This window comes from Pongo abelii, chromosome 1, assembly GCF_028885655.2.
Source record: "Pongo abelii isolate AG06213 chromosome 1, NHGRI_mPonAbe1-v2.0_pri, whole genome shotgun sequence".
Lineage (NCBI taxonomy): Eukaryota > Metazoa > Chordata > Mammalia > Primates > Hominidae > Pongo > Pongo abelii.
In genome coordinates this window covers 229,240,279-229,312,367 of record NC_071985.2, presented here as the reverse complement: position 1 = coordinate 229,312,367, position 72,089 = coordinate 229,240,279, and the positions used below count along the sequence as shown (strand labels likewise).

Here is a 72,089-nt window from a genome sequence, read left to right as displayed (position 1 = left end):
GAGAACATATGTTTCTTTTGTTTAAGCCCCTGTCTGTGTTGCTTTGGTTTGGCAGCCCCAGGAAAGGAATGCAGGGCTCTTTCAAAGGAGACACAAAAAAGAAGGAGGAGGGCTCTGCTTCTTCATCCTGTACCTGCTACCCTGCTGATTGTTGTCTATGTTGGCAAAGTAAAGGCCAAGTTGTCAAACACCAGAGTCTTCAGAATGTGTTAGTGATCTGGAAGGACGAGAACATTTCTTTATGGCTCCCAGTCCATGGTTTCTGTCAACCATGGAGTTTTATCTCCATTGCCTCCACCTCTGTTTGCTGAACCTGCTACTACCTTCCAGAACCTTCTGCCTCCAGAACTTCTCTCCTTGTGTCTCTCACTGGAGAGAAATAAATTTGATCAAGTCATTTGCATTTGATTTTTGATGAATTTTTCTCTCACTGCTCTCAGTAAAATTAGATTTTAAAAAGAAGAGCTAAAAAAAAAAAGAAAAGAGGAAGGTGGTCCCAAAGGGAAACACCCCTTAACTGTGGTGCTTCAGTCCCCCCAAAGGGCAGAGGGGCAAAGAACTGGGGTAGCACCTTTCAACCTCTACCTAGGAAAGTTCCATCTTCGACCTTTCTTTGGTCAGACTGTGCTTCCATCCATTTGGTCCTGGTGGCCAAAGGCTGGGATGGAAATCTTGACTTTTTTTTTCTGTCCATCCAGAATGTGTGGGTGGCAAAACTAATAACTTCAAACATCCATCTCATGAAAAGTAAAGGGCTACTACCCCTTTAAACAAAGGATCCTTACCTGGATGGAGATCTGATGCACTTTGCATCTCGGTGGAGATGGGTTCCCCTCGCTGGGTCTCTGCAGAATCTCAGAGCCTCCTAGCTTCACTCTTCTTGCCTTTGCTACACGCCCTGTGGTTCAGGGCTTCCTCCCACAGCAGCCAGAAAAGAGAGTTCTTGGGCTTAGGTTCTGAGAAGGAGACAAACGGATCTGAGGACACAACTCCAGGGATTCCTACAGTTTCTTTGGGAGGGTCAAGATTTTATTCTGCAGAACTGGGAAGCCATGCCTCAAGCCTGCTCCTACCATTTATTCACCACCAGTAGGTGATGTGCCTGCTGGCCCACTTGCTTTTTGGCTAGGAAGGGGTGGTGACATCAGCTCTTGGCTTGGTTTTGGGCAGCAGGGACAATCTGGCACTGGCCACCATCACTGCATAATCATATTGCTATTGATTATGATTGCACAATCATAATGATATTGATTATGATTAGCATCATACCGGGTCTCAGAACAGCAGAGGTCAGGCTTGCATGTGTGTGCACATAAGTGTGCACGCGTGTGTGCATTTAGGGGAGCAAGCACCTAAGGCAGGCTTTGTGACTTACCTCACCGCTGCGGCTCTGGCCCCAGAGCTCCAGCATCCTCCACAGAGCTGCTTTCCTTTTTTTAGCCTCTGCTTGCAAGGAGGGATAGAACAGTGAATTGGAACCAGTGCACAAACCAGAAGAAGGCGGCTCTCACTGCTAGCACAAAGCAGTGACTTACCCCACCTTAGAGGCACATTTGTGGCTGGTATACACTCAGCCTCCTCCTGCCTGTGTCTGGAAATCACGCACACAGCTCCTGGAGCCTCCCAGAACCAGGAGAGCCATCCTCAGGGAAATTCAGGAAAGCATTTTGTCTTAAGGAAAAATAACCAAGCCACTTTGCAAGGTTCGTCATTGTAGACAGAGCAAGCAAGCTTCTCATCACCTTTGTTTCCATTCAGCTGGAAAGTCACTCTTGGTTCAGCTCTAAGCTTTGGTGTGTGTGTGTTTCTTTCCCAGAAAAGGAAAGTCACCACAAGATACAATTTAACTTGTAATTTTATTTGCTGTAGAGTAGCTTAAGCAATGATTGTATTTGATGTGGAGTTGAAATGCATAAAGAGATAAATGGCTTAATTTGAATCAATATTAATTTTGTGCAATTTACTTTTAACTTTGCTTCTCAGCAGATGAAATTATGCTGCTCAGGAGTCATTTGAAAACTTTTTTCCTGTTCAGAAAACTGAGCTAAACCAGGACGTCTGTTTCAACACAATGAGACAAAAGCTGTGCATGTGTGAGAGGTCAGATGAGAAGAAACTTCAACTAGGCTTGGCACAGTCACTCCAGGTCAGCTCCAGGAGCCCCTCCAGCTCATCCCCCTGCAATGTTACCGAAACCATTCACAGAAGAAAGTGGGGCTGGGAAATTGGGGCAAAAAGAGAGGAGTCAGGCACGCTGTTTGCACACGTGATGGAAATGGGCTCTGTGTTAGCTTCCCAGCTTCGGCATGACAAGTCCCACAGACTTGGGACCTTCAACAATAGAAATTTATTTTCTCACAGCTCTGGAAGCTGGCAGCCTCAGGTCTTCCTGAGACCTCTCTCTTTGACTCACAGATGCCATCTACTCCCTGTGTCCTCATATGGTCGTCCATCTGTATGTGTCTGTGTCCTAATCGCCTCTTCTCAGAAGGACATCAGTCAGATCAAATTAGAGCCCACCTTGATGACCTCATTTTAACTTAATTACCTCTTTAATGACTCCGTATCTCCAGATAAAGTCACATTCTGAGCTCCAGGGGGTTAGAATGTAAATATGAATGCTGCAGGGACACAATTCTGCCCAAACAGACCTCTTTCCAGGACAGAGGAGACTGGCTTGGGGCTCAACATCACTCCTGTTTACAAAAACTTTACGTGAACAGGGTGTGGAACTGGGCACAGATCCTAGATCTGACCTCTGAACACGTCATCCCCATGTGCTGACTCCATCCAGCAGAAGGGACGGGAGCACGTGGCAGTGGTGACCTCCTGAGGGTTGGCAGCTGCAGAGGTGCTGGGTTCCCCGCATGCTGCTTGGATTCAGCTTTCACAAGACCTCGGCGAGGTGGACACGGTGATGATATGCATTTCACAGTTGAGGACAAGTGATTTTTCAGGAAGTCACCTGCCTTGTGGCCCTGCCCACTGCTTTGGAATAAGGGTTTTCCATCTCCAAGTTCTTCCCATTGACCAAAGGCGTCTTCCACGGTAAAGCAGTGAGACGTCAAATCCAGTCTGCAGAAGGAATGCTTTCCCTGTGTCCCTGCCTTCAAACAAAGAGCTACTGGACAAAGAATTCTTTGATTGGAATTTTTTTTTTTTTTTTGAGAGGGAGTTTTGCTCCTGTTGCCCAGGCTGGAGTGCAGTGACACCATCTCGGCTCACTGCAACCTCTGCCTCCTGGGTTCAAGCGATTCTCCTGCCTCAGCCTCCCGAGTAGCTGAGATTACAGGCATGGGCCACCACGCCAGGCTAATTTTGTATTTTTAGTAGAGATGGGGTTTCACCATGTTGGTCAGTCCGGTCTTGAACTCTTGATGTCAGGTGATCTGCCCGCCTTGGCTTCCCAAAGTGCTGGGATTACAGGCATGAGTCACCATGCCTACCCAGGATTTTTTTTTTAAATAAAAAATAATAGTGTTTGAGTCAAGGTTCTCCACAGAAACAGGATCAATAGGATATATACCTATATTTATATATGAGAAGATTTGTTATGGGAACAGTAAATGACTTACATGATTATGGAAGCCAAGAAGTCCCACAAACTGCTGCCTGCAAGCTGGAGACCCCGGAGAGCTGGGGATGTCATTCAGTCTGACTTTGAAGGGCTGAAGACCAGGGGGCTGATGTATAGGTTCAGGTCTGAGTCCCAAAGCCAGACAACCGGGCGCATGGATGTCCAAGGACAGGAGAAGACGGACATCCCAGCTTCAGAAGAGAGGGGATAAATCCACCCTTCCTCTGCTTTTTTGTCCTATCAGGGACCTCACGGGATTGAGGGATTGAGGGATTGAGTGATGCCCTCCCACATGGGTGAAGGCAGACCTTCCTTCCTCATTTCACGGATTCAAATGCTAATCTCTTTCAGAAGCCCTCACAGGCACATCCAGGAATCATGCTTCACCAGCCACCTGGGCATCCCTTAGCACCATCAAGTTGATGCATAAAGTGAGCTATCAAAGGGTGAGTCTCTTTGTCCTGGTTGAGACACCTCATTCATTGTTTTGGATTTTATCTGTCAACTTCAAGTGTTCTATGCAGCACAAAAACACAGTATTCAAATTATCAAGCTGAAAGGAAAAGCTTGTGTAGCCAGAAGCTCAAATTGCCGCAGGGGTCCCAGGGGAGAAGGAAAGGTTTTGTGGAAGCCACGGCCGGATGCATTTCCTCTGGGGCTTCACTGTGAAGGCCCCACATAGCAGGAGATGGGGAGACACTCTGAAAAGACAGGGATCTTGGAAATACGGGGTTCTTTGTGCCTGAGGAGCCACTCCATGTCCAGGAAATGTGTGGAATATCAGTGGCCAGGGAGTTGTTTACTGCCCCAATTTTCAACCCAGTGGGGAGAAGACGGGTGACCTTTTAAAATGTAAATGAAATTGTGTTGTTCCAGCAGCTTTTGCTCATCACAAAGCTAGTTCCTGGCCATGACTCACGAGGACTGGATGCGGCTTAGACTCCATCACCTTGCCTGTCTCGGGTTCTCACAGTGATGTCGCCAGCACCTGGAACAGCGCCTGGTATGGGAAAGGCCCTGTCATAGCTGGGGACTGACGGACTGGGCACACAGAAGGAGGCACACAGGCATGGATGCGCCAGGTACAGGGATGCTGATGGAGAGGAGAGTGAGTGAGATAATGCTCACGAGCCAGGCCTAGGAGAGGCATTATTTTCCCTCCAGGAAATATATTCTGATTTTCATTATATAGGTGAGTGGGAAAATATGATTTTTAAATACAGATGCTCAGTTTATAGCCAAAGTTATTGGAATATATCTGTTCAGTAAATTAATTTGCATCACATCGCATTTTAGTGGCTGGATATGATTTCTGAGAATACTTAGAATTTCATGGGCGGTCTTGTATCTGCTTATATATATATATATTTTTGATACAGGAAGATAGTTCTAATCATATCCTGCCATTGCACAGATAAAAACATTTTTTAATTGGACTTCATGAGCTATCATGAAAAGGTTGGAACGGGACTTGACCGGAGATTCGGGGGAGTTTGAGGTCAGTTGGTGTCTCACCCAGGTTGATTTGTTCAATTCTAATTGTCACCAGGAGAATTACAACCCTCAAAGAGTGTGATCAGAGGAGATAAACCATTTTACCCTAATACTTTATGCTGAAAGTTGATGGTGCAACATTTAAGCTTCCCGAAGCCTAACAACTCATTTGCAATAAATTCTAGAAGGAGAAAATAATGACTCCGGGATGTCATCTCATTCCAGCCTCACATTATTTTCTTACTCTTCCCAAACTGTGGTTGTTTGGAAACGTGCCCACGGGAAGCGGTGGTGGGCAGGCATCTCCCGGAGACTGGAGGAATCCAGCACCCTGGCTTCTAAGTCTGAACTAACTTTTCTCCAACAAAGGATTAGTTTCCTGGGGGCGTGGGTAAATTGCTGCCCCATACCTGTTTGTGGGCATATTCCTTCCTTTAATTGCCGTGTCCAAGACAGGTAGGGAACTTAAAGAATTTACTGTCGTTTGGAGCCAAATGATGTGGACGCTTCACAGCCAGAGTCCTCTTCATTGGCAGGCGACTCGCAGATAATAGGCTTTCTAAATTACACCAGGCAATTGGTATTTTCACACTTTTCCCAATGTGATTTCAAAATTAAATTAGGCCGGATGTATACAGGAATGTGGTGGATGGCATTCAACATGGACTCCAGCCAGCCTTCCTCTCAGTCCACACAGAAGGAAGAGAAAACTAATTAACTATCCTCAGGCCCAAGATTGGGTCTGTGTGTGTGGATCCACCCACTGCCTCCCGGCTTTGAACCTTCCCCATGCTTCTCAAGGGCAGGATCAACACCTGCAGGTCTGAGAGTGAATCCGTTCTCTCCTGGGAGGGATTATTTGCAAGGAGAGAAAGGATAGATTAATCTAGGGCAAGCAGACAGCCACGTGGACTCAACTGAGTTTCTGCCGTGTCCCTACTACAGCCTCCAGCCTTGGGAGTGAGCCTGGGAGTCACTGACAGCTGCACTAGGCTTTGGTCTTGCTCTGTTAGCTAAGACTGCATTAGAAAACTCATCTTTACCATTAGACAGTGTTTCCCCAAAGTCCCCAAGCTTTGCCTCCCTGAGTGAGCCCCACCCACCTCATGTCTCAGGATGCTGTGCACCCAGTAGGGCCTTTGTGCAGCCACGTCATTCCACAAACAGCCTTGAGGCTCTTACTCTACTCAAAGGTGTGCTAAGCTCAGGGGCACAAGCATTTCCTATCGGAAAGTTTGTCCTCAGGGAGCCTACAGCTGGCAAGGAGAATGCAGACAGCCTTTGTGTTTCGCCTTATGAAATTTCTTCCTTTAGCCTGTCAAGGAGTTAACATTCCCTTTTTTCAACTGAAATTCACAAAACATACAATTCACCATTTTAACCATTTAAAAATGCACAATTCAGGCTGGGCCTGGTGGCTCACACCTGTAATCCCAGCACTTTGAGAGGCTGAGGCGGGCAGATCATTTGAAGTCAGGTGTCCGAGACCAGCCTGGCCAACTTGGAGAAACCTCGTCTCTACTAAAAATACAAATATATATATATATATATATGGGCCTGTAGTCCTAGCTATTTGGGAGGCTGAGGCAGGAGGATCACTTGAACCTGAGAGGCGGAGGTTAGATTGAGCCAAGATCATGCCACTGCACTCCAGCCTGGAAGACAGAGCGAGACTCCATCTCAAAAAACAAACAAACAAACAAACCTGTAATCCCAGCACTTTGGGAGGCCAAGGCGGGCGAATCACGAGGTCAAGAGTTTGAGACCAGCTTGGCCAACATGGTGAAACCCTGTCTCTACTAAAAAATACAAAAAATTAGCTGGGCGTGGTGTCGGGCTCCTGTAATCCCAGCTACTCGGGAGGCTGAAGCAGGAGAATCTCTTGAACCTGGGAGGCAGAGGTTGCAGTGAGCGAAGATCACGCCACTGCACTCCAGCCTGGGTGATAGAGCGAGACTCCATCTCAAAAAAAAAAAGAAAAAGGGAAAAGAAAAGAAAAAGTGCACAATTCAGTGGTTTGTAGCACATTCACAACAAGGTTGTGCCACCATCATCACAATCAAATTCCAGAACATTTCCATCACCCCTAAAAGAAAACCCTAAACCCTTTATCAGTGACTTTCCCTAACCCTTTTCCCCAGGCCCCAGCAATCACTAGTCTTCTTATCTCTATAGATTTGCCTATTCCGGGCATTGGTACAAAGGGAATCATACGCAATCTCAGCATCACCTCTGCAAGGCTCCTCCCTGTGGCAGCGCGCATCCCCGCTTCACTCCTTCTCTGGCTGGGTCACCTTCCATTGTGTGTCTGGACCATGTCGTCGTGTGTATCTGTGAATCCACAGGTGGACATCTGCAGTATTTCTACTTCTTGGCTCTTGTGAATAGTACTGCTGTGAACATTTGTATCAAGTTTTTTTGTGGAGATACATGTTCATGCCTCTAGGGTCTGCACCTTGGGAGTGGAACTGCAGATTCCTATGGCCATTCTATGCTGGACCTTTTGAAGAACTGCAAACTGTTTTCAAAGCAGCTGCACCATTTTACTTTCCCATCAGCAGTGGAGGAGGATTCCAGTTGCTCCACATCTTTACCAACACTGGCTATTTTCTGACTTTTAAAAAATTACGATCACAGCCATGCAGGTGAGAGAGTGATCCTTTCTAAGTGGGGGATGCCCTTCTCTGCTCTGCAATCCCCTCACACTTGGTCTGTGGCGCCTCCCTGACTCTCCGGGCTTGGCATGGAGAAGGGCCAGAGGAAGAAATGGGTCGAGGAAGTGTGGGAGCCACTTTTTGGCTGACAACGGCTTTGCTCTGGGGGAGCAGCAGGGCAGCGAGCTCACAGCTCCTCAGGGACAGGTCACTCTGTCCTTGTGTGTCCTCACCACCTGCTGTGCAGCAGAACACAGGCAGGCACCATGACCCCTTGTTCAATGTGTCCCAAGGATGCAGAATGAAGGAGGAGGTGAGTGGGTTGATGCTTTTGGGAGGCTGAAGTTCAAAGTCACTGGTGATGTGGGGACAATGGATGGTGTTCTAAGAAGAAGCAGGTCTCCTGTCTCCAGGCTGCATATGGGATAGACCCTCAGCAAAGTCTCGCAGAGGTGGAGGCAGAGGTAGCTGTTGCCACTCTTCAAGTAAAAATGAAGCTGGCAAGGAAGGAAAGTGGAAGGGTCCATTTCTCAAATCCTGATGCCCAATGAAATGGAAGGAAAAACACCTGCCAGCCAGGAAGACGGTCCTGAGGCCACACCAGGAGCCCCCGGCACAGCCATGCAGTACCATGAAAGGAAAGATGCTAATTTCAACCTAACTCTTCACCTCTGTCATTTAATCTTCTGACACTGCCTAGAGGCCCGCAGGAGGTGTTACTCCCATTTTATAGGGAGGCAGCTGGAACTGGAGTGGTGGAGAGACTTGCCTAGGTGTGGAGCCTCCCTCAGCAGATCTGGGCATGGAGCTCAGAGGGGAAGATACTGGCATACACAGCTGTGTCCAGAGTCACTCAGCAGGCCAGAACTGGGCCCCGGGAGGTAGAGAGGAGGGCAGAACCTTCCTCCCAGTTTGGAGTTATGAGCTTCACATTGCTGACTTGGAGGAGCAGCTGAGATTCTTGCAGACACTGCTGAAGCCAGGGAAGGGCCTGGTCCCTGACTGCCAATCGCATTAAGCTGTGGGCGACTGGGAAAGTGTGCTGCTGGAGAGAACAGAGGGGCCATTCTGCTTTCCTGCTACTGCCAGCTAGCGGGGAACAGTGCCTGCACACACACCATGCTGCATGCCTGCCCTCCAAACCAGGACATGCCCAGCTGGGTTCTTTCCAGAGGCTAATTCCAATTGCCCTGTGGACAGAGGTGAAGCTGAACTGGTGCTGCATTGGGTGCAATCTGGATTTGCTATTGCTGCTCTTGCAATAGAACTGTTTGTTATAGTTGTACTTGGCCGGCACTGGACAGCAGCTCGAAGGCATTCGGGCCCCCATTCTGTTCATTTTTAGTGCCTGTCTAGTATCTCAGTATGCAGCACGTAATAGGCAACTTACAGGTGTGTGCATCGACATCACTGAACTGATTCGAAGGATGCCTCTGGTGTTACCAAGGCGTCTAACACTCAGAAGTCAATGCAGCAGGGAAGGAACGGACCCTGCTTTCAGATAACCAGGCTGGTGGTCAGCAGCTTCTTGACTTCTAGTCTGTAGTCTCTGAATAGAGACTACCTGTTCCCAGGACTCTCACTACACACTTATTTCTTCTTTTAGCTATGATGTCAGTGCTGTAACACGGTCCCGTTGCTGCTTCGCTTCTCCAGCAATGGGCTGTTGAACAGATATTCTGTTATGTATTAAACACAGCTCTCATATTTTAAAAAAATGGCTAAGGGCTTTGAACATTGATTTCCACCCTCAGGCTAGAGGTGATTCTGTTGGGAAATGGGAGTAGAATAAGGGATGCTTTATCTGTTTTGCATTTGCCTTAAAAAATAAAACTTGTACCCAATACTTGACAGCCCATTCATTACACCTACCGCGCCCTTTACTAGGTTGATGCACAACGTGGAGAAAGGCTCTGTGCTCTGCCCTACATTCCCCCTCTCTGGAAAGGCTGTGGGGAGGACTGTGCTTGGAATCCTAATGGTGCTGTCACAGCTGCCTGGGGGAAATACAGCTGTACAAAGGGCAGGCCCCCTGGAAAAGCTCCAGCTGCAGGACCTTGAGCAAGGTGCCTAATTCCTTCCCAGGCTTCTGTGGGTCACATACAATATGGGGATTGTGCTTGTCCCAGCCCTAGAGGCTGCTGTGCAGATGCCATGAGGCCATGTTCATAAAAGCACCCTGCACATAGCCACCCATGTTTCTAGCTGTTCTCAATGTTATTATTTCTAACCTTTGTTTCAAGGCACTCAGGCAGGCCTAAGAGGCCAATGCAATCAAGGTTTTGAGCTACTCCAGAGGTATGGGGCAAAAGAGGCGGGAGCTGGCCATGCCTAGAGAAAGGTTGTAGACTCATTAAAACGAGCTGGTGTGGAGCTCACAGAATGTCCCCTGGTCCCTGGCCCAGTTAAGCAGACATGCTGTTTATTAAGGGAGTGGTGATTATGTGGATTCTGCTGTATTAATAACAATAAATCTGAGTAATGTCTTGTGTGTAGCCTCCTTCCAAAGCCCAATGCTATCGCAAAGTTGATGCATTAATTATGCACAGCCTTGTGCACAGGAATCAGAGAGTTCCTCGCCAGCAAATTTCTTCCACCTCAGCTAGGAAGTGGTGCACTCTTTGGACACATCTAGCAGTGTGATCAGCTAAGGACAGAAAGGGAACAAGGAATTCTCTTTCTGATGACATTTAAAGGTAAGCTTGGATCAACTCATTATGGAAATGAACAGCAGAAGGAAGGAAGGAGGGATGGAGGGAGAGCAAAGGAGAACTTACTCCTTTCAAAAGCATTGGCTGCCTTTTCACTTCCCTTCCAACCACATTTCCATCAAACCTAAAAGGTACAGCAATTGAGTCTTGTTTTGAATCAAACAGTGCATGCTTTATGGGAGACGCTGATTTGCTCATTTATTAGATTTACATTTACATAAAGAACATTTCTCTCAAAAAAAGCAGAGCTGTTGCCTGTTAAAAACACACACACACTAAAAAAATGTCAACAAGTTTAGCTGTTACAAATACAGGAAGGCTAGGCCGCATCCTATTGTTTTTTTTGCTTTTTGTTTTTTGAGATGGAGTTTGGCTCTTGTTGGCCAGGCTGGAGTGCAATGGCGCGATGCGATCTCAGCTCACCGCAACCTCTGCCTCCGGGGTGAGGCAGAGCCACCATGCCCAGCCGGCATTTTATTCTTGTAAGAGAGAAGCTCCCTAGGAAAAGGGTTCAGCCCAGAGACTGGAGGCCTGTCCAGTGTGGAGAATTCAGCAAACAGTCCTGGCAGGTGCCACTTCCACCAGGGCACTTTCTCATGGCTAAACAAGCAAACAGGAAATCCCAGAACACGGCTTAGCAGCTCACATCAGTCCCTGAAACGGACTGTTCTGGAAACGGTGACCACGGAAAAGAGAGAGAAGTCAAAAAAAGCAAAGTCTAGTTTTAGGACTATCAGAGAACTTGGGGCTGGCAGATCAGCAGTGCGCAACATCTTGGCTGGTGATGTGTGGGTGCAGGCTCAGGTCTTCATGGTTATTTTCCTTTTCTCCCTCTTTTCCTCCTCCCCTTCCTTCTTTCCCTCTCTCCCTCTTTTCCTCCCTCCCTTTTAATATAATAATTAACATTTTGTTGTTTCATTGTGGAGGAGGTTAAGTGACTGTTCAAAGCCACACTAGTAGTAGTCAAATAGGATTTGAATCCAGACCACCCTGACTCCCAAATCTGAGTTCTTAGCCACCCCATATCAGAACCTGTTGTATCCCTAATTTCTGCTGGCATCTTTGGGGAGCTGTCCTGTTCAAATGAGGATGCCATCCGCATCTGCTGGGGACCTGCTACTCACTCGCCAGTCCTGCAGGTCACCCCTTCTCAATCCTCCCCCAGAGGAAGCTGGCTTCACTGCCACTTCAACTAGGCACATTCTGGCAAAAGAGGCACTTTAGCCCCGAGTTATACTGGAATTCAGGGTAGGAAGTATGGGCTGGGTTCAGAGCCTCCGGGGAGCGGGACAAGGCAGCCTTCTGCGGGCAGCGTGTGTGCAGTGGGCTTGCAAATACAAGGTCTCTGAGCAGCAGTGAAAGGCACCAGCACCCAAAGTCCCAGGACAGATTCCTGGGTGTCCTCCTGAGCCCTCCCCTTTCCTTCCCTCTCCAATCACTAACCCTAGTTTCACCCTCCTAAACAGCTCTTATCCCCTCTCCCTGACTGGAATTGCCACCTCAGGCCCGATCACCACCCTCGATGTCAATGCCACGCCCTCCCTCCTCCACTTGCTCCAGTCCAGGCCACTCTGCAGAGAACCTCCCAGCCACTGCCAAACTGCAGCCACAGCCTGCGTTTCGTGTCCCATCCCATAGAACAGAGTCCTCCGCATGACATCAGTGTCCTGCCCTGGACTTCAGTGTCCTTTCATGGACGTCAGTGTCCTCATCTGGATGTCAGCGTCCTCCCTGGAGGTCAGTGTCCTCCCATGGATGTTAATGTTCTCCATATGATGTCAGTGTCCTCCATATGACGTCAGTGTCCTCCGTATGACATCAATATCCTCCATATGAAATCAATATCCTCCATATGATGTCAGTGTCCTCCATATGATGTCAATATCCTCTGTATGATGTCAGTGTCCTCCATATGATGTCAATATCCTCCATATGATGTCAATATCCTCCATATGATGTCAATATCCTCCGTATGATGTCAATATCCTCTGTATGATGTCAGTGTCCTCCATATGATGTCAATGTCCTCCGTATGATATCAGTGTCTTCCGTATGATGTCAATATCCTCCGTATGATGTCAATATCCTCCATATGATTTCAGTGTCCTCCATATGATGTCAATGTCCTCCATATGATGTTAATATCCTCCGTATGATGTCAGTGTCCTCGTATGATGTCAGTGTCCTCGTATGATGTCAGTGTCCTCGTATGATGTCAGTGTCCTCCGTATGATGTCAATATCCTCCGTATGATGTCAATATCCTCCGTATGATGTCAATATCCTCCATATGATGTCAATATCCTCCATACGATTTCAGTGTCCTCCATATGATGTCGGTGTCCTCCATATGATTTCAGTGTCCTCCATATGATGTCAGTGTCCTCCGTATGATGTCAATATCCTCCGTATGATGTCAATATCCTCTGTATGATGTCAATATCCTCCATATGATGTCAATATCCTCCATACGATTTCAGTGTCCTCCATATGATGTCGGTGTCCTCCATATGATTTCAGTGTCCTCCATATGATGTCAGTGTCCTCCGTATGATGTCAATATCCTCCATAAGATTTCAGTGTCCTCCATATGATGTCAATATCCTCCATATGATGTCAGTGTCCTCCATATGATGTCAATATCCTCCGTATGATGTCAATATCCTCCATATGATGTCAATATCCTCCATATGATTTCAGTGTCCTCCGTATGATGTCAATGTCCTCCGTATGATGTCAGTGTCCTCGTATGATGTCAGTGTCCTCCATATGATGTTAATATCCTCCGTATGATGTCAGTGTCCTCCGTATGATGTCAATATCCTCCATATGATTTCAGTGTCCTCCATATGATGTCGATATCCTCCATACGATTTCAGTGTCCTCCACATGATGTCAATGTCTTCCATATGATATCAATATCCTCCAAATGATGTCAGTGTCCTCCATATGATGTCAATGTCCTCCGTATGATGTCAATATCCTCCGTATGATGTTAATATCTTCCATATGAGGTCAGTGTCCTCTGTACGGTGTCAGTGCCCTCCGTATAATGTCACTGTCCTCCATATGGTGTCCATATCCTCTGTATGATGTCAATATCCTCCATATGATGTCAGTGTCCTCTGTATGACATCAATATCCTCCATACGATGCCAGTGTCCTTCATATGATGTCAGTGTCCTTTTGTGAGCACCAGTGTCCTTTGTATGACATCAGTAGTCTCCCATGAATGTCACTGTCTTCCCATAGATGTCGGTGTCCTCTCCAAAAGACAAGCAGAAGCTGTTCATGGGATGATGTGGGGGAACCTTCCAGAAAAAGGCAACATCATGTGCTAAGGTCCCAGGTCAGAGGATGCTGCACTTGTCAAGATCACAGGGAGGCCAGTGGAGGTGAGACCTGGAAAGCCAGGGTGGCCAGAAGTAGGAAATGAGGTTGAGCAGGGAGTAAAGACCTCATGGTTGCCAGCAAAGAGGATGGACACCATGCCCAGATGGGGTAGGGATGGGTGCTAACTGTGGCTGAAGGTGAAGAGGAGAAAGAAAGCTGGGAGGGGATGATGGAGACACCAGGATAAAAGTTTGCTGCAGACCCCAAAGAAAGAAATCTCTGGAAAGGCAATTAGGAATTGCATGGCTTCTCAGTAAACTGGTGATGATCCCTCCTTTACAAAGCAATCACTCATAAAATTAAGGTCTAAAGGAAAGAAAGGGCAAGAGAGAGATGGAATACAAATTGGGTTTTAGGAGGAGAAACTTTGCAATTCTGGCGTGTGAGAGGCCCAGCACAGCCCGGGGTTTGGCTAGGAAGTGGCTGTAGATCACACTAGTAGAATATTTATGACTCTGTCCTGTCTCTCTCCCATCCCCTACTAAATTCCTCACATTTAGCTCTACCTCATGCTCCGAGACGGACTTTCATTACCTCTGTGCAGGTAATGCGTAGCAACCCAGCACTTTAATATTAGCTAATCTGCAGTGCAGGTAACAAGACAGCCGGCTACCTGGCATCTCTCTGCCGATGTTTGACATGGAGAGAATTGCTTAGATATGACCAGGCTATCCCCAGCCTTAAGTACCCAAAGCCAGGAGAAAGGGGGCCAGTGGGGAAACAGGTGGATGCTGCCCAAGCAGAGGATGCTGTTTTCTGCCCAGCGGGTACTGTGCCCTGGGAGACATATTACATGTCCACATAGCAGAAATCCCCAAGCTTGACCCTCAGAGTTCACTCCCAGTCCTCACGTTTCTTTTAAGCAGACTTGGGAGAGCCATGCCCCACCTCACCCTGCACAGAGGCCCTGCAGTCCTCCCTTCTGTACAATTTCTCTCTTGGGGAGGACTGGAGGGGCACCAGGGTCTGATTGAAAAGATTCTCATATCACTCTCGATATCACTCTCCTACTGGTGCCTAGAATTCCACCATCAGCCCTCTCTCTGGCTTTCAGACAGGTGTTCTCTCTCAACCATAAGAACTCCTTGAAGGGGTTATCTGTGAAGACCCCAGTGCCTTCGGGTGAGTGATTTTATCCACTCAGAAGAGGGCAGCAGGAGAAGACGGCCTTGGAAAGTGGCACCTGAAAGTCATCTTTATCAAACTGACCATTCTTCCAAGGGCAAATCCATGGATAATCATAAGAAGTTAGATCCCAAACAGACTTGCATGGGCTTTCACTGTGAGCACCATTGCACGGTCCCCAGCCCCCACAGTGCCCGGTCCATGTAGACCACACAGGGTTAGGATATACCCCTTTCACAGACGACACAACTAGAAATTGATGCAGGCTGGATTCAGGCTTGGGTGCGTCTGGCTCCAAAGTTCATGTCATTGTCAACTCCAACATGAGCATTTCCCTGGGGAGTCCATCATGGCTCCCAACAGCAACAGGGTGCACACAGCTTGAATCCACAGACTCATGCCCCTGTCTTCTGGTCTTCAGGGTAGCACTGCTACCTCCAAGACATGCTCCACAGCCCCTGCTCTGAGTGATTTCTGCACGCCGTGGCCTGCCCCACCTCTGGCCTTATCCTTCATCAGCATCCCATGAGCACCATATTTATTGACCAGGCAAGTATAATACATGCAACTGTTTACGCTCAGTCATGGGACAGTACTAGGGACATAATCTGAAGGAGACATGGACCACACCATTGAGGAGTCCATGGTACGATCCCGGCAGAACTCTGTGTTGGGCTCCCAACCTGCTGCCTTACAAAACAGGAGGAGACTCCAGGAAACAGGGGCAGAATAAATATGGAAGCAACCACAAAACCCGCTAATGTGCAGCCTCACCCCTGCAAGGTAGACTGATGACTTAAGTCTGAAGCATCAAGTGGCCACCTTCACTTACTGCATGTCTCTTATGTCCCAGCTACCAAGCAAGACACCTTCCAAATACCCATTGACTTCTTCCAACAATCCTTGACATAGGAATGATTTGCCCCATTTGCCATAAGAGGAATCAGAGCATCCCAGTGGTTAAATGACTTGCCCAAGATCCCTGAGTGTGAGCCTGAGCCAGAGGTAACCTTTTTCACCCAGCTCCAAAGTAACTCACCCAAGTTCAGTCAGCTTAAATGTGGATGAGCAGAGACCTTTCTGGATGTTTGAACTTTGCCTCCTGCAGCCTTGCTACCCTGCACCACAGGTGACTGCCCCCTGGACACTCACACAGCAGCCCCTCCCCAAGAGGTCACCAAGCACCCAGACCTGTCTCTGCCCTGAAACCCCTTCCCCATCTCACGGTGGTCCAATTGCTCCATGTGCTGTGTTCTTACTCCTCCTGCACAGGAAACGAAGACTCAGCTGAGCTTTCATTTGTGACTGGACCCATTTCAGCAACATGTTTCCAAGTCAGATGTTTAATTTACTTCATTTATCCTAAATTCCATGTCTCTATCTCAGAGCCTAACAGTCTTCAGCTTGGACAATTGACACATCCAAATGAACTGTTTGGACAGAGTCTTCCATCTGATCAAGCAGCCAAAACACTCAGCAAATGGAAAATGCAAACATATGGCAGACGGAGAAGAGGAGATGCGCAGCCACAGCACAGACTTATGACAAGCGGAGCACTTGCAGGAGCACAGGAAGCTTACTGCCTTTGTCCCTGGTGGAGGGCTTTTTGGACAGTGTAAAAACTGTCTCTGAGGATTTGGGTTCAAGTTAACTCCAGAACAAGATAGTAACACTCATTGTAAGAGTTAAAGAAAGATGAAAGAAACACGAAAAGTGGCTTTAACAGTTAAAGACAGGTATATGTTAGAGAATAAACCTGAGAGGGGCTTCTGGCCAATTTCAGTTAGGAGCATTTTCTCGTACAGACTAAGGATATTTAAGGGTTTAGGAAGGAGGGACTTTATTGCAGGTTCAGAATGTTTTTATGTGAGGGAAAGTTAATTGTGGGGTTGGAATATCTCTGGTCAGAGGGGAGGCTATTTTGGGGTTGGCATGTTTCTGTTTGGAGGGGGTTTATTTTAGGGTTGGAATGTTACTGGTTATGCTGCCATTAGCCATTAGGCTGATGTTTTGGGTCTGGACTTAGGCAGGTTTTTTTGTTTTGTTTTGTTTTGTTTTTTTAATCAAGGAAAATTTAAAATGGTGGTATTTGTCCAAAACGATGATGCTCCTGCTCTGCCCTCATGAATGTTAGATCGTAGTATTTGTTTTGATGTAGACATTAGAATTATTGTTGTTGTTATTAAGCACAGCAGCATTAGTATCCATAGCAAAAAAAGAAAAAAAAGACCCTGAGCTTTTGGTTGAAGGAAATACTGATTCCACCAAAATCTAAGTGGGAAATCTTGCATGCTGTGGAATCAGACCCACATGTGCACCAGCAGGGTCTCCCTCTGGCTGCTGATTTCTGTGGGTCCCTGAGAAACTGAGGGAGGAGCAGTAATGAATGAGTCTGCAGAATGACTTCAGAATATAGATGTGGTGTTTCAGGGGAGGGTGCCTCCTTCAGAGCCTCATGCATGTTATCAGAGCTCTGTTCAGAATGCAGAGTCATGTCTTAGCCAGGGTGCACTTCACCAAGACCAGGTGAAGGTTGTCTACAGGCTGGTGGAAGGAACCCCAAGAAAAACAGATCTCAGAGAGTGCTAGCCAGATGGCTTTTGGGGACTATTAAGTCAGAGTCCTTCAGAGAAACAAAATCAGCAAGGTGGATAGATAGATAGATAGATAGATAGATAGATAGATAGATAGATAGATATAGATCTGATATGTATATAAAATAAGTGTCTCTCAGAGAGCTACCTGTCTTCTCTTATCTACTAATCTATCTATTCCCTCTCCAGGCACAAGAGACACAAATGTGACCAATCTCCATTTTACCTTCTGTGTCACTTGGCTCAGTGTAGGAAGACAGCCAGTGTACTTGGCTGGCAATTCTACAACCAGCAACAATTTTCTCTTGTCCAGCAGCTGAATGCAATCCCCATCACAATCAAGGAATCTATTAAGATGGTTCCTTCCCACCTACTGTGTTTTTCAACAGCATGATTTATTAATCCGGATGATAAAGAATGCAGGGCTATTTCAATTCAGCCATCATCAACTTCAAGAGCAAAGTCTCAGCCTTACCCTCAGACATTCCTGGTAGGTCACCGTGTGGGAAATCTTTGGGTTTCTGTTTTGTTTTGCTTTTTGCTTTTGCTTTCTTTTTAGAGATGGTCTTGCTCTGTCACTGAGGCTGGGGAGTAGTGGCGAGATTATAGCTCACTGCAGCTTGGAACTCCTGGGCTCAAGCGATCTTCCCACCTCAGCCTCCTGAGTAGCTAGGACTGCGGGTGCATGCCACCATGCCCAGCTAATTTTCATGCTTTTTATGGTAGAGACCAAGTCTCACTATGTTGCCCAGGCTGGTCTTGAATTCCTGGCCTCAAGCTATCTTCCCACATTGGCCTTCCAAAGTGCTGGGATTATAGGCATGAGCCACAGCCCCTGGCCTGAATCTTTGTGTTTTAAGAAACTTAGGTTTTGGTGGTACATCAATTGTTCTTGATATTCAGCAACTGTTAATTTATAAATTATCAGACAAAAAAAAGTCTTTGTTCTTGGCATCTTAAGTACCGGCATGGTCAAAGTTGTAGCTAATTAGGAATTTGAGGGAAATTTTTTGGACTCCTTGGCTGGCACCAAAGAGGTCTCTGTGGCTCAGAGCTTCACTTGGTTTACAAGCTGTGCTTCTGTGTACTTGGTGTTAAATAGCAATTAATGTGGCTCATTTAGTGGAAGAATTATCTTGTTCCAGCTTACTGCTCACTTTTTCACCTGCCAATCATTTTTCTTGGAGACAGCTCTGTTTTTTAATTACCACAACTGTCCCATGAAAGGATGGATTTCTTGCTTTAGTGTGAGCCCCTGGCAAGGCGTATCCACTGGCTCAGCGATTTCACCAATCACTGTTGCCAAGCATGGACTTGTGCGTGTTTCTGGAGGCTGGTCAGCCTGGCAGCCTCTGAGAACTCTCAGTGCAGAGCCGGATCTCGGCTCAAGGAAGTCCCTCCCAGCACCATGAAGGGAGGCATGACAGATGGTAGAAAACCACAGAGGCCCCATTCCCCTCAAGGCCGGCTCACACATGGGTTCTGACAGATGAACACCTAGCATGGGAATATCACAAGGCCGGTGCACACTAATGCACGTGGATTTCAGCGAAATCTCTCTCACCCTCTTTCCCTCTTGCATATAGGTTTGTGGAGCTAGAGAGTGCTTAAAGATATTTAAAATGGTGGTCAGGTAACAAAAGTGAATTCTGAACCAACATGGTTTCCATCCTGGCTTCTCCCTCTCAACATACATTTAAGGTCACTTTTGATCAAACAAAACTTGTTAAGATGTGGTCTCTGCCTTTCCTGGGTCCTATGCACACTCACTTTGATCTCCGGGAACCATTTACAATGGCAATTTTGAACTATATGAAGTCTGAAAAAATGCTAAATGTTTAAGAATAGATTAAACAAGATACAGATAGATAAAAACATGCCTCCCTCCTACCCTCCTCTGCCAATTCCCACCTTCATGGCATGCTAAGCAAACAATGTCCAGTTCTGATAAAGTCACTGAGGTGGCTGGACTTGGACGATATGTATTGAACTCAAGTCTCGTCTCCAGGTTCCGGCCCTTTGTTTCATTCACCCAGCCAGGCTGCTTCTCAAAGGTAAGCCAAAGACAAGGGAATGTCAGAGATCTGACACTTATAAACTGCAGGCTTGGGCCAGGCCTCCTTGCTTTGTTCTGTGAAATAGACTGTCAAGTTGAAGATGGTTATCACTGGCCACCACAGGGACCCGGGCATCAATTCCTGCAAAGGCAGCCCACTGGGAAATAATTCCAGCTTATTCTTTATGCAAGATGGGGCTGGAAGGGTCATTTTAGACATCATAGGCATAGCTCTGTGACAAACAACTTTTCCAAGATCTATGGGAAATGGAGCCATGCAAGTTAATTTTGAACAACGAAGAACCACAAGGTCAAAATTATGGGCCATGGAGGAACTGAACAAGCAAGGCCTCTGAAGTCAGAGTCCTAAGAACGTCAGCAGCAGGTAAGTGCATGTGTGAGCCTGTGTGTGTGCATGGGAGTGAGGGCGTGTGTGCATGCATGTATATGTGCATGCTGCTGGTGTGCACACACATTTATTTATGGCTGTGCTATGTGTGTGTGTACATGTACTTGTGTGTGTGTAGAGGTGTGTGTGCATGCATGTGTATGTGCATACATATCTGTACATGTGTGTGCTATGCATGCGCACATGTACTTGTGTGTAGAGGTGTATGTGCATGCATGTGTGTGTGCATACATATTTGTACATATGTGTGCTGTGTGTGCACATGCACTTGTGTGTGTAGGGGTGTGTGTACATGTGTGTATACATATTTGTACATGTGTGTGCTATGTGCGTGCACATGTACTTGTGTGTAGAGGCATGTGTGCATGTGTGTGAGCATACATATTTGTACGTGTGTGCTATGTGTGTGCACCTGTACTTGTGTGTAGAGGCGTGTGTGTATACATATTTGTATGTGTGTGCTGTGTGTGTGCACATGTACATGTACTTGTGTGTGTAGAGGCATCTGTGCATGTGTGCATACATATTTGTACATGTGTGTGCTGTGTGTGTGCACATGTACTTGTGTGTGTGTAGAGGTGTGTGTGCATGCATGTGTGTGCTATGTGCGTGTGTATGTGCACATGGTTGTGTGCCTGGGTGTAACTTCTCAGAGCTAAGGGTGAGTGTCTGCAGTGATTTCAGTTATGCGTTGCAGATGGGGAATGTGTGTGACACACTTTGGGGTATATCCTTTGCTGATATGGAAACCCCTCTCCCAGGGGACAAGTAAGCTAGGATCAGTCTCCCTGAACTCATCTGCCATTGGGAGGGTGGGGTGTGTTGGCTCTTAACTTTGAAACAAGTCATACTTCGAAGCTCATGACTCCTACCATCATGTTGGTGTCTCTGAGGCTCTTGGGTAGATCTTCTGCTCAGTTAGGAACAGAAGACTGATCCCAGACTCAGTCTTCATTTCCAATTTCAACAGGGGAAACCTGGGGAGTGTAACCTCATGGTAGCTTTTATGAAGCATTCAAATCTTGCAGGAGCTTCTTGACCTTTTTTGTGCCTAGAAAACGGCTCCAACAATATGGGCTAAGTTAGATTAGCCCATGATTAGCTCCCTGGAATCATTAGCTCCATGATTCCATGAAATGGAATCAAAGGAGAGGCTAGGTCAGAACGGAGCAAAGGTGTGGACCTCAGCCACACAGTTGGCCGAGGAAGTTTTTATCACATCTAGATTGTTAACCTTGTCATCAATTGAAAGAAAATCTGTGTTTTTCCCTCTTGTGAGAGAAGAAAAACATGTTGATTTCAGTGAGAAATTAATTTAGCCAAGTGATGAGAACTCGGCCAGCCAGGGTAAGATCAGATTTTTATTATGTACCCTGGTTCAATTTCAGAAAAGCAAATTCAAGTCCTCAAGAAAAGGTCTGTAACTTTCTCACTTTCTCTCCAGATTGGACCCCTGGTTCCTTCCGTGTGTGCAGTGTGATTGACACCTTCACTGCTGGCTGCTGTAGTTTCGACCGGCTTTTAAATTATGTGATCACTAACCAGAATCATGACCGCAATGTTTTGCTTTTTTCTTATAGCTTTTCATTATTCCCCAGATGGCCAAATGGATTAAGTTCTAAAAGATTTTAAAAAGGAAAGAAGAAGAGTTTGTTTTCTGGCCAAGACCAACAGCAAATAATTTTGGCCTCAAAGCTATTCTCAGAGTGAGTTATTATGGATCAAAAAGAAACTTATAAAAGAAACTGCTTTTCCACTATTACTATAAAGTTAACTACTGGGAATGCAATTGTACTTATATATGGAGATGCAGGGCTTTTTTTATTTTAGGAATTGCCCATAACTCTCTTGCGTGCAGTCTGGTTGAAATTGGATTGTGTGAGTCTATTTGCCCACAAGCAAGGCTAGGCCCAAGGATAGTGTGGGGAGACCCCAGCGACAAGAACCCATGGCAGGATTCCTAAATCACAGCCACAGTGGTTGTCTGAATCCACCAAAAGTACTTGCTTAACTGTTGCCCTCTGAGCTGTAATTAAAAAGAAAAATATAATAAGCAAACTATAATACACACAATGCTACATCTGCTCTGTTGTTTAACCGATGTGTTACCAGAATCACCTCCTTAATTAAAGACATAAATCTGTCACATGATCTGCATAAACGCTGCCATTTACAGGACTGTGAATTTTCCTCCTCTGAGTGCCATAGTCTGGATGGGATGGAAATGATGAATTGGGACAACCACAATGCAATTGTGACAAAGAAGAGATAAAGTAAGAAGAAGTGTGGATTTTGGTAGTTGTTGGGCAACGAACAAACGACCTCTTTTTCTTGACATAATCTCCTTCCTTTCATTTCAAAATCTCTTTATCAGAGTGTGAATTCCTGGGACATCATGTGGGATGTCAGCGTCCCCATCGTAAAATGCTGGGGGAACCTGAGTTCTGCTCTCCAATCACTGAACATCCCACAGGCGATGCTTGAAGGAGCTGCTGGAGAGAGGTGATTTCCAGTCCCACCACTGAATTTAGGGAGAGGAGAACAGGAGGACGCTAGAAAGCAAGGGGTGGCTTAGAAGGAATTGCTCCAAAAGGAGAAAGATCTGGACTGTTCTTGGGGGCAGCAGCCAATCATGAAAATCCTCAGGGCATGCCACTCTGCTTCTTAGATCCTTGCCCAAGGATAGACTGTCTGCCTTGACATCTCTTTTCTTCAATACATAATCCCTTTTCTTCACATCACTGTCTATGTCTTAGAAGTTTTTATTTCCATTTAATGTTTCCAATCCTGTTAGAGGTTATCCCTTTGAGGCCCCTAAACATGGCCCTGAAAACTGGCTCGTTATTTCAGAGACCCACTGGACACTGGGCCACGGCAAATGGGACTTGTACTTTCATTTGGGAGGAAAGTGAATGGGATGGACTAAGGGGCAACAAGAGGACAGGGCTCAGGACAGGCATCCGAGGGGAGCATTTGGGCTGGTTCTGGCAGCAGGAGCCTGGAGGGTTGGGGGCCAATTTGGACCAAGGGACCAGGCCAAAGCTTCCCTCCCTGCCAACAGAGGCTGCCACTTGCACAGAGTGACAGCCACATTCCCCATGCTGAGAGACTCAGATACCACCTAGAAAAAGTCTATAAGACACCAGGCCTTGCCTGGAGTCCTTCTTTTTCCAATGCAAGAGAAAAGCGGGATGATATGCCTCCTTTGTGAGATGCTGTGCAACATCTCTGCCCAACACCCAACCCCAGACCTCTTGGTAGAAGGGGCCATACCCCAGTGGGTCTCTGGGATGTGAGTTGCTGGGCTGGACATAGCTCAGAATTTAAGCAGAAAGCCTACAGCCTCCCCCTTCCCCTCCAATTATCACTTGGTGTGCAACTCTGTGACCACTCTCAAGCTGGGCCCTCTTCCTCATGGTTTCTTAAGTCCCCATCAGATGTGGCCTAGGAAGGAACCTCTTTCATGAGGAGGCAAAATGAAACCTCCTTCTGGCTTCACATTTCCATAGGAAGAGACACTAATTACTGCAGCCGCCCTTGAGCTCCCTTTCCCTCCCCATAAGACTCCTGGCTGAGCTTGGCAACAGGGAGGGGCCCTGCAACTACAGCTTAGTTCTGTCCTCACCTTGTTCTTTCTGTGGCCCTGCTCCTCCATGCCTGGAATGACCCAGGAAGAGGTGGGTGTATTTCACCTGGTGGCAGAGAATTAGATAGCTTATTTTTGCCACACACTTAAACCACAGTCTCCAATATCTGCTTTATCGGTTTAAAATGTTTCATTTTCTTTCCTTAGGGTATATACCCAGTCATGAGATTACTGGGTCAAATGGTATTCCTGGTTCTAAATCTTTGAGGAATTGCCACACTGTTTTCCACAATGGTTGAGCTAATTTACATTCTCACCAATGGTACATGCATGCGTATATTTATTGCACCACTATTCACAATAGCAAAGACATGGAATCAACCTAAATGCCCATCAGTGATAGACTGGATAAGAAAATGTGGTAAATATACACCATGGAATACTATGTAGCCATAAAAAGGAATGAGATCATATCCTTCACAGGGACATGGATGAAGTGGGAAGCCATTATCCTTGGCAAACTAATGCAGGAACAAAAAAAAAAAAACAGACACCGCATGTTCTCGTTTATAAGTGGGAGCTGAACAATAAGAACACATGGACACAGGGAGGGGAACAACACATACTGGGACCTGTCAGGAGAGGGCATGGTGGGGGAGAGCATTAGGAAAATAGATAATGCATGCTGGGCTTGATACCTAGGTGATGGGTTGATAGGTGCAGCAAACCACCATGGCACATGTTTACCTATGTAGCAAACCTGCACATCCTACACATGTACCCCAGATCACAGAAAAATAAAATAAAATAAAAAAACAAGTAAACAAAAGTATCATTTTCTTTTGCTTCTCTTTTCTCTCATCAATCACTTCAGTACTCAGGTGTGCTTTCAACCCAGTTATGATGGCCTCAAACATCCCTGACTGTAAACCCAGGGCGAGAGGGGCTGCAGGGGGAGGATGGAGGAACGAGGAGCCTGTTCTTACTCACACTCCCCTTGGTGGCTTCAGCCTGGATTCAATCTGCTGCGTGTTCGAACCTTTTTCACTTCAACTAGATGAAATGGATGATGTGACCCCCAACAGCGGTACAGGGATAGAGGATGTAAGTGGGTTCTGGCCTCAAGGAATTCAATGGTTCATGGGCGACATCTTCATACCCTGATTGTGCCCAAAGGGGAGGCGCCTTCTAAACAGGTGGGTCTTCAATTTGGGGAAAGGAAGAAAAGGAGGCACAGGGAAAAGGGGGAGAGGAGAGATGGCACTTCAGAGCAGCATGCTAATGTCTCAGCTGTCAGAGAAAAATGAGGGAAGGGTTTTTTTTGGTAATATCCACTTTTTGGATGTTAATAATATTATATTGATATATTATGCTCTGTCTATAAAACAAGTAAATTGGTTTGTTCATGAATCTCTACTGGACTTTCTCATTTTGCTATTGACTTTAGGTTAGGAACAAAGGGACACATGGACACCCTTCTATAAATCACCAGCAATCTTGCTTCTAAAGAACTAATTACATTGACACCCCCATCCTTTACACTGCATTTGTTACCGGCGGTTGTGTTCAGGGACGAGGAGTGGATGAAAAGGGGCACCAAGGGCCTTTGTCATACCCAGGCATAATGCCATCAATCTTCCCAATAAAACGAGGCAGGAGGTGTCATCCTTCCAGAAGAGACGGGATGAAAGATGTGCTGCTGAAACAACTGATTATTACGCATTTGCATGCGAGAACTTGCAATTTGTACCCATCAAACTTGCATCTCCATTGCTTGCTTTGGCACTTTGTTTTAAGTTAATTTTCAGTGACCCCCAAACCAGGGAGGGAGGCTTTAGAGTGGTCTGGGAAGGCCTGGTGCTGGGGGTATAGATGTGTGCTTAACTGGATTTTTAAAGTATAAAGTTAACATGCCCATGAAAAAGGTACAGGAAAATGCAGCATGTGTTGATTTGCCTCTTGTCATCACACTCAGTTCTCAGCTTCAAATCGAAGATGCTTCCCAAGGAGAGAAGAATGAAATGAGCCAAGCAGATCGCTGCATGGGGAAGCTGCAGATCAGGGTCTCTCAAAGTGTCGTCTCTGGCCAGCAGCGTCAAGGAGCTTGTTAGCCATGCAAACTCTCGGACCCCACGCCAGACATACTGAATTGAAAACTCTGGGGGTGAGGCTAGCAATTTGTGTCTAGTGACACAAATTAAGTCCTTAGGTGATTCTGATACACACTCAGGTGTGAGAACCACTGCTTCAGACTAGAGTCTTGAAAAACAGAATGAATTAACCAATACTTTGCCAAAAGTGTTTCCAGTGAGACGGGCCCGGGCAGAGTCAAGCCACGCAATAAAAATGTGGCTTGTCTTCAGCAGGTATGCACAGCCTAAAGAAAGACATGGTACAATGAGACATTCCCAGAGTGTCAAGAAAGTATTAAAATTACCTTCAATTTTCCAAAATGCTAGCATTTTCTGTGTGCATGTGGTGTGGGGGTAGGGATGGGGGATGGCATATGTGAATTCTCAGTTTACTTCTTAATGGGCCTGGAAAAGTCAATCTAGTATCCATTTGGTTGGCATCAGATATTTAATGAGTGCCTACTATGTGCCAGATGCTATTGCATATGGTGGGGGAACATTACTGAATAAATTGAGAAAATTTATCGCCTTATACTGTTTACATTCTAGTAAATCTTACAACCTCATAGGATCACTTTTAAACCATGATAATGTACGGTAGGTAATGAGATGGAAATCATGAGCAGAGAGAAACAGAGTGAAGCTTCATCTGGAATCACCTGAAATGCGATTCATTACTTTTTTCTTATCAGTGACATCATGCCCATGATTACATTTCCGTTTAATGTTCAATCAAGGATGATGATAACGAGAAATGGAGAGATACCCTGGGGAGACTTCCTGCTATAAAACAATTGGTTCTTGCACAAAATATAATTGTTATTGCCTTGTTGGGCTTGCATGGAAAATTTGTAAAGTCCTTCAAAAGGGAAAGCAAAAAAACTGAGCTATGAACCACATGAGCTGTAAAACTTCCTTGCAGGTAGAGATTCTAGTTTAGCAACAAAGAGAAAGGTTAATCCTAAAACTCGCAGGTGAATCCTGGTACTGGGGGCTGGAGTCACCCTGGGAGAGTGACTTCCCCAGGCTCATGGCGGAAGTGAATGGAAATTCTCTTTTGAGACAATATTCCTCATTTAGGCACCTACAATTAAGGTCAAACTCTATAAACCCATAATCAACAATGGCTAGAGCAAGCCACCATGAGTGAGAGTCAGCAGAAACAGTGCATTCTTATTTACTCTTTCAAGAAACTTGGCATTAGAATAATCACAATAAGAATACAAAATAATGGTGTGAGGAATGTTTAAAGAAGAAGAAAATAAAATTACCAAATGATGAAGCAGCAACAGGTAGATTTGAGCAAATAATCATTTTTGAAATAAAAAGTATAATTATTGAAGTGAAAAATTGAGTAGCTACGTTAAAAAGCAGACTGGACCCAGCTAAGGAAACGATTAATGAACTGGAAGACAGATCTCAGGCAATAATCCAGAATAGATCATGGGATTTTTTTTAAATAAGAAAGCTCAAAAGACCTGGATGATTGAGTGAGATATTTTACCATGAATCTATTTTGAGTACCAGAAGAAGAAATAAAAAAATAAAAAAGAGAGAGATAGTATTTTAAGAGGTATGACCAAGAATTTTACTGAATTGATAAAATATACAAATCCACAGATGTAGAAGTATACTATATCCTTTGTAGAATAAATAAAAAGAAATCTACCCCTTTATCACGTTGTAGTAAAATTGCCAAACACAGTTGAGAAGGGAGCAATCTATAAGGGATACGTGGAAAGAAGGGCCACCTACAAAGAGATGAAAACTAGTTTGGCAGAAAAGATCTCAAAAGCCAAAATGGAAGCTGGAAGAAAAGCGGAATAAGACCTTCAAACTCCTGAGAGAAAATAAATGTTAGACTAGAATTATGAATGCAGCAAACTTGTCTTTCAGAAACAAGAACAAAATATATTAGATAAATAAAATGCAGTGAAATTGCTACCCTCCCACCTAACCTAAAAGTTAGTAATTTATATTAAGTAATTAAGGGTGTACAGCAAAGAGCAGAGAAATAGGAGCTGTGAGATGCTAGCAGAGATGATGAACAAAGAAATGGGTAAATCTAAACATTTTCTGCACCTCCAGAATCCAGAACTATGCCAGGCACAGAATTGGTGCTCAATTATTTTAATACAAAACACTTGCATAAAATAATAAAAATATTTCTAATTCATGGGAGTTTTTTAAAAAGAAAACCTAAAATAGTGGACAGTAATACCAAAGTAAGAAGGGTCATGATTTCAAGATTCTTGCATTAGTTACAAGGGGGTTGTGATGTTGCCTTAGACCTCGTTAAGAATTCATGGTGAACTACCAATAAAAATAGTAAAAGAGTAGAAATACTGTATAAAGCCAGAAGAAGGAAAAAAAGGAATAAGCTACTACAAACACAAACACCATGCTTATGATACGTCAGGTGCTGTTCTAAAACTTTACACATAGTAACTTTTTTATCCTCACAATGTTCTCTTGTGTAGGTTGATACTATTATCTTTGCTTTCATAGTTGAAGATACTAAGAGCTTGGGTGATTTGCCCAAAGTTGCACAGCTAGAAAATAAATAAACCCACTCCATTTAAAAAAAAAAAAGGAAGAATAAGAAAGGAAAAGGTATAGTAAAAGAGAATAAATAGGAAAAATTAGGATGCTGGAAACAAATGAATGCAATATATCTGTATGGACAATAAACGTAAATGGACTAAATTTGCCAATTTAAGACATAGATTGTGAGATTCAATTTATTTTTTAAAAAATAAACTCTACCTTATGTTGTTTATAAGAAATCCATCTAAAAAACTAGGACACACACTTGGATATAAAAGGATGGTAAAATTTAGACTATGTAATTAACAACCAACAGAATGCAGGGGAGCTACATTAATACCAGACAAAAATAGCTTACAATAAAAATAAACATTAACAAAAATAGGGTAATTACATTATGATGTTATGCAATTTCCTAGGAAGATAGAATAATTTCAATTTGTATTCACATAAAAAATTGCCTCATCATACTTAAAGCAATGCCTGATAAAATTATAGAGAGAAATGGATAAATCCACCATTCTGTTAGGAGATTTCTCTACCCTTTCTAAATTGTGGATAAAGCAAGCTAAATTTCCAAAAGTGCAGAAGAATTTAATAACATCATTGGCAATTGTGATATTATCAAGTATGTGTCGAAGCTTTTACCCAAAAAATCAAGTGAACACTTTCTTCTCAAGCATCAATATAACCTTTACAAAACTTGGTCCTGTAGTAGAGGAAGCCCAGGGGCCCTTTCTCTTTCACATGTATGTAAATGACACTCTGGGAGAGGACTCATCTGGGAAAAGGAGGCACGTATCATGCATGGCATGGGAGACGTGATTTAGTCCATGTGACTAGCTAGGTCTTGGATAAATGGGTTTTATCTTTGAGCATTTTCTGGCTTTTCTTGAGGGAAATAAAGGCAAAGCCAGCTGCACTGGCAGGACAGGGCAGAGTGGAGTGAATCAAAAAATGTTTTAAGCCAAGAAGAGAGCTGTGGGTAAATTTTAGTCTGGGCAGGACTGTTCCTCACTCAGCCTTGGATTTGGTTGCAATAAAAAATGTTAAGAAAACCACCAAATAGGAAAAATGTGGAGGAAGAATGGTCCCTCACCAGGTACACCTTTCAAAGCTTGTTTTGAAATTGGAACTGAAAAGAATCTGAGCACTGTGATTTATCAGAAAACAGTCTGATCGAGGGGTTGGTAGGAACATTGGGTGATTTATCTTGACCACTCAGCTGACTATATGCTTAGCTGAACCTGATGAGCCCACAGGTGTCCACATAAGATGCTCAGATCCCGAGAATGAGTTTCAGCTGATACCTGGGCCCAAGGTAAATCCAGGGAAGCCATGAGACACCCTTTGGCCACTAGTTGCTGAAGCGGGTCCTATGGCTTGGGGACCTCATGCATGGGGTTCCCATGAGGGAATCATTTCCCTAACCCAACAGAGGTCAGGAATGCTAAGGGTTGCTAAGTTATTTGGAGAAACGAGGGTCTGCAGACAATGAAGGCAATGGTGATGGCGGTGACATTTTTGGTGGAAACCAGGATAGAAACAGCTGACATCCATTGTGAGCCCACCATACACACACCAGGCAGTGGACTATGAGCATCAGATGACTTGTTTCACCTGAGCCTCACTACAACTCTGCAAAGGGGGTCCCACTATCGTCTGCATTTTCAGATGAGAAAATTGGGGATCAGAACATAGTAATCATAGCACTAACAGTGACATGGCTTCTCAGGGCTCCATGGCTGATCCTGTCCAGGGATCTGAGGTTTTTCTTCTGCCTTAAGGGAGAGCAGGGCCAGGGTGTAGACGTTTGAGTTGCATGAGGCTGTCCTTGCTGTTCTTAAGATTTTGTGGGACTATTGTGTTATTCTAATGGATAAAGTGGAGCTGATGATGCTCTCTTTTCTCAAATCTCCCTAGAAATATTGGGCATCACAGACCTTTCAGGCTGAATCTCAGCTAAGGAGAATCATGTAAAATGAAACAAGGCAGAAGTTGTTACTCATTTGGGGTTCCCCCAAATGGTGGCAGGCTTGGGTAAAGGAAAAGGAGTGGAAAATGTGGGAATATCAGTAAGAGTCATCGGCCTTGAAGGCAAGGATATAGGGGTCCCCAAGACTAGGACCCCTGGGCCCAGCTTTAAGCCTATCCAGAAGAAGTGAGAAGAGATGGGACAGAGGAAGGTAAGGCTGGCCTCCCCTAAAACACATTGTTAGGCCATTCAGTGGCCACTCACCAATGAACCCCAAGTTAGGAATTCATGTTAGAGCTGGAGCCAGGGCCCTCATTTCTTAATAAGCTGAGTGCTGGGATGAGATTCTATTTAGCTGTGGAGTTGGGATTTGCACTCAGGTCTGTAGAACCACAGAGTCCACTGTAATTTCAAGATTCCCACCATGTCCAGCCACCAGCAATCTTCCTCTCTTCTCCACTGAGAGATGTAAAAGTCCCCCCTAACTGTCCCATAGGCCTCTGGCAAAACTTCCCTGAACCTCCCCCTTCAAAGCTGGGGTGGGAGTCCCCCATTTTGTACCCTCAAATCTCCTGCTGCATATACTTAGCCCATCCCTCTCCACACTGGGAAGTGCTGGGTTCTCTTTCCCACCCCTGCCCCAATCCAAGAGTGCAGGTAGGATGGTGGTCATTTGCACACACCTCCCCTGTTCTTAGCATGGTGACTGTCTGCAAAAGACTGCTGTTGATCACTGTGGAAAAGTGATTTTCATTTTGCAGCAGGGTTTGCAGGGGTACAAACACATTTCAGATTAAAGAATGCATGTCATAACATAAAATAGCTAATCTCAACCATTTACTGTCTTGAGCAAAGACGACAGGAGAGACTTCATGAAGGTCACAGGGGGTGCATTTTACCCTCGAAAGCCATATCGACAGAAGTCCATTATGACAACCTCAGAGCATGAGAGCAGCTGGGCTCCGATATATTCATGATTGTCCCCAATACAAGAAAATTGATCCATGACAAATTAATCCTGGCAGCTTTCATTTTTGATTTCCTTTCTGAATATACAGAACCATTAAAATGCAACCAAACAGAAAAGAATAAGATGGGACAAAGAGAGATGCACATGCCAGATATTGATTTCTTACAAAATAGTCGACGAGTAGATTTAATTTAACTAAATAACAGTAGTAATATTGACAGAGGACTCATAGCACCAACAGTGACACAGCTTCTCAGGGCTCCATGGCCGATCCCGTCCAGGGACCTGAGGTCTTTCTTCTGCCTTAGGGAGAGCAGGACCAAGGTGGAGACATTCGAGTTGCATGAGGCTGTCCTTGCTGTTCTGAGGAGTTTGTGAGCCTATTGCGTTATTCTAATGAAGAAGGTGGAGTAGATGATGCTCTCTGTCCTCCCCAGATCTCTCTGGAAATACAGTTGCTTCATGGACTTTCAGGCTGAATCCCAGCTAAGGAAGAACACATAAATTAAGGGAAGGTAGAAGTTGAGTGAGCCTAAGCACAAAGAAGAACTCTGCTGCCCCATGGAATCGGAACCTCCAAGGCATGGGTTGGCTCCAGCTTCAGCAGTGGATGGACCCAGTGTAGAAACGGTTTCTGGTCTGTGTTCCTCTCTGGACCCTGTCTTGCTCCACCACAAGCTCCCTCTACAGGGCATCCCAAAGGCCACCCACAGTCCCATACTCACACTTAGCCGGTCACAGCTCCAAAGGTAAAAGAGCAGCCCCCAGGAACTTCCTTGTGGGAAAATTGTGAGGAAAAGAAAGGGAAATAGGGGAGGGTGGTCATCTTGTCAAAAGCCTTTGCTTTCTCAGAACAGCTAAAATCTCAAGATCAGGAGAGGCAAGGCTGGCCACCTCGAAACCACGCTACTGGGTGATTTCTTGACCACTTACCAATGAGACCCCAGCTAGGAGTTAGTGATAGGGCTGAGGCCAGAGCCCTCCTCTCCTAATGGGCTGGGGGTTGGGGTGAGATTCTGTTTTCCTGTCTGTAAAATAAGCAAATTAAACTAGAAAATGTTTCTCAAACACAGACCCATGAAATGGCTACATAAGAATCCTCTGGGGAGCTTTTAAAAAGTATGAGTCCTAGGCCAGTCACAGTGGCTCACGTCTGTAATCCCAGCACTTTGGGAGGTCGAGGTGGGAGGATCGCTTGAGGACAGGAGTTCCAGACCAGCCTGGCCAACACAGCTAGACCCCACCTCTACAAATAAAACAAAACAAACAAAAAAATTAGCCAGGCATGGTGGTGCGTATCTGTAGTCCTAGCTACTAGGAAGGCTGAGGTGGGAGGATCGCTGGAGGCCAGGTGTTCAAGGCTGCACTAAGCCATGATTATGCTACTGCACTTCAGCCTGGGCGACAGAGTGAGACCTCAACTCTACAAATAAATATATGAAATTATGAATCCTTACTTTACTAATTTAACCATGGGCCAAGAATATTCATTTCAAAGCTGTCCCAGGGAATCTGATGCCAATGTTTGTGCCTCTATCAGTCTCCTGGGGCTCCTATAACAAATTACCACAAGCTGGGTTGCTTTAAACCAGGGAAATTCTTTTTCTATGCAGCTCTGGAGGCCAGAAACACAAGGTGAAGGTCTTGGCAGAGCCAGGCTCCCTTGGAAGGTTCTGGTGAGGGTCCTCCTGGCCTCCTCCAGCCTCTGGTGGCCCCAGGCATTCCATGGCTTGTGGCTGCATGGCTCTGATCTCCGCCTCCGTCCTCACGTGGCTTTCTCTCTTTTATGTGCATCTTCTCTGTGTGCCATTGGATTTAGGGCTCACACTCAGATAATCAGGATGATATCTCAAGATCCTTAATTTAACGGCATTACCATTTTTCCAAGTGAAGTCACGTTCTCAGCTTCTGGGATTAGGATGTGGACAGATCTCCTGGGGGCCGCCCTCCAGCCCACCCTGGTGCCCTTTCTCTCTAGCATTGTAGGTGCCTGTGCCCACTGCTCTGAGACAACCACTTGCTGAGATCTCCTCTTCACTCCTGGGAAGGGGCCTCAGTGCTTGTCACCCCTGGGCAAGGACAGGCCAGTGGAGCAGGACAGGGACTGTTGTATCAACTGTCTCTGGCCTTTTCCTTCCTGCATCACAGGGCACCATTCAGTCCATTGCAGGCGTCCTTTCCAAGGACCTACAGGATCACCATGGATCCAGCAAATAAACCAGGATGATGTCCATTTTAAAGTTCATAGCCTTAATTCCATCTGCAAAGTCCCTTTTGCCACATAACAGCATATTTCCAGGTTTCTGGGATTAGAGTGTGGGCAACTTTAGTGGCCGTTATTCTGTCTAACACGTGAGGAGGATGTCTTGGGCCCTCTGTGTGTGTATGGAGGGGCGTCTCTGGCCTGAGATCTGTGGAGAGGACTTTATTGAGTGGACTTCGCAGCAGCCCCCATAGAGAAACAATAAGACAGAGAGAGGGAGGAAGAGAGACCGAGAGAAGTGGGGGGGAAAGGAAGAGAAGGGGAGGGGGAAGGGAAGAGAAGGGAAGGGGAGGGGAGGAGAGGAGAGGGGAGGGGAGGACAGAGGAAGGGAGGGGAGGGGAGGGGAGGGGAGGGGATAAGGGAAGAGAAGGAGGTGGAGAGGGAAGAGGGGGTAGATAGAGACAGAGACGGAGGGGGATACAGTGGCAGGAGGAAGTTCAGTGGAGGCTAACCCTGGGCTGCTGGTCCCATAAAAGAGAAGGACAAAAGTCCAGGCCACCCCAGATCCTGGCAGGAGAAAGCGCCAGAGCCCACATCCCACTCAGGGCAGGGGTGAAGGAGCCCATGGTGTGATTGATCTCAGACTTCTTGCCTACTGGAGGCTCAGAGCAGATTGGATTTGCTTTAGAAAAATAAAGGAACAGGGTATATCTTCCACTGTACAGCAGACAATTTATGTCAGAGGGATGGAAACCTAGGCTACCGCAAAAGGGCATCCAGTCCTTTAATCACCCAAAGATCACCCCCACCAGCCAGGGATGGACAGGAGCAGGAAGCCAGGCCCCACACAGCCCCTGCGAGCCACGCCTGGGGTCCAGCCTATCTCTCCTGTGTGAAAAGTGATTATCTCAAACCTCGAGCCCACGCCCTCCAAAGGGATACCTCCCAATTCCAACTGCCCCCGCCTCCCGCACAACTACCCCCTCTTGCCTCTTCCCTGGGAACTGAGGAGGCCACATTTGTCTCCTGGCTCCTCTCTGCCCATGGTGGGCCACATCGTTTTGCAGCTGCTGGACAGTCAGAGGTTGTGTCTGGGCTGTGAGGCCTCAGCCGGAAGCTCTGCCTCCAGGCTCTATCCACAGGAGTTCTTGAGGGAAAATGTGGATAAGGAGGTGACAGCAGAGTCAAACACATGCTTTCTTGTCTTCACAGAGGACCCTGCCAGGCGTCTCCCATCTCCAGACTCTCTCGCCCCACGCTATCAGGTTAGTTTTCCTAAAACCATTTCCACGGAAGTGCTCTGTGTCAGAAACCATAACGGCCTCTCATTAAGAGGGGGCTTCTCTACCCCCTCCTGGCTGCTCTCTGCCCAGCCACAGTGGCTCCTGCCTCTGCCTTTTGCAACTGCTCTTTCCCCTCCAGCCTGTCCCCCCTTTCACTATGGGCATGGCTCGTCCACATCCTGCCCTCATGCCCAAGCCAGCTGCAGCTTCCAACGCTTCTCCGACACCCAGCCTGTGTTGTGCTTCCCTCTCCAGCAGCCGAGAGCTCCTGAGGGCTTCTCTTTCTCTTCTGCACCTTTCACTCTTGATCTTGTTTAATTTCATGTTGATGTCCACTTGTCATTTTCACACGTCCAAGTCTCCTCTGTATGCTGTTGTGGCCAGGTGCATACCTGCCTGGACCCCCAAAGGGGACAGGGCTCCGTGAAGTGAAAGAACCAGACATGCACCAGATCCCTCCCAGGTCTAGAGCCCGTGCCTGATGTTCCCCTGACATCATGCCATCCAGCATGTTGACTCATGAAGGGTGTCAGCTCAGGGACATTGGTTATGTAAACGCTTTGAGCATTTGAAAGGGACAAAGTTCTATTGAAAGCAAGACATTTTTGATAAGACATATTCAGACAAAATCCAGGGAGCCAGGACAAGGAGCATGAGCCAGGAAAACAGACCAGGAAAGAAATTGCTGGTGTAGAAATAACATTGTTGGGCTAGTTAAAGAAAACAATAATGATGTTCAGTCCCAGGGAGACACCTGCAAGGCTCTAAGCAGCATAGAATAATGTCAGGGAGCTTGTGCTGACAGACACTCAGGCTCTGCAGACATGAGTTCCATGCTTCATGCCCACATCACCCACCAGGTGTGCCCCAAAGCCCCAAGGGGCAGGTACCAGAGTTGCCCCCACTCACATAGAAGAAAATGAGGCTGGGTGAAGTGGCTCATGCCTGTAATCCCAGCACTTTGGGAAGCCGAGTCAGGCAGATCAAGAGGTCAGGAGATCGAGGCCATCCTGGCCAACATGGTGAAACCCTATCTCTACTAAAAAATATAAAAATTAGCCGAGTGCAGTGGTACATGCCTGTAGTCCCAGCTACTCAGGAGGCTGAGGCAGGAGAATCACTTGAATGCAGGAGGCAGAGGTTGTAGTGAGCCAAGATCAAACGCCACTGCACTCCAGCCTGGAGACAGAGCGAGACTCTGTCTCAAAAAGAAAAAAAAGAAAAAACAAAAATGAGGCACAAGGAGATAAGAAACTTGGCCAAGGTCATAACATTCAGCCAGGCCTTGAACCTGGGAATCAGCCTGTGTCTGGAGAAACCTGGCCTGAGTGTGATGCAGGATGACTCCATCCTAGGGACAAAGTCAGAGGCCAGGAAAGAGCCTGCAGGCAACAGGTATTCATGAAATGTCTCCAGGGAGTGACTTCAATTCAAAGCCTGCGCTTCCCAGAGCACAAACAGTCACATGAAGATAGAGTCCTATTGCCTGGGTTCAAATCCTGCTCTCAGCCTCACGTTTACCTGCCAGATGCTGACGATCCGAGTGTGTTGAATGGATGCTGTGAAGGTGCCCCGAAGATTGCCTGAGAGGAGCTTAGCTGGTGCTGCCTACCCACAGCCCTGGACGCTGCTGCCTGGACAGAGGTCATTCCCGCAGGTGTGTGTGGTCCCGATACACACATGTACGGCGTCTCTACCATCCTCTCTGGCAACTTCTGGGTAGGATCTAGAAAGTGCTTCAGGATAATTCTTCCTGAGGTCAGATATTGATTGTGAGGAGCAAACAGTTTCAACGTTATTTGGAGTTATTTGCGGAGTAGCCTTTTGTTCTTCCTCTGACTTTAGATCAAGAGAAACACTTGAACCCTTGATGCTAGACAAACGCTTTGCAGGTCTCTCTGGTTCCAGAATATGAGCAAGACCTACCCAGGACTCATCAAAGCAGAAGGAGCCCCAGGCCATTGCCTGCTGGCCTTTCCAATGAGCATGAGAACGTGGCACTTTGAGGTTCATCTGTCCATCTTCCCATCTGCCCAGGAAAACTCTTATGATGAGGATAAGGTGCTGGAGATGGTGCTGGCACCTGACCACTGGGAGGATGGGACTAACCCTGCTGCGCATCCCAGCCCAGAGATCTGCCAGGGAGGTGCTCTGGCCAAACACATGAACAAACAAATAAAACCCCACCACAGCAGGGAAAGGCATGCGCCTCTGGATACAGGCAGGGCTGAGAGGGCACTGCCGAGTTAATTAGTTGCCGCTTGGCTGGAAGAAGTAAGTTAGAGAGAAAGTTGCTGCCTTGAGTCTCCTTGAAAATTAAGAGATCCTTGGGTACTGACATGACGTGGCCTGTGGTCCCCAAGACCAACGGGGGCAACCAATTAAAGCAAAACCATTCTGGAAAGCGATTAGAGGGGGAGCCCTGGGAAGTCCATGCTTCTGCCCCTGGGAACAGCCTCTCACGGAGCCTAAATGATGTGCCGTCCTTCCCAGAAACCCAGGATGAACGTGAGCCTTAATCACCATTCCCTTCATGTTAATCACACCCATCAGCGTGACTCACCCTGCCGGAGCCGCAGTAATTTTCAATCACACAGGCCAAATAAACGAATAATTACCGGAGTGAACATGCGGTGAATGCCAGCAGTTAAGCGGGGAGACGACTTCCCCCTGCTCCCCAGTCTTACTGCAGGGTCTTCATGAGCACCAACCCAGGCCATGGGGCTTACAAGGAGGGCACCGGCTGCTCCCTCAAACTCCTCACTGCACCTCTGACAGCACATCCAGGCCTGGGAAGCAGCTATCCTACCCAGATAGATGGATTCGCCCCATCCTACCCAGAGGACTGTTCCCATCCTCACTGGAGGATTTGGGAGAAACCATGTCCCTTCCTAGAGGACCCAGAGGGCAGCTGGAGAGATTATTTGCCCTATACCGTGGCCAGGGACACACACAAAGCTGGAATGCAGCAGCACATTTTCTGGGGTCCTGCCAGCTGGGGGCTGTTTTGCAGAAGATACCCTCTGGCTGGAGCTATGAACCTGAGCCATCTCCCAGGCTATCCGTTTTACCTCTGGAGAAACCAAGACGAACATCATGGAACCATCACAGAGAAGAGGGTTGCCAGTTGGACTCATGAATATGTCTTCAGAAGCTGAGGTCAAGACAGCTTCAGCTGCCATGGACTCACCCGCTTAAGCCAGGACCCTTCCAGCTACCAAGTCAAAACAAAAAGAAAGGCAATTTCCTTCTCCCTCTATTTCTAAATTAAAGAAATCAAGTGGGGCTGTGTTCAAGCAGCTGTTTACCCAAAGGAATGAACGAAGATCAATATTAATACCTGACACCCACACACTAATCTTTTTGAAATGTCAGACAAAAATAAGGCATTGGGAAACTCTATTCTAGACATTTTCCATAACAGGGGTGAATCTCAGTCTCTCTCTCTCTCTCCCTCATCTCTCTCTCTCTTTCTCTTTCTCTTTCTTTCTCTCCCTTTCTCTCTCTCTCTCTCACTCACATTCATGCCCATCCCTTCACTAACATGCTTCTGAAGGTGATATTGGACACCTGAATGCACGCCGTGGGCTGCACACTGCTGCTGTCTATGGAATTCCTACCATTGGGAGCACACTTGGTCCTCTTACTTGGAAAGATGAATGTTAGCTCCTATTATCTAGCTGAAAGGTAAAGAGGAGTCAGGCTGTCCTCCAGCTCACGTAACGTTAGATGTACCACGGAGTCAACCTCCATGGCTGCAAATGCCTTCTAAGGTGCCCGCTCCAAACTTCTACTGCCATTTTAAAATTAATTTATTAGAAGCCCAACTCTAAACAGAGACGGTTTCCAGAGGGTGACCCATTAGAGGTGCTTGGAGCTCTTGCTGTGAGCTCCTGCTTGGAGTCCACTCTCTGAAGGTCACCCTGGAATTAAGCAGAAGGGGTCAAGTGGAGCCCTGCACGTCCCAGAGCTGGTGCTTCCTCAGGGCTAGTGTCCCAGGAGCAATGTGTTTCTCTCCATGAAGTCCTTAATCACAGGCTCAGGAGGGGCTGCCGTTCTCCCTTTACTTCCTAGGCCTGGATTCTGTTCACAGAACAGCAAACCGTTTCCTGGAGGCACCAAGAGACACAGGGAGATGGGCATTGTCACACAGAGTCCTCCCCCAGAGAGCATTTTCCTGAGCTCTGGGAGGTCAGGATTCAATTGGTCAAATCCACATCTGCAGTTTCCTTCCTCACCACAGGGGCCAGCCTGTGACCTTGGAGGCTGTGAGATCTCAGACCCCTCTCCCAGGAACCCCCTTCTCATCTGAGAAGCGGGTGCGGGGCACGTGGGTGGGTTGGGGATGGAGGGTGAGCACTGCCTGACTGGTCACGTCACCTGGAATATAACAAGTACTAGGGAAGTGATAGGGGCCATTTTGGTTGTCAAGACCAATGAAGATAATCATCACTATCATTTATTATTATTGATTCTTTTCTTCCTTTTATCGCCAACCCACATTTCTCTGCTGATCACCTCTGCAGTTCAGATGAGTCAACAGGAAGGGAATTTGCTGCCTGCCTTTTGTCATCTGGACACCCCTTTGATTGCTCCCCAGAGGCCCAGTCAATCAACAAGTGACCACAGTGGACAGTGAGGGGCCCAGCCCTGTAGCTATTACACCTACCTATGCTGCCCAGGTGAGTGCCCCCATTGCTGGGTCTGGGTTTTCTAATCTTCGAGAATGACTGTAACCTTCCACCTGCACACCCTAATTTCTGTGATCCCAGACTCTCTCGGCTAAGGCACAGAGGGAGGAACTAGCCAGGGGAAACAGTCTAAATGCCACAAACTCAAAGACAGCTCTGGCTGCCCTGGGATTCTTTCTCATTTTCATTGCTAATACAGGAATTCCACTTCTTTCGAGTCAAAGAAAAACAAACAAACAAGAAGTACCTCTTTAAGAAAAGGATAACTGGGAATTGGAGGAAGCGAAGAGCTGCCTGGCAGCAAAGCACAAGCAATGCGTGTGAAACTGCTTTTCACCCAGCAAAGCCTGGAGGAAATCTCACACGGAGACAACAGAGTAAGCTGGTATTATATTGGTAGATGTTTATTTTACAAGTCTAAAGTTATTACATTTAATTATCTTAAAGCAAAACTAGCTAAAAAGGAGAATGAGGAGAACCAAAATTGAAACTGAGAGTTGTACATGAAAAAAAAAGCACACTTATACTAATCATAGTTTCCAATATTTTGGTGGCAGAAAAAATGCGAAAATTTTGATTCATGTAGATAAGTTGCCAATGATAACTTTTTTTAGCGTCTTGTCCTCAAGATACTCTTCATTTAGACTGACCCAGAAACTTTAAAGGAGAAGAGCAGGAAATATGGGTTTTAAAGTTGAGCCACTAAAAATAATAGGCAACAGAAATTAAAATTTTTTAAAAGTCAAGTCAGAAGCACCCAAATTGACAGGCTGTTCTAGACGATCTACAGTGGATCACCACCCTTGCACCTGCCTTAAGCTCATTGTTGCTGTTCTTGGCAGCTGTGCTCCCTGGACTTCTGGATCTTGCCTTCCAGGTCCCCTGTGCAGGGTAGGAGGGTGGCTGCAGGCAGCATCCCACGGCATGATGGAGGAGAATATTTACAATTCTGTGTGACTGAGCACATATGCTCCATCTTGGCTGTGGAGCTGCACCTTTCCTAATCAATGACCGGTGATGGTGGACATACAGTTCAAGTGCAGGCACAGGCAGAAGAAGGATGACTACAAGATCTGCCGAAGCATGCGTGCACCCAGCATTAGCAGATCCCGACACATTATGGCATGGCACGTAGGGAAGGACACTTGGGGTTTAAAATATATTGTTTAAACACAGTTCCAACTGAATGTTGGAAGACACCCAAAGCCCCTTAGAGGAAGATGAAAGGAGCAAAGATGAAAGCACTTTCACCCATCAAGCTTGTAACATTGCAGCTGGGCAACTGTGGTTCGTCTCACAGCCACCCTCCAAGGCAATTACTATAAGCATCTGATTTTGCAGGTAAGGAAACCCAGGCAGAAAGACACTCACTGATGGGCTGATGTCCACGCAGCTAGGACGTGGAGAAGCTGGGGACTGAGCTGGAATTCATCCGACTCTTGAGTCCACGCTGTGTCTAATGTAATAACCACATCATTGTAACCACCGTAATTCTCACACTGAGAAGGCTTCCAACCATCCTGGAGCTGGTCTCACTGACTTCCCCCACCTCCATTCCCACTGCTCTCCCCTGCTCCCTCCGCTCCAGCTCCCCCCACTCCGGCCTCTGCTGCTCCTCCAGGCACCCCCCATGGTTGTCCCCTTACCCCGAAAGTCCTTTCCTGAATGCGCCCTGGCTCACTTGGTTGGCCCCTGCACTCTCTGCTCACACCAGCCTTTTCCAGGAAGCTGACTCTGACTACCCCATTTACGATGACCCCTTCCCGCTCACATGCTGCAGGCAGCCTCTCACCTTGCTGGGCCTCTTCTCCATGGCAGCCATTGCTGCCCAGCATATGAAGCTGCTTATTGTTCATCATTTATCTTCAATGCTGCCAAGTAAGTTCCGTTTGTTTGTGACAACATCCCAAGCCTTTAGAACAGGAGCTTGTGATGCTTCATTTAGCATGTCAGCTTAGCTAGGCCGTGGTGCCCGGATATGTGGTCAAGCATTATTCTGGATGTTTTCACAAAGGCATTTGTGGATGAGATTAACATTGACATCAGCAGATTTCAGGGAAGCAGGTGGCCCTTCATGATGCAGGTGGGCTTCACCCAATCAGGTGAAGACCCTACAAGGAAAAGACTGACCTCCAAGCAAGGGCAATGAAGCCACAGGCATTTTCGGACTTTTCATGCAACTTGGGCTTCTTCCCCAGCCTCCAGCCTGCCTGCCCACCCTGCAGATTTGGGCCTTGCCAGTGTGAAGCCAAAAGTATCTGAGACAGATTTCAATCAATTTCAAAAGTTTATTTTGCTGAGGTTAAAGACACACCTGTGACACAATCGTACAAGGTCCTGATGACATGTGTCCAAGGTGGTCGGGGCACAGCTGGCTTTATACATTTTAGGGAGATATGAGACATCAGTCAATATCTGTAAGATGTCCCTTGGTTTGGTTGGGAAAGGCTGGACAACTCAAAGTGGGGAGGTCATTTCCAGGTTGTAGGTAGATGAGAGATGAACAGTTGCATTCTTTTGAGTCTCTGATCAGCCTTTCACTGAAGACACAATTTCCATGTGAGTGGGGATTAGAGAAATAGTCATGTAGGCCTTAGTCTGGCTCAGTGAAACAATAAGGCAGAGGAAGCAATCAGATACATGTCTGTCACAGGTAAGCAGAGGGATGACTTTGAGTTCTGTCTGTCCTTTGTCCACTAAGAATTTCCTTGTGGGCTGATATGGTTTGACTGTGTCCCCACCCAAATCTCATCTTTAATTGTAGCTCCCATAATCCACACGTATCATGGGAGGAACCTGGTGGGAGGTAATCGAATCATGGGGGCAAGTTTTTCCCATGCTGTTCTCATGATAGTGAATAAGTCTTATGAGATCTGATGGTTTTACAAAGGACAGCTCCCCTGCACATGCTCTCTTGCCTGCCGCCACGTAAGGTGTGCCTTTGCTCTTCTGCCTTCGCCGTGATTGTGAGGCCTCCCCAGCCATGTGGAACTGTGAGTCCAATAAATTATAAATTACCCAGTCTCAGGTATTTCTTCCTAGCTGTAGGAGAATGGACTAATATGTGGGCAGACTGTGAGGGAGGTGTGTAGCTTTTTTATCTTCGTAGTCATCTTATTTAGGAATAGATTGGGAGGCGGGTTTGCCTGCTGAAGTTCCCAGCTTGACTTCCCCTTGGCTTAGTGACTTTGGGGTCCCAAGATTTATTTTCCTTCCTCACAGGCCACCATAATCACATGAGCCCATTACAGTAAGTATCTCCATATGCACGTAAATCCTGTTGATTCTCTTTCTCTGGAGAACCTTGACTAACACAGAACTCATAATTGTTACATGAAAGAATGAGTGAGTGAATGAATGAATGGATGGCCATGAGGAGGAACCCAGGTCTTAGCAGGAACTGTCCTGTTGGGTATGAGCTGACATCCTGTTGGGCTTCTTGCTTCTCTCCCTTTACATAAGTGAGAGTTGCTCAACCCCTGAGCCCCTCATCTTCAACTGGAGTCACTTTCCTTCTTTTCTCCTGCAAAGCATTTGAGCTTCAGAAGGCAGGGCTTGCCCAGACTCTCCTCCTGGGAAGGGAAGAGAAGGGAAAGGGAGGGGAGGGGAGATGAGGGGAGGGGAGGGGAGGGAAGGGAAGGTGGAGTGCAGTGATCAGAATTAGGAGGACTCAATTTCCATTTGTGACCAGGCATAGCCTCCCTGAGCCCAGGTCCTCAGGGATCTACAGTGGGGATAATGGTAAGTCCCACTCCTAAGTGGGTGGATAGCAATTAATTAATACAGACCCTGTGAGGAGTTTGAGAAGCTCAGGTTACACAGCAGGCTCAAGGGGGATGCCTCTTGTTAACTACATGGAAAGTATTGAGTACACAGTTGACATTACCAGTCCTAGTGCAGAGGACCTTTACTGAGAAAACCTTTCATCTAAGGGCTTCAAGTTAATGTATTCATTCTTTTATTCATTTCATCATTCATTCAACCAAGTTCCCCTCAAGCATCAGCCTGGCTCAGAGCTTAGGAGAAATTTGCTGATGGCAGCCACCATGCTTGTCTTCAGGGAGGTCATGGGGAGGCTGGGGAACCAATGGATCAGAAGGTCTGAGAGCTTCTGCAAAGGCCTGGGGGCAAGAGGAGAGGTAAGAGGACGGGGTCTCTCCAAGCTGGGGTTGTGGGTCCAGGGAGACTTCCTAGAGGAGTCATGCTTGAAGACGGGGCCACGGCTCCTAGCCGACCAGACAGTGAGAGCCAGTGTTTTCCAACCAGAAGGCTGCTGGGATGGCCCACTGATGTGTTTTCTGATGCTGCTACTCTAGGGCTCAAGGAACTTCCCAGTGTCACCCATGCACTCATGTAGATGAGAAACCCACAGGTTCAGACACAAATCCAGAAACCAGAGGCCATGCCACCCCTTCGGACACCTGACTGTTTAGTTCTTCAGGTCTTTGGTCAGATCTGCCATTGAGCCTGGCCTGGGTGCCATCAATGCACCCACCTTAGATGCCTGCCTGCATGGTGTCCGGGACTGAGAAGTACTGGAGCCTCCCTCCCTGGCAGGGCTTGAAGTTGTGTTCCAACGGCCCAGGAACTCAAAGGCCCCATGACAGAGTGTGTGGGGTGTCCAGAACCAACACAAGATGAGACGTTTGGCAACATGCATCATCCACAGTTCTATCACAGATACCTTCATGGTTCCTTTTGCTTTCCTTGTTGGAGAAGAACATCCCCAGGGCTTCCTCCTGCATCTCAGGAGTTATTGTTCTCCAGGCTCCTACAGGGACCTCCTCCAGGAACTATAACGGTGCAACCCCATAAAACCTGGGGTCCTGGCAGGGAGTCCCAGCAGGCCCGGCCCCCCCTTCCGTAGGCTCTCTTGACATGGTTGACATTGACAAAGAGTGGCTATGCTGTATTATTTTCTACTTGATTGCTTCAAATTGGTGTCACTGCCTTTAAACTATTTACATTTCCTATTTTGGGTCTGTGTGTTTATCCTCTGAAACGGCCTGGCTAACGACTCCTATTTCACCTCCCTCTTTCCCTTCAGAAAAAAGAATCCCATAAAAATCACCAGACTGGTGACTGAGCAAACTCCTTGGCATCATAAAATTTTGATTTAGAGGTTGAGCAAATGTGATGGAACATTTTTGTGTGCCCTCTTGAATTGTGCAAACTATTTTTGGCATGCGAGCATTTGCATATTATTGCCAGAAGTGAGCTCTGTTTTGTTGTTGTCCCCCCTCTTTTGAGATGAGAAGAAGCTTGATGAGTCAAGCCAGGATGAGACAGGTTCTGAGTCAGAAGACACAGGCTGTCCAAGTCAAGCAGGCTGAGGTACAGTTCAGGCTCAAAGCAGTGAACTTAGGTGGTGGGACAGTGCTGGAAACAAGAAATACAGGCACGCACAAAAGAAATCTGAGTATACAATTCTGCAGAGGGGAGGAGATGGGGCAAAATTCTTGCTCATCTTTCAAGGAGAGATAAATGGCTTCAAGCAAAGTAGCATGTCTCCAGTGGGGCCATGTGAGCAATGGAGGGACGCTGGGGAGCACCGTTGGGGAGGGAACCCTTCCTTCTCCTCTGCACGTCACCTCAGGGGACTCCCGCATTATGGGATGTGTTCTGGGAAACACTACTTCCAACTTTCCCCCAGAACTGTGGACACAAGCACAGATTCAAACAGTTCCTTAAAGTAATTGCCCAGGAACATCTAAAATGGGAGAATGAGAATTGCCCCAAGAAGAGGCTATTCACGTGGGGGTTCACATCCCCCCACCCGGAGTTGCAATCTAGGATCCTGGATTAGTGGGGAAGAAAAAGGTAGCCTCTATGCTGGGCTCCATATGAGCAAGTCTGGAACCAAACCAGGCACCTAGAACATCACGTTTAGATCCTTAGGGTACGTTTATGAGGAAACAGGAGCATTCTTATGGGCTCACTGTGCACCGCGCTTAGCCTCGACTGGTATTATCTAGTATTTAACCTTCACATCAACCCATTTTGCAGCTGGGGCACTGAGGCAAAGTGAGGTCTTTGCTACTTGCCTAAGGCTATCCAGGTGGTCCACAGGCTTTGCTCTTAACACTGTGCTGAGCTGCCTCAAATTTATAAGCCATGATGTACTTGATTTTGTAGATATTATCTCCATTCTCCAGGGAAGGAAACTGAGGCTCAGAGGGTCTGGTCATTTGTCCATGGTCCCACAGTGACAGCAAGGAAGCCTGGATCCGCACATCCATCTGGCTGATGCCACAGTGCACGCTTCTCCTGGGACACCTCCGTGCCTCCCTGGAGCAGCAGGCATCAACTGTCTGAGGCTCTCCTGCTTAGGGCTGGCTAGGTTTCTTGTTCAATGGGAAGGCATCCTATTGGTGTGGAGGCCACGCTAAGCACAGCTTGTCTTTCTGTTAACACCTCCCAGAACAAAGTCAGGATTCATCGCAGGACCGAATTCATGGATGTCTCACTGCAGCCCAGGGCATGGAGTCCAGTGCTGGGAACTGTGGGCCTGGGCTGCCCTTATGAGTATTTCTGCTTCTTGTTATTACTTTCATTTTCTCCATTATACAGTACTTCAAATTCCATGATCTGTATTGTGCTGTCTTGCCATTGATTCACTGGTTAAATTAGCTGCTATTTCTTTCTCCTGCATTATAGGCTCAGAGTAATTTGTTTATGAATCAAAAGTTCTGTAGGCTCTGAAGGAAGGCTTAATATGCATTCATTACAGCTGAGCCATAATCACCCTAAATCATGGGAATTGCCAGTCTTGGGCAAACCGTTGGTCTCTTTGGCACAGCCGCCCATCTTTTACCTGACCAGAGCAGCGATGCTGAGGCATGAATTTTAATCAAAATTCAGGGAAGGGTGGCGGGGCGGGAGTGTGCAAAAGGTGAAAATAACTGATTTTCAAAACCTTTTTAAAGCATTCCAAACCAGGCTGGGTGTTGAGGCTCGTGTCTATTCTCTCAGTGCTTTGGCAGGCCGAGGTGGGAGGACCCCTTGAGCCTAGGAGTTCAAGACTAGCCTGGGCAACATAGTGAGACCCCTTCTCTACAAAAAACAAAAAATTAGCTGTGCATGGTGACATGCTCCTGTAGTCTCAGATACTCAAGCGGCTGAGGTGGGAGGATCACTTGGGCCCAGGAGTTTAAGGCAGGCTGCAGTCAGCTGTAATCGTGCCACTGCCCCCAGCCTAGGTGACAGAGTGAGACCCTGTCTCAAAAACAAACAAATAAACGAACCAAACCGACGCAAGATTATTGTTTATCTTGTCCTCCATGTGCATGTGACCATGACAGAGCACCCACCCCAGGCCCACCCGCCTCACCTGGAGCCTCTGGCTGTATCCCCGTGGGTATCACCCAGAAGAAGAAGGTGTGTAAGGAAAGTTAAACTCGGAGCAGTGGTGGGTGCGAGGCTGTGGCATCCCTCCCTCCTCTGGGGACCTCCTCCCAGCCCCAGCACAGGCTTGACCCAGGCCCCATGCTGCTTCTTACCCTCTGTGTCCTTCTCCAGGACAGTTGTGTGCTCTTGACCTGTCCCCAGAGTCCCCAGAGCCCATTCGGGATCCAGGCAAGTCCGCCCCGAGTTCCATAAACTGTGTGGTGCCCAGATGAGAATCCCCCATCACACTCTTCCCTAGTGGGGTGCCAGCCTTCCTCTTCTCATCCCTGGCCTCCCCACCCCCAGGCCTTTCGAGTCACACTTTCCTTTATGATAAAATAATGCAGTGATAGTGATCAGCAGCAATGGGAACCATGGGAGTCAGTGCCCGCACTTCGTGGCCACTTATCTCCATTTCAACGGGAAGATTCTGGACTGCAGTGATCACAGCCCCCCTTTCCCTCACTGAGACTCACCAGAAGGGACTCTTCACAGGGAAAGGCTCATTGGTGGGGCTGCCTGGGAGAACTCCCAAGACACACAGGTGGAGCCTTTCCCAAAGGTAGGCCCAGAGGTGCGCCCAGGTGACAATACTGGCATAGAGCAAGCCCCTAAAGGAGCTGGGAATCTGGTGAGGGTTCCCCCCTGGAAAAGGTGCAAAACCGGGCTCATGGACAGACAACCTGGCTTAGTCCTGAGATGCCAGGCGCCAATGCACATGCCAAGGGTTAGTAAATTAGAGCAGGTAGACTCACACCTTGGCAGTGTGAGAAAATGATGGGCAGGCATTAACCATCAGCAGGAGCCAGGTGTGATCCAGAGGACCCCTGCTCCACAGGGTGCTGACCCCGCTGCCAAGCTGAGATCTTGTGGCCCAGGGACCTGCATCCCAGGGAGCTTCCTGTGGTCACCTCCGAGCCTTTTTCCTTTCTAGTTGGAAAGGAAATCAAAGAATCTCAAGGCATTCCTGGTGAAACCAAAAGTTAAACCCCCCAAAGCAAGAAGCTCAGGAAATTTCCACTGTGCCCAACAGGCATTCCCAAATTTTATTTGCAGATTTTATTAGAAACTAGTTTATGACACAAATTATTCAATGCCTAGGAAGCCTAAACTAATAAAAGTCTATCTGTTTCCACAGCAAAATTCATGACATGTGGGTTTTTATTGCAGTACATTTAAAACCAAGCCTTATCCATTATGGTATTGCAGAAACATGCTTTACCCTGGATTCCATTGGTGATAGTCTATTTAATGAAATGTCTAAACTAACCACATTATACTATTATTGACTGTGTCTTCCTATAGATAGGCCAAGTATGGAGCAATTATCTCGCGTCTTCATCCATCATCGGAAATCCTAACTGAAGCTTTTGAGCCGATTTCCAAAGCTTTATGGGTATGGAATGGGCTTGGGATGCAGTAAACACAGAGATGATACTATACAAAGATATTGGGATTTTTGGGACCAGTGTGGAAAGTGAAGCTCCCTTTAAAAACACATGACCTGGCAGCCGGGCGCGGAGGCTCACGCCTTTAATCCCAGCACTTTGGGAAGCTGAGGCGGGCAGATCACGAGGTCAGGAGATGGAGACCATCCTGGCTAACACGGTGAAACCCCATCTTTACTAAAAACACAAAAAATTAGCCGGGCGTGGTGGCGGGCACCTGTAGTTCCAGCTACTCGGGAGGCTGAGGCAGGAGAATGGCGTGAACCTGGGAGGCGGAGCTAGCAGTGAGCCGAGATCGCGCCACTGCACTCCAGCCTTGGCTATAGAGCAAGACTCAGTCTCAAAAAAAAAAAAAACCACAATCCGGGAAGCCAAAGCAGAAACGCTCTCTTTCTACAGACGCCCTTCCATCCGGAGCTCCCTGGAGCTCCCTGGAGCTGTGCCTCGTGGGCTGTGATTTACACAGGGGCTGAGGCTATGGCCTGAGTTGGTTCCAGATCATAGGGACTGTGACAAGGTAACATATTTGTGTAGAGCTGCAAAGTGCCCCCGGCTGAAGCAAATTTTTTTCTAATTACTACCCTCCCCTAACCCTATTTAAACATGTAATGAAGGTGATTACAGAAAACTCTTTAAGATAAACCTAAATGAATGGATTTATTTAAACTCTTAATGAACTTGAAACTCTCCAAACTGGCGTGCTTCGGGGCTGGAATCACTAATTGTGGTGCTGGTGGGAGCTGAGAATGGGTTGCTGGGCCTGCCAGCCGAATGCTTAGCTGCGGGGGACAGCTCGTTTATTATCCGGGTCTCTGGGAAGCAGTGACCAATTAGTCCATCTGCTCAACACTCCTTTTCCAAAAACAGACAGATTAAACCTGGACCAGAGTTCCAAGCGTCAGACCTGGCTGGAATGTGGAGCTGTCCCTAAAGAGAGAGTCTCTACCTGCAAAAGGAAGTCAAAAGAGGAGCCTCAAAGTAGGGGCTTGGAGCGATGCACGGGGCTTGTAGACAGGGAGGAGGCCCAGAGGGCCCTTTAGTTACAGGGCCTTGCTCTTTCTGGTGGCTGACCTAGGGAGGCAGTGGACAGCTGTGAGCCAGGGTTGGAGTCCTGGAGGCCCCCTGGGTGCATGTGGAAATCAGCTTCATGAATATATAGCAGTCTCTGCTGGGAGCACCTGTCCCTCGTGGCCTTGAGCATAAATTTCACCCCGCTTTTAGAAATGAGAATGTTTAATGTTCTCCAGAGCACTGAAGTCTACAAACACTCTTTTTGCTCCTTCTGAGCTGTGCTGTTTTACCAGCTTCATTTCTTAGAGCGCTTGAGTATGGGACAATTTGTTTGCTCTTTCTTCTAGGTTTCCCTCTCACCAAGTTTGCCCCACCCATTCTGAGCTTGACAGGCACCACTGTCCCTGTGTTCCACATGAGCAGGCTTGTTCATTGAGTGACGCTCATTCAATTCACAGAGGGGGCTCTGCTCCACAGCTTTCCACTGTCCCTTAGTCTGCAGGGCAGGGCATGGGACAGATGCTCATGAGGAGCACCTCCTGAAGGAGGCATAGAACGAAATTCACTGGATTAGGAATTGCACCATCCAGAGCCTCGGTGGTGCTAGCTTTTTCTGGGCCCTGAGCAGTCTCTGATGTTTATCATGTCCAGAAGTAGACAGAACTTGGAATAATCTAATCAGCTGTCCGGAGGATTCATCACTTGGCACAGGTGTGAGTCCCCGAGGTGTTCCCACTTTTCCGTCATCTCGGAGGGACCTGCCTGTGCTGACTGGCGGGTCATCAAGATTAATAAAGACAAAGGCTTTGGCGGATGCTCAGCTCAGGAAAAGCACCTGGAGCTGCTCTTTCCTGACGGATTAATTAGGGAAAGACGTGGTGGCTGTAATTGGCGGTTGAGTATTTTCTGAATTTTAACATTCGAGGTATGCAAATGTATCAGTTTCTAACAATATCTAACAAGATTATTTGAAAGTGAGAGTCTCCCGAGAGATGCAGGCATGGTTCGGGGAGATATGGGGCTCTTCCAGGTTTGTATGCACTCATATAAATCAACAGAAAGTTTGTTACCAATTGTTACTAATGTTCTTCAGCAAACTGAGAGATCAGCCAATAAGTACGCATTAAACATAATTCTATCTACCAGTTGCATGTAATTCCAGCAGCGAAGACCCATTACACTACTGAAGTTTGATGAATGTTTTCTCTCGCAGCTCATCTGACTTGGAAATGAGTGTGTTTGCCCAGGGCAGGGGTAGGGGGTGGGGGAGTCTTGTGTGAGCCTGAGCTCCTTCAGTTTCCACGTGGAAAACTCTAAATTGAAATCCGTACCTCCAGGGACCGTGAGACCAAAGAGAAAACTGTTGGGCCCCAAAGGGACCATTTCCTACCATAATGAGAATTTTAAATGGCGGATTTGAAATTCTTTGAAAAGCCTTTCAGAAATGTGTGTGCAAATGATGGTTTCTGAATTACTGGCAGAGACGCAATTAAATTCAAGGGAGAACATCTCCTTATTCTAATTTCCAGCCTGAAGACTCTTCTCCCTATCCCAGGAGGAGCCCAGGAACCCAAGCGAGAGCCTCTGCAAGTCACCCCAGCTGCCGCGTTTCCACCCAGGAGGAAGACACACGTGGGGTGGCAGGAGAGATAGACGGAGGTAAGGATGGAATCGGAGATGACAAGCCCAAGGGGTGGGGCCCAGAGTGGGGCCCTCCCGACATTTCCTTCCCGATGTATTGACCTCTTCTTCTCTCAGACACAGACTAACTAAACTTGACGGCAGTGTCCGACTGGAACCAGAGCCCCCTCCCACACCACAGGAATCGACAATTCTAGTGACCGTGTTCTGAGCTGTGGGTTGTGGGGCTCCTGTGAATCCCAAGTGTATTATCTCCTTGCACCTTCAGCACTCCCTGGGCAGTTCACACTCTTCCTACCCCATGTTACTGAGTCCTCATGAATCTGCAAGGCTTTAGAACCCAGTGGTCAGAGCAGGCAGACCGGGGAGGCAGCTGCTTCCACCATCTCCTGGCTGTGAGACCTTTCTGATGAGCCTCCTCTCCTTTGCCTGTAAAATGGGGATACCATGCTAGGATTACCCATGACCTGGGGTTGCTGTGAGCATTCAGTGAGTTAACCCGTGCCTTGCAAGTGTGCTCTGTCTGCAAGAGACAGCCTCAAACTGTTCTGAGATGGGCTGGCTGGGATTCCAGAGGGAGAAGAAGCAATTTCCAGGGTGCTTGGTGTAAAGCATTTACCAGGGGAATTTACATACAGCGACTGAAGCCCCATGACAGAAAGCAAGGAAAGGGATGTTTTGCCCAAGTACGTCCATGATGAGTTCAGGGTCTGGTGTTTGAGGGTTTAGGGAACTTGGCTCAAGGTCGGGCTCGTTTCTACATGTTTAGCAATGTGGTCTCTCACTGAGTGCTGCAAGCAACAACCTGAATGACTTTATCAGTGCCTGGGAATGTTCCAGAGTTCAGCTTGGGTTCAAGCCTCTAGGAGAAAGCCTGCAGCTGGCCAAGTCACAGAGCAGTCAAGGCATTCTGGGCTACTCGGTCAGGACACAGAAAGAAAGCAGTGGGGACTTGGGAGGACCTACAGTGAGCTTCACAAAAGTGGGTCTTGTTATTCCAGAGGTTAAATCATCTGACCGGTACAAGGAAGTGGTGAGGTTGGGATTCCTACCAGTGGTTGTGGCCCCAGAATCATCTCCTCATGATATGTTTAGAAGGACAGGGGCCCCATCAATGCTTATGGGTGAAAAGATGCCCTTTCTCTTTTCTACTGAAAGTGCCCCTGTGAGACCAAGGCTACTACCGTTCAACAGAGGCAGGAATGGAGGTGCACAAATTGACTCTCTGGGTCAGTATTTCTGCTGCTTTTCTGGGTACCAGTGGGGTTAGGTTTCATGCAAACAGCCCACAAACAGAGGTTATTCCTCAAAGCCACTGCCCCTTTTGAAGACAAAAAGTGGGGAATGTCACAGTGCTACAGCCGAAGACCAGGACACCCTGAGAGAAGCACAGAGTGGTTAATAACAGGAGGAGAGCCAGGACTTTGCATATAAGCTTGCAATGCACCCCATCAAGACTTCCCCGGGAGCTTTTTCCTTTGCTGGGGAATAACACGAATGTGCCCATCAGTGCAAAGGGTGCAGTGAGGGCAGGAAGTTATCGTCACCATCAGGGTCAGCCAAGGAACAGTACATGGCAAGCTGGGTGAGACACTCTGTGCCCCGGGCAGGGTCGCTGGGGCGAGTTGGGCCTCAGATGTCCTGCTTCTGAATGAGGGCCTTGAACTCTGTGGTGCCTACATCCTCTCCAGTTCTAAAATAAGATGACATTTAACGAGGTCCCTCTGTGTTGATGGGGCACCACAGTGACCTCGTGTTAAACAGCACCATATTGTTGATGGCTGGACCAGATGCCAGGAACACGTGACCTTGCTACTGCGTCTCTGTGGCCTCCACTTGGCGGCACCCAAACAAGAGACAGCAGTGTGCAAAGATACTGGGTGTGGGTTTCTCCAGTAGCAGAGAAACAGAGCCTTCTGTGCTTGCAGGGTGCTTGCCCTGCCCCAAACAGCATGAATCTTTTTTTTTTTTTTTCTAATTATACTTTAGGTTTTAGGGTACATGTGCGCAATGTGCAGGTTAGTTACATATGTATACATGCGCCATGCTGGTGCGCTGCACCCACTAACTCGTCATCTAGCATTAGGTATATCTCCCAATGCTATCCCTCCCCCCTCCCCCCACCCCACAACAGTCCCCAGAGTGTGATGATCCCCTTCCTGTGTCCATGTGTTCTCATTGTTCAGTTCCCACCTATGAGTGAGAATATGCGGTGTTTGGTTTTTTGTTCTTGCGATAGTTTACTGAGAATGATGATTTCCGATTTCATCCATGTCCCTACAAAGGACATGAACTCATCATTTTTTATGGCTGCATAGTATTCCATGGTGTATATGTGCCACATTTTCTTAATCCAGTCTATCATTGTTGGACATTTGGATTGGTTCCAAGTCTTTGCTGTTGTGAATAATGCCGCAATAAACATACGTGTGCATGTGTCTTTATAGCAGCATGATTTATAGTCCTTTGGGTATATACCCAGTAATGGGATGGCTGGGTCAAATGGAATTTCTAGTTCTAGATCCCTGAGGAATCGCCACACTGACTTCCACAAGGGTTGAACTAGTTTACAGTCCCACCAACAGTGTAAAAGTGTTCCTATTTCTCCACATCCTCTCTAGCACCTGTTGTTTCCTGACTTTTTAATGATTGCCATTCTAACTGGTGTGAGATGGTATCTCATTGTGGTTTTGATTTGCATTTCTCTGATGGTCAGTGATGGTGAGCATTTTTTCATGTGTTTTTTGGCTGCATAAATGTCTTCTTTTGAGAAGTGTCTGTTCATGTCCTTTGCCCACTTTTTGATGGGGTTGTTTGTTTTTTTCTTGTAAATTTGTTGGAGTTCATTGTAGCTTCTGGATATTAGCCCTTTGTCAGATGAGTAGGTTGCAAAAATTTTCTCCCATTTTGTAGGTTGCCTGTTCACTCTGATGGTAGTTTCTTTTGCTGTGCAGAAGCTCTTTAGTTTAATTAGATCCCATTTGTCAATTTTGGCTTTTGTTGCCATTGCTTTTAGTGTTTTAGACATGAAGTCCTTGCCCATGCCTATGTCCTGAATGGTAATGCCTAGGTTCTCTTCTAGGGTTTTTATGGTTTTAGGTCTAATGTTGAAGTCTTTAATCCATCTTGAATTGATTTTTGTATAAGGTGTAAGGAAGGGATCCAGTTTCAGCTTTCTACATATGGCTAGCCAGTTTTCCCAGCACCATTTATTAAATAGGGAATCCTTTCCCCATTGCTTGTTTTTCTCAGGTTTGTCAAAGATCAGATAGTTGTAGATATGCGGCGTTATTTCTGAGGGCTCTGTTCTGTTCCATTGATCTATATCTCTGTTTTGGTACCAGTAGCATGCTGTTTTGGTTACTGTAGCCTTGTAGTATAGTTTGAAGTCAGGTAGTGTGATGCCTCCAGCTTTGTTCTTTTGGCTTAGGATTGACTTGGCGATACGGGCTCTTTTTTGGTTCTATACGAACTTTAAAGTAGTTTTTTCCAGTTCTGTGAAGAAAGTCATTGGTAGCTTGATGGGGATGGCATTGAATCTGTAAATTACCTTGGGCACTATGGCCATTTTCACGATATTTATTCTTCCTACCCATGAGCATGAAATGTTCTTCCATTTGTTTGTATCCTCCTTTATTTCATTGAGCAGTGGTTTGTAGTTCTCCTTGAAGAGGTCCTTCACATCCCTTGTAAGTTGGATTCCTAGGTATTTTATTCTCTTTGCAGCAATTGTGAATGGGAGTTCACTCATGATTTGGCTCTCTGTTTGTCTGTTGTTGGTATATAAGAATGCTTGTGATTTTTGTACATTGATTTTGTATCCTGAGACTTTGCTGAAGTTGCTTATCAGCTTAAGGAGATTTTGGGCTGAGACGATGGGGTTTTCTAGATATACAATCATGTCATCTGCAAACAGGGACAATTTGACTTCCTCTTTTCCTAATTGAATACCCTTGATTTCCTTCTCCTGCCTAATTGCCCTGGCCAGAACTTCCAACACTATGTTGAATAGGAGTGGTGAGAGAGGGCATCCCTGTCTTGTGCCAGTTTTCAGAGGGAATGCTTCCAGTTTTTGCCCATTCAGTATGATACTGGCTGTGGGTTTGTCATAGATAGCTCTTATTATTTTGAGATACGTCCCATCAATACCTAATTTATTGAGAGTTTTTAGCATGAAGGTTGTTGAATTTTGTCAAAGGCCTTTTCTGCATCTATTGAGATAATCATGTGGTTTTTGTCTTTGGTTCTGTTTATATGCTGGATTACATTTATTGATTTGTGTATATTGAACCAGCCTTGCATCCCAGGGATGAAGCCCACTTGATCCTGGTGGATAAGCTTTTTGATGTGCTGCTGGATTCTGTTTGCCAGTATTTTATTGAGGATTTTTGCATCAATGTTCATCAAGGATATTGGTCTAAGATTCTCTTTTTTGGTTGTGTCTCTGCCAGGCTTTGGTATCAGGATGATGCTGGCCTCATAAAATGAGTTAGGGAGGATTCCCTCTTTTTCTATTGATTGGAATAGTTTCAGAAGGAATGGTACCAGCTCCTCCTTGTACCTCTGGTAGAATTCGGCTGTGAATCCATCTGGTCCTGGACTTTTTTTGGTTGGTAAGCTATCTTAACCCCACGCATCCAAACAGCCTGGGGAGGCAGGATGGACAGATGTCAGAGGGCGGTCACCAGCATCTCACTGCACAGGGACTGGAGGCTTGTGTCTCATTAACCTAATGAGGTGACGGTAACTTCCTGCCCTCACTGCACCCTTTGCACTGATCGGTGCATTCGTGTTATTCCCCAGCACAGGAAAAAGCTCCTGGGGAAGTCTTGATGGGGTGCATTGCAAGCTTATATGCAAAGTCCTGGCTCTCCTCTTGTTATTAACCACTCTGTGCTTCTCTCAGGGTGTCCTGGTCTTCGGCTGTAGCACTGTGACATTCCCCACTTTTTGTCTTCAAAAGGGGCAGTGGCTTTGAGGAGTAACCTCTGTTTGTGGGCTCTTTGCATTCCTTCTTGGCTGCTGGGCTCTGGAGATCCTTCAGTGATATGTCAATGCCATTGATAGCAAATGCTTCAACCTGGATCTGAAGAATCAGGATGTGGGCCCCCATATGCAATCCATCATCTATTAACGATGACTGTGGTAAGAGAGTACGGAACCGTGGTGGGGCTTACAGGAGCAGTTATTGGTTCTGTTATTTGCCGGCTGTGTGGCCTTGGGTTACTTAGCTTCTCTGTGACTCTGCTCCCCAACTAAAATATGACTTGGAAATGAGTGTGTAACTGAGCAAATGAGATAGTAACTGCCTTATTGGGGGTGGTGGTAGACCAAAAGAATGCCTCTCCTCAAAAGATATCCGTGTCAGAACGCTGACTGTCACTGTATTTGGAAAAAGGGTGTTTGCAGATGTAATTAAGTTTAGGATCTCGAGATGAAATCATCTTGGATTTTCCAGGGTTAACTGACTCCAAGGACAGGTGTCCTTATAGGAGACACACAGAGGAGGAGGCCACGTATAAGTTCTCTAGAGGGACAGAACTAATAGGATAGATGTATACACGAAGGGGAGTTTATTAGGAGAATTCATCACACAATCACAAGGTGAAGTCCCACAATAGGCCATCTGCAAGCTGAGGAGCAAGGAAGCCAGTCCGAGTCTCCAAACCTCAAAACCAACAGTGCAAGCTTCAGTCTGTGGCAGAAGGCCAGAGAGCCCCTGGCAAACCTCTGGTGTAAGTTCAAGAGTCCAAAAGCTGAAGAACTTAGAGTCTGATATTTGAGGGCAGGAAGCACAGGAGAAAGATGGAGGCTGGAAGACTCAGCAAGTCTGCTCTTTCCACTTTCTTCTGCCTGCTGTATTCTAGCCAGGCTCGCAGCTGATTAGATGGTGCCCACCCAGATTGAGGGTGGCTCAGCATCTCCCAGTCCACTGACTCAAATGTTAATCTCCTTTGGCAACACCCTCACAGACACACCCGGGAACAATACTTTGCATCCTTCAATCCAGTCAAGTTGGCACTCAATATTAATCATCACGCCATGTGAAGACAGAGTCATAGACTGGAGCAAGGCAGCCACAAGCCAAAGAGAGCTGGCAGCTACCAGAAGCTGGAGGAGGCAAGGAAGGATTCTCCCCTGGAGCCTGCAGAGGGAGCATAGCCCTGTGACACCTTGATTTGGACTTCTGGCCACCAGAAATGAAAGAATAAATCTGTGTTTCTAAAGTAGGAGGTAATTTGTGACAGCAAAAATTAGTGGGAAAATAATACAGCAATTATGAGGACTAATTTAAGGTGTGTAACGTGACCAGTGCCATATTGAAAACAATGGGACAGTCCAATATCCGTGCATAGTGTGCAGAACCTGGAGATGTGGCAGGGATGGCTTTTGCCACATTCTGAGTTTTATCTTGCTGTCCCATGTCCACTGGGTAGAATGGGCTGACCCCACATGAAACATGTGGGGAGATTTTAGTACTAGTCCATCATAAAAACATTTCCTTTCAGAATTTATTTGGATAAAGTAAAGCAGATGAAAATGACCAACTGCTTCTTCCTTCTGTTTACTAAATTAGTAAGCTGATGAATAAACCAACATATATTGAGTGCTTACCCTATGCCTGAGACTGTGCTAAGTTAGTCTGTGATCTATTATTAATTCCCCCAACAAGTTTGTTCATTCGTTCAACAGGTGTTTCCTGGCCTTTAGCCATGTGCTGGTTATTGTTGTAGGCTTTGGGGACAGAGCAGGGAATGAAACAGACAAAACGATGCAAAGCTCCCTCACGCCCACAGGGAGGTAACTTCTAAATGTAGAGAGAGGTGACAGCAAAGTACATGGGTACAATAATAAATGCACTAGACAGTGGTCATGAATGTAGAAAGAAACAAAGTGGTGGGGCTCAGGAAAGGCCTTAAGGGGAACATGACCCCGGGCAGGGTGCGGAAGGCAAGGGGTGCCAGGCAGGCAGGGCCATCGGGGGAAGAACACCGCAGATGGAGGCTCCTTGGCAGAAAGGCTGGGGCAGGAATGGGAATAAAGAGACCATAGGCATAGGTGGAGGCAGATAGGAGGAAGGTCAGAAGAGTGGGGTGGGGTCCTATGGACCATTGTGAGTCCTTGAGTTTTTATTCTATACTGTCCAGGAATCAAATGTAGAGTTTGGAGCAGTGGAGGCACCCAATCTACTCTCTCTATTGGAATTAAACTAGGAGCAGGCAGAGGTGGGAGTGGAGTTGGAAGCTGCGCAGGACCCATGTGGATGGTCCAGAGGGCCCATCTTGGGGTGGCAGGAAGGTGGTGAGGTGTGGCTGAACCTGAATAGATCCCCTTTATCCTAGGATTGAAAGAAGCAGCCAGTGAGCCAGATAAGATGAGCCAGGACACACGATGCTGACGGGTCAAGGAAGGTCAGTCCCGGGAGCTGACCATGGATTGGACTGACCCAGAAGACAGTGCCAGCTCCCTGAGGAGGGGCAGCTGGGTGGATGCAGGTGAATGCCAATCCCTCTTTTTGGTACCAGCACCTGGGTTTTCATCGGGGAGAATGCCACTCCCTTAATATACACATCTTGCCAAGCTGTCACTCAAGAGGCTCAGTTTCCCCTGGGTAAGGCAGGGATGGGGGGCTCAGCTAAGACCAACAATCTCTCCCTCCTGAAATTCTCATCTTTGACGGGCATAAGACAAAACAAAACAAAACGACAAAAAAAGCCACGAATTACCCCAGGAAGAGGCGCCGTGAAAATACTACATGCTCTTCCTCCTGTTCCCTGGGTTTGTTCTTCCTCCTTTTCCCATTTCCTGTTTATTCTAAGACTTCCACTTCAATTCCTCTATCCCCTGTGATTCCAACGACCTGTCTTTGCAGAAGAGCTTTAATCAGCTGGTCAGTTTCTAAGGCTTTCATCCAAGGAACCCTCATCGATGTGAAACAACAAAGTGAGACTTCCATCCTTGAATGTGCAGCCAGGAAGTGGCAGAAAGGAGCTTTGCACAAATTTCTTCTCATTTCAAATCCTATGCTCTTTTTCCCACACCTCAGCCATTTGCCTTTAAAATCAATTGCATCCTGAAGCGAAGAGCTTTGCAAGAACAGTGCTATCAGAAACAACCATACCCCACCACAGCCATCACAGCACCTCCCAGAACCCCCGGGACTTTTGCTTGGACTTGGGCAAGTGAGTAGACAGCTCGGATGGGGTCTAGCATCTGCTGGTTCATCCACCAAATAGGAACATGGCCCAAGAGTGAGACCTCAAGACCTGAAATTGCACCAATGGCTATAGCTAAACAAGAAAATTCCACTGGACAAATTTTGCAGAGGTTTCTTTGTTGTTGTTGTTGTTCTCAGCAAACCTGAGAAGTCATTTCAGTTTGTCTCAGTTTTTGTAGCAGAACAAAAAGTTCAACATTAAACCATCTGTGTAAGTAATGTGGAGTGTTTACTCTGCCTGATCTATAGTTTAGGACCAACATCTTCCTGTAGTGGGTAAATTTACCCAATGGTGGTTTAAATGGTGTCTATGATCTAAGCTTAATATATTCATCTAATATATTGACTGTAGGCACAGCCAAGTTGCCTGCTTTTGATTCTGTACTCATTCATGTTGATATTTACCCAAAGAAATCTCTGACTTACACTTTGCTGCTGCTTATTTCTACTTCCTAACAATACACTACAGACAGAACACCCCCACACCCGCACTTACACACATGTGCCATCACACATCAACACCACACAAGCAGTCACATACTCTTCATGCATGGATAGATATGTGTATTAGTCTGTTCTCGTGCCACTAATAAAGACATACCTGAGACTGGGTTATTTATAAAGGAAAGGGGTTTAATGGACTCACAGTTCCACATGTCTGGGGAGGCCTCACAATCCCAGCGGAAGGCAGAAGAGAAGCAAAGGCACATCTAACATGGCGGCAGGCAAGAGAGTGTGTGCATGGGAACTGCCCTTTATAAAACCATCAGATCTCTTGAGACTTACTGCCTATCATGAGAACAGTTGAGGAAAGACCTGCCCCCATGATTCAATTACCTCCCACCAGACCTCTCCCATGACACACAGGAATTATGGGAACTACAATTCAAGATGAGATTTGGGTGGGGACACAGTCAAACCATATCAACATGCACATCACACACACGTACAAGCACACGTGCACAGAAACCATCAGACAATATACACACTGATTTTTCCGATCATTCAGTTACATTTTGATGGGTTTTATCATTGAAAAGGTCCTGACTATTCCCTTCACTTGACAAAGTTCAAGTTCACTATTTAAATCACCAACTTTGAAAGAAAGGAAGCAAGACAAAACTTTCCACTTGGCTTTGTTCCTCTCCTAATTTCATTATGCATATTAAATTTTTATTGTTGACATTCTTGTTTAGGGGGAAAATCATTGGTTTGGCTTTTTTTTTTTTTTAGCTATCAGATGTTTTATAGACCTAATGGCGCATTTGGTGTGAAATTAATTATCAAAGATTCGCAGAGAGTTTTAAATTAGATTTTCTCTGCTCTTCAAGGCAAACAACTGGTACTGTTTTTGTCGCTAATATAAGGTTCTCATTGCTGCCTTTTTTTGTACAATGAAATGATAAAAACAAATCTTCAACTTATTTTAATGTGCTAATTGGGGGTTATTACAGCTCATTTTATTTACATTGAGATAAAAAAGCACTAATTCATTTTCCTTGCACAAACTACTTAGAAAAGATTGTAATTGCCTCCTATACAAACATATATTTGTAAAGAGAAATGACAAAAAGGTAAAGGCCTAGAAAGAAAATTGTTTGGGCAATGGGCTAAGCCAAACCCTTGGTTTTCTAGATAGAGACCTGGTGCCTGAACACATTTCCCTTTCGGGTTGCTGAATCATATGAATGGTGCTACATACTCTGCAAGAAATAAATGCTGGTAGGACGCAGAAAAGTTCAGAAAGAGAAACTAATACAAGATTATTTCAGAGCATTTACCTTGCCCTACACAGATTTTTAGAATTATTCTGTATTAGGTAAATACACAACAGTGTAGATATAAAAAGTAGTTGCTTTCCAGTGTTACTGGGCCTCATATCTTTGACCACAAAAAGATGCAGACATCCAGTGTTTTACACTGCCATGGTGGGTGTTCTCTGGCCAGCATTCCTCTTCCTTTTACACATTGACTCTTGTCAATTTCCCTTCTGGTGCTTCAAGTTTCAAAATATTCTTAGGGTTTTAAACATGTCATAGCTAATTACTGTGCAGGATGACAGGTATAAAGACATATCATTAGAAAATAATCAGATAATGCTTATGTTTAATAGTTCAAATTAAGCAAATACTTGCATGAACAATTACAAATGGCTTGGTTGTGGAATCACATTTTCTAATTTTTAGACTTATCTTTATCTCTCCTTTACGATCTTCGTGGAGTTAGAATCTTTTTGGAGGCTGGGAGAGTACCAGTAGCTTTGCTGTGTTTTGCTTGCCTGTATATGGGGAGAAAATAGCAGTAACAAGAGAACTCACTCACCCTCCAGGTTCCCTTGAGATGACGATGTTGAATGGGAGATGGATACACTCGGAATGAGAACTGTCTGTTGTTGCTACCACCTGTCAGCCACTGTGCAAGGAATAATATCCCATTTCCTCATGCGCTTGGTTTTATGGCTTTTTAAAACCCACTGTTGGCTCCTGCCTCCCCATGTTGAAATCATTGGTCATGGATGTTGTCAAGGAAAACTTGTAATGGTTGGAGGTAAACAGGCAAGGAAGATTTTATTCAACACTACTGCAATAGGGGTCAAGACCATTGCAATAGAAGAGAGAGATTGAACTCTACTTGGATACAACAGGGCCAGCTAGGGAGGGATTTATAGCCAACGCACAGGGTGAGGGAGTCACCAGATGGAAAATTACTAAGAGGAGCTCGAAGGAGGGGAAGTGGGGGACTCTTGCTAAATTGGCTTAGCAGGACTCTTTCTAGAGCTGGGCTCAGCAGGCCAAGGATTAAGCCTACCAAAGAGGAACCTGACAAAAGTTTGGTCAATGAGTGATTCTGGCCAGTGTGCAGAGTAACTTATAAGCTTGTGGGGGGAAAGAGAAGGTCACTGGGCCATGCTTTAGAGACATTCTCAACTTGGCTCAATGAACCGGAATAGCCTCCTGTGAGGGGCATACGCTGCAGTCACTGGACCATAAGTTGATTTTCTCTGGACATTGCTCTTTTCCAGAGCACACAATATTCTAGCAACAAAACAGGCTCCCTCAGATCCTCTTCTGTCCTTTCTCCTGAGAAGCATGGAGTCTCATGAGAATGAGATCCCAAGACCCCACTGTTTCACTCAGCTCCACAAGGAGAGGGACTCTGCGTCACCACCCAGGACATTCCTTCTCCCCCAGCCCACTGCAGCTGCCTTACTGAGGAGGAAAGGTGCCAGAGGGTATCCGTCACCATCTCGGGCTGGTCACACAGGGGCTGACAGGGCTGGGATCCAGACGTGACTCAGTTTCCCACTTCCCTAGTGGATGGTCTGTGCCCACTGGCAGTTCCCCATTCATTCTTGATTCTCAGCGTCTCCAATTCCCTCAACTCCCAAATATACACGGAGCGTAACTATGGACATCTCAAATGACTTTAGAAATTGGACTGCAAAGTCTGTCTCTCTACCTTGCGTTTTCTGGAGGCCCTGGGATGCCCTCACCCAAGCTGTGTCTGTGAGTTCTGTCTCATTTCACCAAGCCTCCTGACAAGGCCTTGCCATGTGTGCATCCCCAGGGGCTGGGGAGGGGAGAACGGGGCAGCCTGGAGGAGGAGAGTGCGTACAGGCGAGGAGGACTGGCCATGAAGGTAGCGAATTAGCCCAAAGATGGATGAATGGGCAGGGAGGGGTCGGCCGTGGGGTCCAGCGAGGTCACTGTGTGAGGCTGAGGCAGACGCGAGGCTGGCACCACCCTCCTGGTGTAGAGCTCCCACTTGCCCCCACCACGGACGCACCCGGATGGCTCCAAAGCTGGCACCTCATCTGTGGCACCAGATGCTATTCTTCATCCTGTTTTTAGTGCTCTGCAGGAACACACGACTGGAGGAACTTAGAAAATGATTTTATAGATGTGGAGCCCCAGTCCAGGGGGAGCTGAGTCTGCTGTGTCCTTCCAGCCAATGGGTCACAGTCGGTTGCATCCCTCACCATCCTACCTGCCCACCTCGATTTCCTATGATTCCCTTGTAGATCCCAACCTCCAGAACTGAGGTTCTTTTCCTGCCCAGGAAGTACCAGGTTTATAGCACAAACACCCAAGGAACTGGGCCTGCCCTGAAATACCTCTTCCTCCAAGTAGCCACCCTCTGCCCACACACTGGTCTGGCTGAGATCCATAAAGCTCACTTTGGTTCCTTCTGGTCTCACAAATCCCTTCCATGGTTTTCCTGTAACTCTCAGAGTCTCCCCGACCCCACCATCCACCCCCACATCCTCTGTTCTCCAACTGATTCAAAGCTGTTTGATGGCAGAGGCAACTCTGACATAGCTTTGTGCCACTTTTCCTGCCAAATACTTAATAGACATGAAAAAAATATGTTGCCTGAATCCCGTATGCTTGAAAAAAACAATACCTCCATGTGTTAAAAATCCCCGTGTTTCCTGAATCTTATCTTAGGATACTGTGCTGAAGAAGAAGGCTGAACGGACATCCATGATGCAGCTGTTACATAGAACCTGGGCATGGGCTTGGTCACAAACCCGACGGGAGGCTATGTCAGTTGTCTCTGAGGCAGCTGCAAGTTAGGGAGACCGTTTATTAACAGACAGTCCTAGTCTCCCTCTCCTAACTTTTTTTTTTCTTTGAGACGGAGTTTCGCTCTTGTTGCCCAGGCTGGAGTGCAATGGCGTGATCTCAACTCACCGCAACCTCCACCTCCGGGGTTCAAGCAATTCTCCTGCCTCAGCCTCCCAAGTAGCTGGGATTACAGGCATGTGCCACCATGCCTGGCTAATTTTGTACTTTTAGTAGAGACAGGGTTTCTCCACGTTGGTCAAGCTCTTCTCGAACTCCTGATCTCAGGTGATCTGCGTGCCTCAGCCTCCCAAAGTGCTGGGATTACAGGTTTTAGCCACCGTGCCTGGCCTCCCTCTCCTAACTTTTGCTGCCTTGGAAGATGGTAGCACTCAGGGCTGATGCCTAGAGATAGCCATGGATTCTAAAGAGGCAAAAACAATTCATTGTCTCACTTCTAAAACCATTATTTCCCTCCTCCCCTTCCTTAGCTCAGCCCGGCTTGCATCTCAGCACAAGGCCGTTTTTCATGGCCTCGACAAGAGATCTTATTAGGCACATAATGAGTCAGCAGAGGTTACCTTGAGCAGGGACCACAGACCACCGGTTGTATGTCTTCATTTTAAAACTGTAGCCGCAGATGCCTGCTGTACTGAGAATGTGATTCTCTCCCTAGGACCCACAAGAAGAAGGATGCTAATGATGTTCCAAATGTTGACGGTTCTCTGGCCCCAGGAGACAGCCTGGAAGGTAGGACCATTTGCTTGAGTTCAGGGAGCCAGGAATGGGGCAGCTTTCCTAAATAGATGCAGCTGTGCCTTCTACCAGATGTGGAATTGTCATGTTCTTTTTTTGTTTCATTTTGTTTTACCTCCTTCATTTCAGGGACCTCAGGCTATAATTAATTCTTGAACATGGCAATAAATCAAAGCTTTGAAAATTACAGAAGACTCCCCTCCCCACCCCCCACAGACACACGGCTGTGCCGCCTGCTTTAATGCTGTCTTCTGGTATTGTGTCATATCTAACCACCCGAAACTCGGGCAGACATTCCAGGAATTGGTTCTGAGACTAAATCCGTGTTCCACTCTATAGAATTTGGAGTTAAAAAATAAAAATCAAACTGGAAATAGCATCCCTTACCCAGTCTGGGCCATCTCATTTTTTTTTTATTGGATGCAGACGTCCCTAGATGCTGAGAATCCTCGTCAAGAACGACTCTTCACCGCCAAAGTCAACCACTTCACTCTCAGCAACGGCTGTCATTTCCATTTTTAAGATGCACACTTTGCCTATAAAAGCATTCACAGCATAATCTCTCCTCCACTGTAGTATCCTGCAAATGGGCCTCTATAATTGATGAGAAATAAAAATAATATAAAAAAGCAGGAGATGGCAATACAGAAAACCTTCTATGTGCAAGCCATGGGTGAAAAAATAGAACAGCCCCTGGGCTAATCCGTGCCCTTTCAAATTGCTATTTCTTTTGTTTTCTCGCCTGCATCCCCGCAATGCTCCCAGATTCAAATCTCTAGCCTCCGCGGTATCAAGCTGAGGAACAAATATACTTAGTTCTCTTAATGAGCTTCTTCCTCTGCATTCATTTTGGAGAAAAAGCTCCAGCCGAGAAGCAAGACAAAGGGAAACAGAACATTCCGGGACTGACTGAACCAGAGACAACTATTTGGCAATAAGCTTGAAAGACTCTTGATCTGTTTCCTACTTGCCTTCCAGCCTTCCCTTCCTCTAAAAGATCTGGGAGCGCTGAGGGCAATGGGTGCAAGTCAGATGAGGATGACTTTTAAGGGAAGTTGTCTTCATTTCAGGCACTGAGGTTTGAATCCTGGCGCCCCCATCTAAAGGCTGTGTGATGTAGGCCTCAGTTCTGTGGGCCTCAGTTTCTTCATCTGTGAAATGGGCTTCATAAGAGAATCTCTCTCAAACAAAGACATTCTGTGTGTGTGTGTGTGTGTGTGTGTGTGTGTGTGTGTGTGTGTGTGAAAATAACACATGTAAATCACTTTGGATCTGTACTTTCACTATTTAAAAACTACTGTAAACCCAGTGTGGGCTTGGAAGCTCTAAGGCATACTACTCTGCCAGACACCCTCCCTCCTAACCCTGATTGTCAAGGTCACCTGAAATAGCAGAGCAAGAGATAGCATGACAGATCTCTCGTACCTGCTGGGTTAGACACCTGGGAGTCTCCCAAGTGTCAGTGAAGGAAGGAAAGCGACAGTCACGAAGGCCAGATTTGCACTTCACGTGTGTCTTCTCACCTGATCCTCATGGCTACCTGGGGGCGAGCAGTGGATCCCGAGCTGCAACACTAACCTCACGCTTAGGGCTCCACGGCAGGTACATAACACTCTAAGCAACAGAGGATCCGGGCAGCCTGTATTACAGAAATGTGGGTGACCATCAAGAAACACTTTCAGGAAGAGGCAGGGACCTGATTTGATGTAGTTGGAGAAAGTATTTCTCACTCTCTGTTAAGCTGGACCTATCGCTGGGAGCCGCAGGGGACTCACTCTTGATATTCTGAAGCAGCTCGAGAAGTTAATGGAGATGAAGCTATCTGGAGAAAAGTATGTCCCCTAAATGCATGCAAGGCAACAAAAACCACTTGGGAGGTTTTCAGTCTGCCGCTGTCTCCGAAAAACAATCCACAATCTTTGCACATCATGGACATACACTTCAAGAGTATGAATGGTGCTGGAAGGGCTTGAACTCAAGCAGTTGTGGCCCCACATCCCACCTTTGCTGCGCACCTGCTGTGGGGCCCTGAACCTGAGGCTCCCTTGGTAGCTGGGGATCCACCTGCTCGCCCTCAGGTAGTCATGAGACTCAGGTAAAAGGATGCATGCGAAGCTCATATCTGGCCCCCCTTACTGTCGCTTCCGTTCCTTCACTGACACCTGTTTGGAGACTCTCTCGTGTGTCCAACATTGCAGGTACGAGAGATTTTTGATGCTACCTCTCCATTACCAACACGACATAATGCAATTAGTTTTCAGCTTGCTATGAATGCATTTCATGATTACAGGACTTCTTCAAACAATGTACCTGTAATGAGTGAATGTTCCATAAGCATGCATCTCTGCTCAGGTGTAAATATTTCCAAGGCAGCTGCATGGAATGGAAGTTTGATGGTGTCATAGACTGAGATGCTTACTCCACGTTCATTCACTCCACAGACTTCATTAAGAACCCAGGATATACCAAGACTTCTCTCCCAGGTACTGAAGCTGCAGGGGCAGATAAAGCAGGTATCAATGGTGTTCTGGGGATGATGCCCCCAAGGGAAGCCAGTTCCTCACCCTACTGCATGCCTGCCTTTGCTATTGACAGGATTCAAGACATGCTACCCCCAGATATGCACCTTGGCATTTGAGAAAACGGCAGAAACACAAGGTCATTCTCCTCTTCCCCTCTGCTTTTCTCCCCTGAAGCAGAACATAAAACCTAGGAAGGATTTTCCTGACCTTCACGTGATGCAGGTCGTAAGATCCTCATGTGGGAGGTGCCCTTGCTTCCTGGAAGGAAAAGAACATTCTTATCTCTGGAGACACAGGGACACAGAGAAGAATCTGGACAAACAGGCCTGGCTAAGCACCTCCAGCTCATCACCATTAATCATACCCCCTTTACAGTCACACTTCACAAAGATCTGCTTCTTCATTCAAGCTTAAAACACAATGGTATACCCATTTCTTTTGGTCTTCATTTCCTTACGGGAGTTTCCATGGTCACATAAACCTTTTATTAAATAAACTTGTATAGTTTATTATCTTTAGTTATAGGGGCCTCAGTCATGAATTTTGCAATGAGTGAAGAAAAGATATTTCCCCTCCCCTACACCACTGGATACACTTGGCAACTGCTTACTCCCTTCACCCTCTCGAATCTGACTTCCACCCCTCCATGTCCTCCAGGCTATGCCAGTTGAAGCTGCCAATGACCTTCTTGACTTAAATCCAAAGCACATCTCTTGGATGTCCTCATACCTCACCTTTCTGTATTCACCATGTTGAGCCATCGCCTTCTTCTTGAACTGGTGCCCTCCCTTGGCTTTGGGCTGCCATGCTCCCTGCTGTGCACTCTCTTATTCAGATGAAGAATCTCAGGCCTTCTGTCTCTCTCTCTCTTCTCCCCTAGCCACCCACATTCACACTCTTGGCTTCAGTCAACACTGCACACAGACACCTCTGGAACCTGTATCTCCAGCTCCCATGTCCTCTCTGAGCTCCTAAACCATACGGCTCAGATGTATGGATGTCTTGGCTGGATGTCTTCAAAACACCACAATGTCAAAAAGTTATAACCCTCCAGTTTTTCAAGGCACAGCCAGTCTTATATATTTGGATGAATGGCCCACTGTGAGCCGAGTAAATAAGCCAGAAATCTAGGACTCACTCTTGCCATCTCTCCTTTTCTTCATCTAGCACGCCCAATACCTCACTAATCTTCCCAATTATATCTCTGGACATCCATACTACTCACAAAGATTTTTCTAGCTCCAGTGCCTCCACTCTGAAAGCCACTGAACTTTGTGCCAGTGCCTCTTTCCTAATGCCCTTCACTCACTCTCATCCCCTCCAAGCTATACTTTTTACTATTTTCTTTTTAAGAATAATTTTATAATCATTGCCCAGATCAAGAAGTAAACCTTGGCTAGAGTCTTAGAGAGAGCCTGTGACTGTTCCATGCCTCTTCCCAATACATCCCCCATCCCTTCTCCTTACAGATCTTCTCTGTCCTGACCTCTTTTTGATAACAACTGTCTTGCTTTAATTTATTGCCTTGCCACCTACACATGTATCCCTGAACAACAGAGCTGGGGCTGTGCCTGCTATTGATCTTTATATAAAAGGGATTAGGCTGCCTGTGTTCTTTGTGACATACTTCTTTGGCTTATCACATACTTCCGAGATTCATCTGTGGTGATGTGTATAGCTGCAACTTACTTATTTCCATTTCAAGTGTCCCACAATTTATGTAATCCATAAATACAGCTTACAGAAGTTTGGTAGTCTATCTGTAGCTTGCAGTTCTGAAAATTCCCTGTTCTGGTCCTCTGTATAAAACATAGGCTCTCCTCCAACACGAAATGGGTATGCCTCAACCCCTCCTATTGCCAGATCTTTAAGCTTTTACCACTGTGATATGTACATATTGATATTTCACTGTCGTGTTAATTTGTATTTTCCTAATTAGTAATGAGGTTGAGTACCTTTATTTATGTGTATTGACCAATTGCATTTCATCTTCCTGGGCATGCCTGCATAATACATTTAGTGACTTCGAGGGCACTAATTCTGTTGGGTTGCTCATCTCCTCCATGGTGATTAATAAATGTTCTTCCTGTCATTTCTGCACATTGGTCTTCTATTGATTATATTTGATCTCTGCCTCCACTAGGTGACCTGTCTTTCCACTCACTCTGAGGTGTCTTTTGGTAAGCCTTCATAACTTTAACGTAATCAAATGTATTGATCCTTCATTTTATAGTTAGTGCTTTTGGCACCTTGTTAAAAAAGTCCTTTCTTACTCTTTATAATAATCTTGATTTATAGTATGACAAATTATTCTACCTTGTTCTTCAATTGCTTTATCTGTTTGATCTTCCCCTGAGGTTATTGGTTTTTATATGCTGCTCTCTCTCTATGTCTATGTCAATACAACACTACCTTAATTATTTTAGTATTATGATGGTAGATTGTTGGAGTCACAGCCCCCAGTGAATCACACCAGAGTTCACTTGTGTATTTTCCTCTCACACTGTGATTTATTTTGGCCAATGGAATAGCAGCAAATGTAATACAGAGTGTGTCTGCATTTATCATCTTGAATGCTGCTTGCAGGTGGCCACAGTGTGAAGAAATCTGGCTGGAAAGACCACATGTGGAGAGTGGCAAGGTCATCTCAGCCATGGCAGCCAAATCCAGCTCAGCACCTCCAAATGCAGCAGTGAGGCCAAGCAGGAAAACTCACAGAGTGAAAAAGAGTTGTCATTGTTTGGGGTATTTCATTACCCAGCAAAAGATGCCTGAAACAGCAGCCATAGCTATTCTTGGGTCTTTGTGCTTCCATCTGATCCATAGCCTCCTCCCCAGCCCGCACCCCTCCATCCAGGTTCCGGCCACTGATGTCCCAGCCAGAGTCTCTCGCTGGTGTCTCTGTGCTCACTTGCTCCATCCATTCTGCCATCTTTTAAAATTCAAAGTATAGAAAAATACACACAGAAATGTAGCAAACCTCTTTGTACTCAACATCTTTATAAAATATCATTGGTTATTTCAATGCAGATTGTTTAAAATATGAAAGAAATAATATGTGTGTTTTAAAATTCCCTTTGAACCGTTCTGCAACATCACATTCTTCCTTCTTCTTCATAGGAAGAGCACTCCAAAATGAACGATTATTAAATTATCTGCATGCATCTTTCTGTCAAAGTTTCTATTTATCTACTACATACACACAAACGCATGGGTGCACACAAATGGAATGTTAACCACGAAACCTTGTTAGTATTGTTATGTGTGAATTTTTGTTTGCATAAGTGTGACAGTTCTAGACATGTAATTCTGTTATGCCTTTTTTCAACTGAACCTCATTTTTTAAACACTATATAGGCTGATTCACAGAAAAGAAAATCAATTCTCTAATGGCTGAATAGCATTTTTAATCGGATTATACCATAATTTATTTATACATTTCTCAGTTGATGAACGCTGGTAATTTCACTGTTACCCTTGTTCTGACGATGCTGCAGAGGACACCTTCATGTACATCAGCTGGGATATAAGAACAAGAGTTTCTGGTCTAGGTTATAAACAGCAGGATTTCTGGGTTTTAGTGTTAACCTCAGCCTTACTAACCAATGCCAAATGCCCTCTGAAACGTGATGTATCGAGTCACATACCTACCTGCTGTACATGAGTTCTCGTCTCACCTTTGCCAACACTTGATATTTATGCACATTTACATAGTTTATTTTATAAAAAGAACTTCCCCTGAGGTTATTTTAGAAAGGGCCTGTGAATATAACATCTCTAGGTTTTTATATATCTGAAATACATGCATGGGTGTTTTTATTTAGCTTTCAACCTTGAGTCATAACGGAGTGCAGTATAGAATTCTAGGTCAATGTTTATTTCCCCCCAGCCCTTTGGGATGCCTCTTCAAGGTCTTAAGACATGTACTGTGCTCTCATTTTCATTGTTCTTCCATCAGAGATGCTTTTCTTTCTAGAAATATTTTAAATGCCTTCTTTCCTTTGGAACATTCTGCACTTTATTACATGGTTTCTCTATTTAGATTTATTTTTATAGTTCATGCCTTCAGCGTTTGGAATTTTGCATTATCTCTTTCTCAGAATTCTTTTAAAATGTCAATCTTCATTATTAGTCTTTATTATCTCTTCAAGTTTCCATCTCTTTATCTCTGTGTACAACATTTAGGCTGATTTCCTTGGTTCTTTCACTTCCTTAATATTCTCTTCAGCTCTATCTAGCTTCTTCTTCAATCTTCTTCAATCTATTATTAAATCAAAATTTCCCCCTTATAATTTTCTCTTCTAGAATTTATCTTTGGTTACTTTAAAAATCGACCTATTCACCTTTCATACTTTCTGATCTCCACCAACAGTCTGCTTTTCCTCCTTTATGTCTTATCTTTTTGTTCCATTATCTATTGTTGATATGTTGTAGTTGAGTCAATATTTCTTCACATTTGAAGCAGGATTCCACACTTCAAATTGTTCCACCATATTTCCTAAAAACTAATTCCTACAACTCATTCTTCACCCAGCAGCAAAAGTGACCTATTAAAAATGGAGATCCATCTAGATTCTTCATGTGGAGAGTTTTACCAAATGTTTAAAAATGAACATTATTTCACCCTATATCTTTCAGAAAATAGAAGAGAAGGGAACACTTTTCAACTCATTTTATGAAGTGGGGGTTATGTTGTTATTGAAACCGAGAAAAAGACAATAACAAAAAATCCAACAACAACTATAACCTAATATCGCTTATGAATATAGGTTAAAAAAACCTTAACAAACTATTGAAAAATAGAATTCAGCAACACAAAAAATAAATTATGATCAAATGGGCCTTATTCCAAGAATGAAAGGATGGCCCAATATTTGAAAATTAACCAATGTAACCTATCCCATTAACAGGTTAAAGAAGAAAAATTGCATGATTATATCAATCAATGCAGAAAATGTTTTTTACAAAATCCAACACCCATTCATAATATAAATTCTTAGAAAAATGACATGAGAATGTCCTCAACTTGACAAAAAAGATCTACAAAAAAATCTATAACAAACATGAGACTTAGTGGTAAGAAACTGGATACTTTCTTCCTTAGAATGAGAATAAGAAAAGATGTCTGATCTCTTTTTCAATA

General features: G+C 46.1%; 1 long non-coding RNA gene across 2 annotated transcripts; it reads right to left on the bottom strand.

Annotated features, from left to right (window-relative positions):
* Positions 1 to 31,376: 31,376 nt before the first annotated feature.
* LOC129060521 (uncharacterized) lies at positions 31,377 to 47,068 on the bottom strand. Of its 2 annotated transcripts, XR_008527329.1 has the most exons (3): positions 41,192 to 42,812; positions 40,771 to 40,855; positions 31,377 to 31,708 (listed from the first exon to the last, which is right to left on the bottom strand). It is a non-coding gene; the product is annotated as an uncharacterized LOC129060521 (long non-coding RNA). The 2 variants fall into 2 exon arrangements; XR_008527332.1 differs by lacking the exons at positions 40,771 to 40,855; positions 41,192 to 42,812 and adding an exon at positions 46,899 to 47,068.
* Positions 47,069 to 72,089: the final 25,021 nt, after the last annotated feature.